The 68625-nt window shown below is 56.1% G+C and overlaps 3 protein-coding genes and 1 long non-coding RNA gene across 5 annotated transcripts in view; all 4 read left to right on the plus strand.

Moving 5' to 3' along the window:
* Positions 1 to 3257, plus strand: part of CBX6 (chromobox 6) — a 10771-nt gene extending 7514 nt beyond the window's left edge. Inside the window, exon 5 of the mRNA XM_047786227.1 lies at positions 1 to 3257. This exon is cut by the window's left edge and continues 2375 nt beyond it. The gene's annotated coding sequence lies outside the window, so the exon portion shown is untranslated.
* Positions 3258 to 7267: 4010 nt separating this feature from the next.
* Positions 7268 to 14661, plus strand: LOC125130652 (uncharacterized). 2 transcript variants are annotated; one of them, XR_007135762.1, is made up of 4 exons: positions 7268 to 8587; positions 10333 to 10442; positions 11420 to 11653; positions 14061 to 14661. It is a non-coding gene; the product is annotated as an uncharacterized LOC125130652 (long non-coding RNA). The 2 variants fall into 2 exon arrangements; XR_007135761.1 differs by having other exon boundaries at positions 7268 to 10442.
* Positions 14662 to 19176: 4515 nt separating this feature from the next.
* NPTXR (neuronal pentraxin receptor) lies at positions 19177 to 41873 on the plus strand. The gene is made up of 6 exons (XM_047788409.1): positions 19177 to 19218; positions 19365 to 20132; positions 32805 to 33030; positions 35018 to 35265; positions 38092 to 38271; positions 38567 to 41873. The coding sequence occupies exons 1-6, from the start codon at positions 19177 to 19179 to the stop codon at positions 38789 to 38791; spliced, it is 1689 nt and encodes a 562-aa protein (XP_047644365.1). The 3' UTR covers positions 38792 to 41873.
* A 6215-nt stretch (positions 41874 to 48088) lies between these two features.
* On the plus strand, positions 48089 to 59939 carry DNAL4 (dynein axonemal light chain 4). The gene is made up of 4 exons (XM_047786228.1): positions 48089 to 48186; positions 55883 to 56090; positions 57621 to 57704; positions 58910 to 59939. Exons 2-4 carry the CDS (start codon positions 56022 to 56024, stop codon positions 59072 to 59074), a joined length of 318 nt encoding a protein of 105 aa, XP_047642184.1. The 5' UTR covers positions 48089 to 48186; positions 55883 to 56021; the 3' UTR covers positions 59075 to 59939.
* The last annotated feature ends 8686 nt before the right edge of the window (positions 59940 to 68625 follow it).

Genomic DNA, 68625 nt, shown 5'->3' on the forward strand with positions numbered 1-68625 from the left:
TTCCTGGTGTGTCAGCTCAGAGTCACGATGGCAGAAGGAGGAGACAGAAAGGGAATTCGGTTGGGTAACAAACACCTTGTCCGAAGCACGGGAGGACTCTTCCTTCCAAACCTCTCTGGCGGGGGCTGCAGCGTGGCCCCTGTCCCTCCTCACCCTGGATGTAGAACGAGGGCCGGCACAGGGTCTGGGGGGCTGGTGCTCCTGGACCCCTCCCCACCCTGCCCTTTGTGTTGCCTCCGTGGCCGTCCAAGTGCCAATTGGCTCCCCCCAAATAAGGGCTGGTATCTCTCCTCTGTCCCCGGAGGTGATTGCCCCCAACCCCCACCCCAGGTGAGCGTCCACCTGGGTGCCAGTTACAGGTGTTTCCAGAGACCATAGAAATGTGTTTTCCTGAGAGTCTGTGTCATTCGTGACTTTTTTTGTAAAGAAGTTGTGTTTTCAGAGGTGATTTTATGACAGGAAAGTGAAAGAATTAGTTTTGCAAAAAACAGAAAAAACAAAAAAAGAAGAAAAAAACAAGAAATAGAAAAAAATATCGTGGGATTCCTATGGGGTTGGGGCGGGTGGGGAGAAAGAGATATTTAAAGAAAAATTAGTAACGCAGTGATTGCACAGGCGAGGCGGCGACGTTCAGAACGTGGATAGAAGCCGGGAGGGCCCCGGGTGCCAGCCACCGCCCTTCCCGGGCCCGAGGCAGGGTCGGCCCTGCCCCCTCTGCTGGGCGCAGACTCCACACCTGTCCTCGCTCAAAAGGAAGGATGGCCCCTGGTCCCTCTAGGAACTTACCAGAAGCTGCAGGGACCAGACGCAGAGCTGAGATGGGGGGTGGGGGCACGGCGCATGGGAGGGTCCGTAGGGATCCGGCCGTGGCCAGGACCCGTCGTGGGTGACTTTCTCCAGGGGGGCTGCTGAGTCAGGATAGTTGGGTTCCTCACCCTCCTCCATTCCTTTGCCAGCTATCTGGTCTCCCCACCACCACCCCATGGGGGCATTTCCCTCTCCGTCGCCCCAAAGATCATGACACCCCCAAGCTTCCTTGGCCACGAGGGCCACACAGGTGGCAGGCAGGCAGGAGCTGTGGCCTCTGGGGGAGTCTTAGGTGGTGGTCACAGCGGGTGGGAGGTAGCCGCCGTGGCGAGAGGGAGAGCCTGCCCCTTCTCCTTCCACTGGCAGGTGGCTGCTGCCCTTGGCCCACAGCTGTGCAGCCGAGGCCCAGGCAGCAGGCACGTCGCTCCCAGGTGGACGGCTCCCCCGCAGGGGGCCTGAGTGGGCACCGGGTCAAGAGGAAGCGGGGCTCTCCCTCCCTCTCCCAGGGTGCCTCCGAGCCGGGTTCCGCAGCCCCACACACACTCTTGCACGGATCAGCCTCCCACCGGCCCTTTCTCCCCCACGGCTGCTCTTCGGTGTGCTACCTGCCAGGCAGAAGTTGCAGTCCGGTTTGCTTTATTTTTATATGTGAAAGACCCCTCAGAGCCCGCTCTCCTCCCATGTTCAATATTGACTGGGGTCATCCCCCTTCACGCTACCCCCTCCCCACCCCTAGGTCATAGGAAGCATGAGGTCTGAGGTTTGAGGTGGGAAGTTGGGACACGTCCCTGTCTCATTCCCCACCCAGCCCCTCAGTTTGCCCTTTTGTGAAATGGGTGTATCGGGTGGCAAGGTGTTGCCTAAAGCACTGCTGGTGTCCAGGCAGCTGCTGAGGATCGGGTGGTTGAGGTTGCTGGCCCTGTACCCTCCAGCCTCCCACAGCCCCCTTTCGTTCTCACCCTGCAAAGGGCTTGGGGCCAAAACGGACTCCAGCCTTCCTCTGCCCTGGAAAGAGGCAGTGATCAAGTCCCCAGCCTCGGTGCGAGGCGGGTACAGCGGGCAGGGTTGCCGCATTCAAAGGACCAGGAGGGGACTCTGAGAGGCAGAGGTGCCTCACTGGAGTGAAGAGCCCAGCTGCTCTGGCCTTTTGGGGCAAACCTCTTGAAAAGGCTGGAACCCGGGCCCTGGAGCCACTGCGAAGGGTCGGGGCAGGGGGTTTACCTGGCGCCAGGCGGTCCTGGGTGAGGGGTCAGCCCAAAGGAGAAAAGCTCGAAGAGCTGGGCTGCCACTAGCCTTTCTAGCCTCTGGGTGGACCCCCCCCCCCCCCGCCTTTCTTTCCTTTGGGGGTTTTGTTGGTTGTTTTTTGGTTGTTTTTTTTTTTTTTTTGCACTTGGCCCACGCCGGACAGTGGATGCAGTGGTCAGGTCCACTTTCAGGCTCCCATGCACTAGCCCAAGGCAGCCCCTTGGGGGCTTGTATGGTTTAAGGAATCACTTTTGAAAAGAGGAAAGTGTTTAAAGGTTTTCGTTTCTGTTTTTTTGTTTTTCTCTGTCTGCATCTCCTCTCAGATTCAGAAAGACCAGAATTAGGGGCTGAAACTCCAGGAGAGGGTCTCCCTAGCCTGCCCGTCTCGCTGACGGTCACCAGGACACCAAGAGGGGGACAGGCCGGATGGGGATTGAGGACCCCACCTCCCAGCGGGGTCCCTCTCATCCAGCCTTGAGGGCGTCAGCACCTTACTCCAGTGAGTGAGCGCCTACTGTATGCAGAGCTTCAGCTAGGCAAAGGAGGCTGGCCGTTCTAACGAGGGACCCCTCACAAGAGGCCACAGTGGAAGGAACCCAGGGTTCCGGGGGCCTCCCCCTGCTGTCGGGTGGAGTTGAGATGGAGACTGCTTGTTGTTGGTTTTAATTTAAAAACACAAAGGCCTAAAGAAATGTATCTTATAATTTTTTTAATTTTTGAAAAGCTCATTTAATGAATCGTGCACGAATGAATTCTATATATATAAAATATACATATATAGCTCTATATTTGGGGGGGGCGCTCTGTCTCTTTTATTTCTCTCTCATTTTAAAAATGAAGTGTCATTGCCTTTGTCTGTGGTTCAACCATCCAGCTCCCAGCTGGCTAAACTTTGCCTCCAGTGGTTCAAGACAGGAAACTTGTAGGGGTAGCAGGAGACCCGGAAATGAAGACGCCCTCCCCAGCGCGGGGCAGGGTCCGCAGCCCAGCTGCCCTGCGGGTGGAGAAAACGGCTTGTGTTGGGTGCGGGTTTTGGTTCTGTTGTTCTGGATGCGGTTGTTTTTGGGCCAGGGGAGGGGGGTCTGTGCTGATACTCTGTCTTGTACGTTTTGTTCTGCTGCTCTTCAGTATCGTATCAACGCCAGGAAGGGGGGCGTGAGAAGCCTCTTTGGCCCCCCAAATAAATTGTCACATTCCGAAGCTAAGGTCTAGCGCCCGGGTCTGTCTCATTTCTCCCAGCTGGGACCATGGTCTTTAGAAAGCGTCAGGCCACGCCTTGCCCGCCAGGGCGAGGAGGGGGCTCCTGTTGTGGCGGCGGCGGCGGCGGGGGTGCTCAGCTTATTTCCAAGCTCCCACGTCCCACGCCCCCTCCAGCTCACAGCCATGATGAGCTGAGCTTGAGGGGTGAACCCCTGCACAGGTAAACTGGGATGCTTGCTACTGTTTGGAACCCAGTGACTACCTGGTAGGTGGGCCCATTGGGGTGGGGGGGGGTCCCACCACTGCCAGCTCCCCAGTCAGAGTTGTAGCACCTGCAGAGAGCAGGTCCCTAGCCAGTCAGTCACCAGGGGACCTGGGAGGGAGCGGGCTACTCTGTGCCTTCTCTGATCAGAAGCAGCCTTGAGGAGCATGTAGGAAGCTCATAGGAGCCCGAAAACAGCAGCCTGCACCTTCCTCAAAGGCCTGCCCATCCGCCCATGAGCTGCGCCCCCATACCTCTACCACCACCCATTTGCAGGCATGGAGCAGGTGTTACCCCCCAACCCTCCCCATCCTCCCTACCTGCACCCCCTTGTGAACTGCCCCCCCCAGGCTCGCCGCTCAAAGATCTCCCCACCCTTCCTGTCCCCCACCCCACCAGTCTGCCCCCAGCTCCTTTGGCAAAAGCTCCCAGGCCAGCCCGCTCCATTCTTCCTGCACCTTCCATGAGAGTTCTCCAGGGGCCTGGCAGCCCTGCCTCAAGCCTTCAGGGAGCCCACTGACCTCAGGATCATGTCCCGAGCCCCCCACCCCCCGCTGTCCCCTGCCCCCACACCCTCCGCTGCGTGAGTGCGCACCCCTTGGCCTGTGCGATCGGCTCTCCTGACCCTAAGAGTGGCCTGGGGCTTCACCCCATTCTCGCTACCAGTTTGAAGCCCAGGGCCTGATGCCCGGTGGGCCCTTGATTCATCTTTTCTCTGCCACCACGCTTGGTCCTCCTCCCTTAGGGACACGGTCAGTGAGGCTTGGGGGCGGCTGGCCAGGAGCCCTGGGGTCCCAGTGCCGCCCATCAAGCTGGCCCCGAGCCCGCAGGCCACACCGGAGCGTGTCCCCATCCGCAGCTGGTCTACATAGGGAAGCCGGGCAGGGAGGTGGGAAGGTGGGCGATGGGGGTGCACCGGGCGTGAGGTCAGGGCTGGCCGCCCCTGCCACCCCTCCTCCACGCACCCCACCTTGTCTCCACCTTGTCATCTCGCGGGGCTCGGTGTTCTGTGCACCAGAAATCCTCACTTGGGACTTATTTAAACAGCAGCTCCTACCACCATGCGATGTCAGCACACTGCCTGCGTGGCAAGCACCCGTGAGGCCTCCCCCTGCCCCCAGTGCCCAGCGCAGCCAGTGATGAGCCAGGGTGACAGGGGAGGGGCAGGGAGTTGAAGACATTCCTTGGCCCCAGGGGCCCAGTGGAGCGGGGTCCCTCCACAGGTGTCTTTGCCACTCACCCCCTCCCATCTCTCTGGGGGGGAGAGGAGGCTGCCCTTGAGAGGAGGGAGCATTCCGAGGTTAGCCTCACGACCGTCCCTTATCACAAGCCCTGCGTGCCGTCTCTGAGCAGCTCCACCTGCTTATTAGTTGTGGGCGGATGCATGTGACCCGGGAGCTTCTAAAGGAAGATGGGAGGGTTTGGGTGGGGGCGCAAAAGTCTGTGCAACTCAGCGGGGCTCAGGGAGCCTGAGGGCCCATCTGAGAGGAGTCGGGTCTCCATTGCCACCCGGCCGGTGCCTGAGCTCCCGCCCCCCGCCCCTTGGCTCAACCTGTCCTTGGACCTCACCAGGGGTGCGGGTCAGCCAGGGGGTGAAGCTGCGGATTCGGGGCAAGTTAAGGAGTAAGGAATGAGATGGGGTGAGAATGACAATTTTGCAAAACTATTCAGTCGGGGTTTTTTGAAGCTGGAAGTGTGATGGTTTTTCTGTCCTTGTTAACCTGTACCTGAACTGAAGAGGGCCCTCCGTGGGAGGATGTTCAAATGCCAAGCCCCCCTCAAGCCAGATCACAAGCCCGTGTTCGCGCCTGCACCCTCTTTGTTGAGGCTGCTGGCTTCTGCGAGTTCAGGCTTTAACAAGGCCTCTGGCTGAGCGACGCTGGCAGGGCCAGTGCAGCCATAGGGCAGGGCCTGGAAGGGAGCCGCAGGTGAGCCGCCTGGCCTGCCCTCCAGGCGTCCCTGCTCTGAGCGTCTGAGAGTCAGGGGAGGGACAGAGGCCACAACCTGAAATCACCCCCTGAGCTATTTTGAGGCCTGGACGTAGCCAAGGCAGTGGGGGTGACAGGAAGTGGCCAGAGAGATGTAGAATCCTGTGGATTTGGATGTGGTGATCGGCTCTGAGTGCTGTGAGGACTCTCCAAAAACCTCCTGGTATCTGGTGTGGGCAAAGGAGCACGTGTTGGCACAGCTCACAGGCCGGGGAGCTGGCGCAGGAGTCACCCTGGGCGGGAGAGGAGGGTGGTTGGGGACTCCTGGGGTGTGAATCAGGCAGAGGATCCAGGAGGCATTGTCACCCAGAGATTGGAAACTTGGGGGGAGCACCTGCCCCCCCCCCACCTCCCAGGCACTCCTGGGGAATTCTGCCCCTTTGCTGAAAAGTCTTTGCCCCCAGGCACCCCTCAGCTCCGAGATGACCAGTCGTCACCAGGCATCCCAGAAGGACCACTGTCTGTCACCCCTCCCGCCCAATCTCATGCCTTTCATCTGGGAGAGGTTGTGGGGGATGATGAACCCCCTCAAGCAGATGAGGAGGCAGGGCAGGGGTTCCCCAGGGTCACTCAGAAGCAAAAGAGAGAGACCAGGTCTGAGGCATGGTGGGTGGAAACTGCTGAAGAACTAGCTGCTACACAATTCTTGGAGGCACTAAAGAAAACGTTACATTCTTTCAAATATGCAACTGAGCTTCCAAGATAGTAAAGAAATCCCCAAGAACCAGAAACAAATAAAGAAGCAGCCAAAATCCGGGTGACAAGTAGGTGTTGATCCTTCAGCTGCCCGGCAGGGTGGGTGGTGCAGGGACAAGGGTGGGAAGGTGTTGGCCTTGGCCGATGTTGGTAACCAAGGAGCCTTGGACTCTAGATCTGTATTGGGATGGGAGACAGGGCCTTGGGTCCCTGCCCAAGAGAGATTTGGAACTAAGACACCTGAGTAAAGCTGGACCCATATCCTCAGCAAAAGAGCAAACGGGGAGGGGAAAAAAAAAATCCTTTTGCAAAAAGAAGTTGTCAAGAGAAGTTGGCTCGTTTTTGGCTCTGTTGGAAAAATGGAAAGGAAGTCTCTCTTGAGAAATTCTAACTCTAGACCTTCCCTCACACAAATTCTAGGTTTGAATTTGCATTGCCCACATGGTCCCAGAACTCCTACGTCTGAAAATTAATGTAAAAAGCAAACATGGGGTGGGTTTCACCCACAGAGCAGGTGGCAGTAACAAAAGCAAGCCTCTCTGGAGGGACATTTCCATGGTAAAGGCCACTTGGGACTCTTACAGATAAAACCCTTGTGGACATGAGCTCTCAATCCCAAATTACAACACATTCGAAGAAGCAAGCCACAAAACCCGGAACACCCCACAGCATTTGTAGAACCCTGCACCTGCCGTGTTATTTTCAAGTACACACCGAAGCTTTCGGAAAAGGATCACGCATACCCCATAGGAGGACATAAAGCAAGTCCCAAGAAATTTCAAGAAAGTGGTATCACAGATCCTATATAAGTTAAAAATCAATAGCAAAACTAGGAGATCCTGTTGTGGCTCAGCGAGCTATGAATCCAGCTGGTATCTGTGAGGATGCCAGTTGGATCCCTGACCTTGCTCAACGGGTAAAGGATCCGGTGTTGCCATGAGCTGCGGCGTAAGTCACAGAGGCAGCTCGGATCTGGCGTTGCTGTGGCTGTGGTGTAGGCCATCAGCTGCAGCTCCGATTCGACCCCTCGCCTGGGAATTTCCATATGTGCAGGTACGGCCCTAAAAAGAAAAATAAATAGCAAAACTATAACTAAAAGGCCAAACCTCTTGTACTTGGTCCATAACCCTTGCATCTTGTTCCCTCTCCAAACTTCTGACAGCTCTTTAGAACAGTGAGATTCCAGGATGGATGTGAAGGTGCTAATAGGCGGCAGACACACAGGAGGCCCGCGGCCAGTCTGAGTTGAAGCTGGATGGGAACAGGTGCCCCTCGGGTCTCTAGATGGTGTGTGATCATTAGAGCGAAAAACCAAAGTCGTCTCTGTCTTTTCCAAAGGATGAGCTCAGCGTGTGACAAAGATAGCAGCCTGCGTTTAAATGACAACCACCAGCAATCAGCCTTTATGAGCCTGAGGGTCTGGGGAACATCCGGGCAGCGCCCGGGCGGGCTGGTGGAAACTGGACTGGGCAGGTGGTGGGGGTCCTCAGGTCCAGGACATAAAGACCAGCCCCCTGCCAACGAGCAACACGCTCTTTGGGCGTGGATTCGGAGGCATCTCAGGGTTCTCTGTTAAAGGCTTGGACACGCTCATCTGCGAGCAAGGAAATAGGACACACTTTGGAAAAAGCACCTGTGCCCTCTGTCCCCCACGGGATTCGTTACGGTGATCGTCATTTCACCAGCTCCCTGGGCAGTCCCTGCAGGCACTCACAGCTCGGTGTCCACGCAGTAGTGTCCTGATGGAGGCTGGCTCACCCTTCTTGCCCTCCTGCCCTGCTCACCCAGCTGCCTGCCTGTTACAGCTCAGGCACCAGAAAGAGACCCCTGTCCAGGTTCAAGGGGCCGGGCCGCTTCCCCTCCCCAGGCCTCGGTGATCCTCAGCAGCGAAGCAGGCCAGTGAACGCAGTGAAAGTGGCCTGCGTGGCACGGTTACTTGGGAGGAGGGGGAGGAACCGGTGTGGAAGGGTTTTGTTCAAGCACCGCGTGGGGACGGAGGGACGTCTTCCAGATCTGGGCAGCCAGAGCTGACCTCGCCTCTGACTGCCCATCCCGGTGCTCCAGCGGCCTGCCCACCCGTCCTCGATACCCTCCTCTCCTCTCGTGTAACAGCTCAAGGTTGGTAGAAAAACAGTGGACCTGTCTGAGCTCTGCCAGCTGAGTGATCTCAGCCTGGTTCATTGCCATCTCTGGGCCTCTGTAACGTCTTCTGTAAAATGGAGGAGCAGGTTTCTTCTAATTCTCCTTTTCAATTCAGAACAACTCTAAGAAGGATAACTAACACACACAGAGTGGGCTTTGCCAAGATGGACTCATTCAAGCCTCACAATCCAGAGAGCACAGTGCCCACAACAGAGAGAGGAGGCGACCGAGGCGGCGAAAGAATCAGGTACCTTGCTCAACATGCCTACATGGTAGAGGTGGGGTTTGTACCCATGCAGTCGGTCATTCTGGCCCTCCGTGCCAGCATCCTCCCTGCACAGCCCGGTGGAAGAGGGCTTGGTCACTGGAGCTGGACTGCGTGCCTGATGGGACCCTGGGCATATTGCTTCTCCTTTCTGTGCCTCTGTTTGCCTGTCTATAAAGTGACTATGAGAATACCCCTCCTTTCCTCATGGGGTTGCAGGGAACTCTGCCGCGGGCTCCATGGGCCAGGCCCTGAGCTGCCCCCGAGAATTTCAGTTTGGCCTGAATCCTCCCCTCCGGCGGCCAAGGAAACCGGAGAGAGAGGTTGAGTCACATGCCCAGGTGGCACTACCTTGCGGAGCTGGGGCTGAAACCTAAATGCCATGACTTCAAAGTCCATGCTTTTAACCACCCTGCACCACTTCCAGGTGATGCCTTCAAATTCCACCTTCAAAATCAAACTCTGGACTGCAAATTAGCTCCCCTCCCAGGCAGCCTGACTCACCACCAGCATGGGCCTGAACCCCGCACCTTGTCGTTGACTCACCCCTTCCTGGCCAGTCCCAGCATCATGACTAACTGACCCCTGGATGGAAAAACCACTCCAAGCCCTCCCTTCCTCCTCAGCCCTGCTGCCTGCCCCAGTCCAGACCCCAAAGCCGGGGTTGGTGGCTACTAGGTACCCCCATTCCCAAGCGTAGCCTTGCAAAGGGACTGGACAGAAATGCTCCTGGTCCCCCAGCCTTCCCAGACTACGGGGCTAAGGAGTCGTAGGGAGCGCTCTTTAGAGACAGCTGGCATCGCTCCCCAACCTCAAGCCAAGGGAGGGGACTTCAGAGAGCATGGTATGTGTCCCCTGGGATTCAGGAGGTAAGACAAGTAGGGACAAAGCCTAGCCTAAGTCCCCTGTTTCCACGAGGCAGGGACTGAGCTGCTTGGGGGACAGTCCGCACTCCCAGCATTTGGGGGCCAGGATGCAAGCACGTTTTCTGGGGCCCCAGGGGGATCCTTCTAGGATGCGGCTGGTCTGAGGTCATTTGAAGTTAGGATCCAGCCCCAAAAGGTTTGGGAGTGGGGAGAAACAAGAAAAGGACACGTGATCCTATCAGACTTCATATTTGGTGCCACTCCCCTGATGACAGCTCTTGAAGGGGGTTGAGTGCTGGCCAGAGGATGCTTTGCCCAGGTGGGTCATCACTGGGGCTTGGGGGGAGGCATCTCTGAAGAACCCACGAAAGTGCCCCTAATGAGAAAGAGGCAGCTCCCAGGCACCTCACCCGACTCACCTGAGATCATTGGCTCTCCTGAGAACACCTGAACCAGCCAAGTCAGACCCATCTTGTCCCCTCCCTCTCCTCCCTGCCCCAAGCAAATAACATAAAATGATAAAGCCCCAAAGTAACTAAACAAGCTAGATACGCCTGAGATCTCATCCAGCGGTAGGGATGCTTGGATCAACACCACAGGTTAAAGGCAGCCACCGAGAAAGAGTGAAATTATTTCCACCAGCTGCCTGCCAAGCACCGCTCATTCTGAGTTTCTCGCCTGCCGCAGCCTCTTAACAGGCCCTTTTGCTTTCTTCCCCTGTTCCTGCCCTGCCCTTGAACCGCATCCCCCGTCCGCCAGGCTGAGGTCCGCCAGAACAGCCTTCCCTGAACTGTGCTTCCATCCGGAGAGATGGGCATATCCTAGGGGTCATGAGCTTGAATGTCTGTGTTTGAATCTTAGCTCCTCGACGTGGTGGCTGAGTGACCTGAAACAAGTTGCTTAACCTCTCTGTGCTTCAGCATCACTGCCTGCAACATGGGGATCGCGATAACACGGGCTTCCCCCTGCAGGTAGGTGCTCCCCTGCAGGCTTGTGAGGCTTTAAATGACTACGCACAAGGCACTTAGGAACATAGGAAGAAGCATCTCATCATTGTTCTCAAAGGCTTCCTCCCTGCGCTGCAATCTTGGGCAAGTCCCTTCCTTTCCCTGCCTCTCGGTTTCTGTATCTGAAAAATCAGTTGTGTGGGGGGAACAATTTGCTCATGGCTACAGCTAAGGCTGGTGACAGACAAGCATCAGTGAGAGGAGAGACCCAAGCCTGGACCCACCCCAAGGTGGGCGGAGAAGAGGGCCGAGGGGCTCAGTGCGCAGGAGCAGGGAGGGGTCCGGCCAGCAGGACTGCCCCCCACTGCCGTCTCATGCTCTGCTCCTTTTTCTGGCCTCTGCGAGAGTCTCCCCACCCTGTCCCCCACTTCCCCAAGGGGTCATCTTGGGTGCCCTGAGCTAGATCAGGAAACAGATGGTATTTGGGGAGTAGCTGCCAGGAGCCCTTGGTTCCTCGCTGGACATGTGAACAGCCATCCAGGTGAGGTTGCAGGTACCCACCCACCTTGGCCTCTAGCCCCGTCACATACCTCTGCTGTCCACCTGTCCCTGATCCCTTCTTTGTCAGGAAGGGTTTTATTTTATTTTATTTTTGTCTTTTTAGGGCTGCACCCGTGGCATGTGGGGGTTCCCAGGCCGGGGGTCGAATCGGAGCTACAGCTGCCGGCCTACACCACAGCCATGGCAATGCCAGATCTGAGCCACCTCTGTGACCTATATCACAGCTCACGGCAACACCGGGTCCTTAACCCACTGAACGAGGCCAGGGATCAAACCAGCATTCTTGTGGATACTAGTTGGGTTCGTCACCACTAACCACGACGGGAACTCCAGGAAGGCTTTTTATCTTTCATCATGTCTGTAGCAGCACAGGACTGCCCGTTCCCATTTTATAGACTAAGGAAGGAAGGTTCCCTAAAACTCAGCTTCCCTGCCTCCAGATGCACTGTCTGCAGAATCCTGGGCATCATCAGAAAACTGCCTTTTTTATGGAAGCTGGTGGCCACCTGCCCTGAAGGTCCATCGTGCATGAAGCAAACACACCCTGAACACCTGCTGGGTGCCAGTGACCCAGATATGAAGCAGACACGATACCAGACCTCAAGAAGTTCCAGAACTTGTGGGGAAATGCACGTTACAGATCCTTGCAGTGGAACTTGGTGCTGGGACCACTGGTGAGGGCAGGGGCTGCTGCAGTGGCTGGCGGGCTTAGGTGGGCTCCTGGGGTCAGGGAAGAGCCCGGAGCCGGGGGTGGGACTAAGCCAAAGGCAGAAGGAAGCTCCCAGGACCTACTGCTTCCTCATGGGGCAGGGGCTGATGGACTCTTAGGGTGAGAAGGAGGGACACGGAGTTTGAAAGCCTCTGGGTTCCAAATCCCAGGTGTGTGCCCACTGGCCACGGGACCCGGGGCCTGTTCCCGAACCTCTCTAATTTCGCCTTTCTTATCTGTGAAATAGGGACAATTACAATATGGAGCTCCAGGGTGGCCACGGGTGAGGATCTGGCGGAGTGAAAAGTGCGAGGAGGAGAACCTGGGGGTGTTGGGGATGCTGGCGAGGCAGCGAGAGGGCCCGGGTCCAGGCTCACATCCTCAGAGAGAGGACACAGCCGTGTTGGCAGCCAGTCCTTCTGGTGCTTCTTAGGCGGGCCTGGACTCAGGCACACGCGTTCCAGCCAATTCCCAGGCCCCCTCCTAGGAGGACACCCGTTCCCTCCTTGGTTCTCAGCATCTCCTGAACTGGGAACAGATGTCCTCGCTTCCTGCCCAAGCCTGAGAGGTGGATTGGCTCCTCTGGCTGCCTCCAGGGAAGTAAAAACCCTGGATGGAAATCTCTGGGCTTCCCCATGGAGGAAAGCGCTCTCTTCCCTGGCTCCTGCCCCGCCTTTCGGGTGGAGCTCCTAACCCGGCATCCGCCACCAGCGGGCCCTCCTGGAGCCCCGCTTCCCCCCTGGAAGGCCCTGGGTTGGGGTGTGTTGATTGAACACATGGACGAGCCTTTGTCTGAAGGATTCTGAAGCTCTGCTCAGAAAGGGGGTGGGAGGGCACCAAGAAAGGACAGAGCAACTGTGGAGGAAGGCACTGAGGCACCTGGGCAGTCAAGGTACAGACGTGAAAAAGGAAATTAACATTTACTGAGCACCAGGCATAAATAATACATGTCAGGAATAAACAAGGGAGGGGGTGGCATGTATTGGGCATCTACTGAGTGCCCTGGGGATACAAAGCTGCATGGTAAGAACTGGTCCCTGCCCCCGAGTCCCTGGGAGGTTTCATCTCATCTGGTCTTATCTAATTCTCCTTACAATTCTATGAGGCAGGTACCCTGGCTCCGCTTTATGGGTGGAGAGACTGAGGTGGCTCTGGTCCAGGGTGGAGGCTGGACCCTCGGGATGCGGATGTCCAGGATGGACAGAGGCGCTAGTGGCAGTCTTTGTCCCTCGTCCCTATCTCCCCACCCCCGGGAAAGGAAGTTCTTTGGCTCACCAATGCAGCCCAAGAGGCATTGTCTTTGCTCACTGGGAGCTTGAGTATCCACAGGCGCCAGCCCCCAAGACCAGAGACAAGGGCGATGCAGCTGGTCCCTGCCTTTAAGGAGCTCACAGGGGGAGGGGGTAGAGCTGTAGGGTGGGCTGAGGAAGGCAGGAAGAGAGTCACGTGTGCCCAGTGTCCACTGCGTATCAGCCCCGAGGGAGTGTGATTTGGGAATAGTCAGGGGGACCACCCAGCGGGATCTGCCCAGGCCTGAGAGGTTTCCTGGGACATAGCACCTGCAGTGCTGAAACTGCGTGAGTTGGTCACCCTAAGCCCTGCGATCAAAATCTGACTCTGCCCTGTGCCTCTGGCAGCAGCTAGTCACCTAACCAGCGCCCACTCCCTGATTCTTCCCAAAGTGATTCTGTTATGGTCTGAGGTTCTCCCTGCACGATGGTGGCTCCCTCCTGTTTCCTCCCTCCTGCCCGCAGATACGTGGTGCGTGGACTCTGCTGGGCTAGGGAAGGAAAGACTATTCTTCCCTGCTTTGCTCAGCAGAGGTAGTAACAGAGGCAGGGGGAATTTAGACTGGGTGGCAGAGGAGGGAGACAGTGGCTTCTTGGGGCCCCTGGGACCAACTGCGACAGGAGCTGCGGTTCATCCTGCCACCCCCCATTTCTAAGTGTCCCTTCAAGAAGAGGGGCCCAGGAGTTCCCAATGTGGCTTAGTTGTAATGAACCTGACCAGTATCCATGAGGACATGGGCTGGATTCCTGGCCTTGCTCAGTGGGTTAAGGACCCGACATTGCCGTGAGATGTGGTGTAGGTTGCAGATGCAGCTCAGATCTGGTGTTGGCTGTGGCTGTGGCATAGGCCAGCGGCTACAGCTCCAATTTGACCTTAGCTTGGGAACTTCCATATGCCATGGGTGTGGCCCTAACCAAAAAAAAAAAAAAAAAAAAAGGAGAGGCCCAGGGGAGCTTGGAGGGGCTGCTCCCTGGCCTTGTGTGGAGAAAAACAGACCTTCACAGGCAAGGGGTGGACAGGAGCAGACTTGGAGGGCAACTTCAGGATGCACTGCAGCTTTTTTTTTTTTTTTTTGCATGTAGCAGTTCCGGGGCCAGGGATCAAACCCGCACCACAAGAGTGACAACACCAGATCCACCGGGAGCTCCCACATTGCAGCTTTTGTTGGTTGGGTGGTGGATTGGAGCAGTTTGCGGTTTACAGCATACTGAGCCGAAGGTACAGAGACTTCCCACACGCCCTCCTGCCCCTACACATGCGTAGCCTCTGCATCTGAGTGGTACATTTGTTGCAATCAATGAACCTACATGGCCACATCATTATCGCCAGTGTCCCTAGTTATATCAGGGTTCCCTCTTGGTGTTGGACAGTCTGAGTTTAGATGCATGTGTAATGACATGTGTGCACCATTATGGTACAATGAGAGTCGCCTGCCTGCCCTAAAAATCCTCTGCTCCACCTGTTCATCCTTCTCGCCCCCATAATCCCTGGCACCTGCTGATCTTTTCACTGTTTCCATAGTTTTGCTTTTCCCAGAGTGTCACATAGCTGGAATCATACAGCATGTAGCCTTTTCAGACTGGCTTCTTTCACTGAGGGATATGCAGTTAAGGTTCCTCTGTGGGTTTTCATGGCTTGATGGCTCGTTTCTTTCTATTGCTGAATAACATTCCATCATCTGGATATATGAGTTTATTTATTCATTCACCTATTGAAGGGCATCCTGGCTGCTTCCAAGTCTCGGCAATTATGAATTAAGCTGCTATAAACATCCACATGCAGGCTTTTGTGTGGATATCACCCCAGCTTTTGAGCTGAAACCACCTTCTTTGGGAGCAGCACCCAATTAATGATTGGGCATGAAAAGGGTACTAGGTGCAGGGCATTTGTGCCCAATGCCAGACTTCCCTAGTTGGCGATGTTGGCTTGGAGCACCCTGCTAAGTTGGCCAAGGCTTTGTCAACTCTGCCTGGAGGTCTGAGGCTCCACCTGCCCAATTCTTCCTTCTCCTCTTTATCTCCCACAGGCCTCAGTCCCCCGTCCACCACTTGCACGTCTAACCCCAACTTAGCGTCTGCTTCCTGAAGGTCCCAACGAACAAACTCTAGCCCTAAAATCAGTCCACAATCCATCCAGTTCTCTCCATCATCATGCCCTCCGAACCCCTCATTCCTCTCACCTGGCTCGTTGCATGGCCCCGCCCTGGTCTCTCCTAGCCCCTTACAACCCACTCTCCACACAACTACCATTGAGTTTTTACAACGGAAACCACATGGCGTTACTTCCCTGCCTAAAGCCTTCCACTCGGGCTTAGAATCAAACTCGGAGTTCCCGTCGTGGCGCAGTGGTTAACGAATCCGACTAGGAACCATGAGGTTGCGGGTTCGGTCCCTGCCCTTGCTCAGTGGGTTAACGATCCGGCGTTGCCGTGAGCTGTGGTGTAGGTTGCAGACGCGGCTCGGATCCCGTGTTGCTGTGGCTCTGGCGTAGGCCGGTGGCTATAGCTCCGATTCAACCCCTAGCCTGGGAACCTCCATATGCCGCGGGAGCGGCCCAAAGAAATAGCAAAAAGACAAAAAAAAAAAAAAAGCATCAAACTCATCCCCTTCCCCTGGCCTATTAAGGCCCACGTGATCTCACCCTGCGTTCCTCTCCGGCTTTCTTTCTCCCCTGGAGTTCGCTCTGCTCCACCCCCATTGACCTGTTCATGGAATATATCCGACTCATTCTGCCTCAGGGCCTTTGCACTAGCTGTTTCCTCTGCCTGGAACACTCAGTCCTTCCCTCAATTTCCCCATATGGCTGGTTTCTCAGGTCATTCAGGGCTCAGCTCAAAGGCATACCTTTGCTGACCGGCTTGTAGGTAATACTCATCTCCCAATTTCCACACAGACTCACCTCCTATAACTTTCTGTCAGGTTACTTAAAAAGTTTCCTTATCGTTCCCATTATTATTATAAATTAACATGTTTATTTAATTATTCATTTGTTTATGGCCCGGCTCCCCACTAGACGATAAAATTGTGAGCTTGTCCTGTTTCCAGCTCTCCCCAGTGCCTGGCGCTCTGCCTGGCCCAAAAGTCGGTCTCGAAACATATATTTTGAATGAATGACTATATTTGTTCATTTAGGGCAGAATTCCCTTTCCCTAAGGATGGAATGAAAGTGAAGAAGTAAAAACCCTTGGAGATGTGCGCTTTAGAGGGAAAATGCGAGGACTGTCGCGGTCCTGGGGAAATTCCCCAGAGGCTCTCCTTCCGACCATGCCTTGAGAAATTCTGTTAGGATGGGGCGGGGTCTCTCCCAGGGCCCCAGAGAGATGGGTTTCAAGCCCTCCTTGTCCCAACCTCCCCCCTCTGCCTCCAGCAGCAGCCAGCGTTGCCTGTGGGGGAACTGGTTCTGCAAACATTCACCAAGAAGCCACCCTGGCCACGGCCCCAGGCTGGATGCTGGAGGTAGAGGTGAATCAAGGAAGAAGAAGAGGTGGCATTCCAGGCAAGGGACAGCATGAACAAAGGAGATATTCTGGTGTTTGGGGGGGAATTATACCCGGTTAGATGCCATTCCAGGGAGTGAGGATAGGACCTGAGGCTGGAAGGGTGGAGCAGTGTCCAGATGACCACCAGGCTTATAAACCAAGAGAAGCCAACACAATAAGACCCAGCAGTGACAGAGGCTTTCCATGTGCTGCTCCTATTCCCCCATTGCACAGCTTGCAGAACTGAGGCCCAGGGTGTCAGACCTGAGACTTGACCCACTCTGAAAAGTAGGCCACACAGCTGGTAACAGGCAGACGCAGGGTTTGAACTAGGCCTTCTGGCTCCAGAATCCATGCCCCTGAGCACTAGGTAGCACTGCCTCTTAAGGAATCCAGACTTTATTCCATAAGGGATGGGGAGCCACTAACAGGTTTGTAAGCGGGGGAGTGACATGCTTATATCACATGATTAAAAAGTCATTCTAGGAGTTCCTGCTGTGGCACAATGGGATTGGTAGCGTCTTGGGAGTGCTGGGACACAGGTTCTATTCCTGGGCCGGCACTGTGGGTTAAGGATCTGGCATTGCTGCAGCTGCGGCTTAGGTCGAAACTACGGCTTGGATCTGATCCCTGGCCTGGGAACTCCATATGCTGGGCGTTGGTCAAAAAGGAAAAAGAAAAAAAGAAAAACGAAAGAAGTCATTCTAGGAGATAAACAGATGGATTTAAACAAAATTTGACTCCAGCCTCTGGACCCACTTATCCAATGGTCCCAACCCTCACGGAGCAGCTCATATAGGGGTGGCCCCATTTGGTGCCCAAGCCACAGTGGCTCTGCTGCTCTTGGCAGCAGCCCCCTCTCTCGGCCTCCCCTGTCCTTCCCAGGATGTTATATCTGTGCTTCTGTCATCACAGAACACACGTAGATGCACCAGGGGTCCTGATGCCTCACGCACCTTCAAGACATCACGGACCCCCTATTGCCTGTCTTTGCCTACAGAGAGCCTGGTCCCCTCTCCATCTGGGAGACACTTCCTCCAAGCTGTGCTGCCTGGCGGGTTTCCAGGTCACCACTCCAGTGAGGACGAACTCACATCCACGCACTTGCGGCTCTGGGGGTTCATCACGTGCAGAGCTGGCATTTGCTTTGCTCCTACTTTGCAGCTCAGGTGATCCTCAACTCCTAGAGATCGGCTGAGCAGGGCAGGCATTATCCTGAGGCTGGGGGTGGGGTTGGGTGCCTGGAACCTGTGCCCAGGGACCTCTGGGCAGGATCCCAGTGGCTACACAGCATCTCCCAGGGCTGCTGCTTCCTGAAAGCTGCTTGCATCGCTCCCCACCACCATGCACAGACCACGCGGCAACCGTGGAGGTCTGGAGCGCCACTGTGAGCCGCCTTTTCAAGTCAAGAATGCAGGCTTGGGAGTTCCCATCGTGGCACAGTGGTTAACGAATCCGACTAGGAACCATGAGGTTGCGGGTTCGGTCCCTGCCCTTGCTCAGTGGGTTAACGACCCGGCATTGCCGTGAGCTGTGGTGTAGGTTGCAGACACGGCTCGGATCCCGCGTTGCTGTGGCTCTGGCGTAGGCTGGTGGCTACAGCTCCGATTCGACCCCTGGCCTGGGAACCTCTATATGCCGCGAGAGCAGCCCAAGAAAATGGCAAAAAGACAAAAAAAAAGAATGCAGCCTTGGAAGGGAGACAGGTTGGGTTCAGACCTGGGTGTGGACTTGGCCGGTGCTGCCCTGAGCTGCAGCCCTCCTCCTCTATCCCTGCCTTCTGAGCACCTTTCAGCCCTGGAAACCTGCTGGTCAGAAAATGCCTCCTGGGAAATTGGAGACGGAGGTGGGTTGTGAAGGATGGTAGAATTTTTTTTTTAAGTTTTTAATTGCAAAGTTAATTTGCAACAACGTATACATAGATATTTTTGACACAGGAATGTAAAAGGCTCCTCCACCACCCCCACACCACAGCCCACTCCCAGGCTTGCTAGTTAGTTCCTTCCACGCCTGGTCCACCTGCCACCAGGGTTTTGCTGTGCTAATGTAGCTGCAGCAAGAAGAGGGGGCTTCCTTGACTTTATGTGCTCCCAAAGATTCAGAGGTGGGAACTTCTCCTACCCTCTGAGATCAAAGGGAGGTTTTTTTGTTTTGTTTTGTTTTTTTGCATGGGTGCGAAGGGGTGAGATCTCTGCTCTTCAGGAGGTTGAGGGTGGGAAGTGGCCATAGTATAACTAGAAGCTGGGTCAAAATCTCCAGTGCCCTGCCCCCAACCCTGGCCTCTTTCCTTGCTCTCCCCCTGCCCATCCCACAGTCTGGGTCTGGTCAGATGCACCTGAGTTCACATGCTGCCCCACAGCATACTGGCCGAGTGACCTTGGACAGCGACCTGTGGGCCTCAGTTTCCTCATTTGTACCATGAGCAAATCCACGGCGAGGCTTAATCGCCCAAGCTTGTGGCTCCCTCAGCGCAGAGCCCGACTTGGAGAAAAGCTCGGCTCATGGCAGCGGTCGGCAGGCCGGGTTCGGGGAGGGGACCAGAGCTCAGCTGGGGCGGGGCGGGGGTCGGGTTCGGGGAGGGGACCAGAGCTCAGCTGGGGCGGGGCGGGGGTCGGGTTCGGGGAGGGGACCGGAGCTCAGCTGGGGCGGGGCGGGGGTCGCCCAGGAGCCCCGCCGCTCGGCCACCAGGTCGCCGCCCTTTGCGCGGTGACGGCGAAGGGATGAAGCTCTCGGCACCGCCCCCGCCCCTCGCCGCAGCCCGGGTGGCGCCCCCTCTCGGCGCCCGGCACGGAACGGGTGCGGGGCTGGGCCAGGGCTGGCCCGGGGGAGCCGGCGGGGCGGGGCCGCCGCGCCCGCTCCCCCTCCCCGCCGCCCGCCGCCTTCTCCTCCTCGCGCCGCCGGGGCTCAGAGCGGCGGCAGCAGCGGCCGCGGCAACAGCTCCGGCTCCGGCTCCTCCCGCTCCCGCTCCGGCCGCGATCGGCCCCGCGCGCCCGGGCCCCGCGCCCCGACCCCGCCGCCGCGCCTTTCGGGGGCCTCCGGAGCCCCCGCCGCCCGCCTCACGCTGAAGTTCCTGGCCGTGCTGCTGGCCGCGGGCATGCTGGCGTTCCTCGGTGCCGTCATCTGCATCATCGCCAGCGTGCCCCTGGCGGCCAGCCCGGCGCGGGCGCTGCCCGGCGGCGCCGACAACGCCTCGGCCGCCTCGGCTGCCGCCGCGTCCCCGGGCCCGCAGCGCAGCCTGAGCGCGCTGCACGGCGCGGGCGGCTCGGCCGGGCCCCCCGCGCTGCCCGGGGCGCCGGCGGCCAGCGCCCACCCGCTGCCGCCCGTGCCCCTCTTCAGCCGCTTCCTGTGCACGCCGCTGGCGGCAGCCTGCCCGTCGGGGACCGAGCAAGGGGACGCGGCTCCCGGCGAGCGCGAGGAGCTGCTGCTGCTGCAGAGCACCGCCGAGCAGCTGCGCCAGACGGCGCTGCAGCAGGAGGCGCGCATCCGCGCCGACCAGGACACCATCCGCGAGCTCACCGGCAAGCTGGGCCGCTGCGAGAGCGGCCTGCCGCGCGGCCTGCAGGACCCCGGGCCCCGCCGCGACGCCATGGCCGACGGGCCCTGGGACTCGCCCGCGCTCATCCTGGAGTTGGAGGACGCGGTGCGCGCCCTTCGGGACCGGATCGACCGCATCGAGGTGAGCGCCGCGCCGCGCGCCGTCGGGGACCCGGCAGGGGGTGGGAAGGGCCTCTCGAGGGAGTCGAGAGCGTCCAGGGGTCCCGCCGCCACCGCCACCGCCACCTGAGGGACCCTGGGGACATCTCCGCGAAGTCTCTGAGCCTCGGTTTCCGTCGGTGCAAAAGGGATGGTTGGTCCTTCCTCCCACGGGAGAAAGGATTCCACTGGCGCACACAAGGGGCTCATGGGAAAGGCTCGCTTTTTTTTCCTCCAGGCGCCTCCGTGAGCCTCAATTTCCGAACCTGTAAAATGGGTGTGACAGTGTCCACTCGTGCGGCTTGATGAAAATGTAGACGCGTGGAAAGGCTTGGCACGCAGTAGAACATTAAGCATCCGTTTTATTTCCTTCTTTCAGACACCCTCAAAGTAGCACCAGCCACACATTCAGCCCGCATGGTCAGGAGATAGGAGCGCTGTCCAAGGAACTTGGGGTCCTCCTCTCCTGCTGAAGAGCGGGGAACAGTGTCTCATAAGCCTAACCTGGGTGCCCCTAACCGCCTCCACCCCTCAGTGCCCCCTCCTGGCCTCAGACCGTGGCTTTGACTGCAGGAGCTCAGATGGTGATGGCCAGCCAAGATACTGGGAAGCCGACAGCTCTGGGGTGGGGATTGAGTGGCGAATAGGGCCCCACCTGGGCTTCTCCCCCTTCACTCACTTTTTTCAGCTGTTCCTGGCTCAGGATCAGGGTAAGACACAAAGGGGCCCAACAGGGGGAGTCCGCTCTTGGCCTGTCCTGTGATCCTGGGCCAGCCAGCCATTTCTCCTTTGAAGCTGCCAGACCCCTACCCTCCTGTGAGAACCTATTTGGCGTCACCTGGAGGGGGAGCTGGACAAGCTAGGCGGGACAGACTTCCAGAAAGCACTGACCACCCCCAGCCACCACCCCCCCCCCCCACTTCTAGAGGCAGGGAAGAGGGTTAGCAACAAAACTGGCTCTGTGCCAGGAGAGGGGAGAAGGAGGCCAAAGCACCAGCTCCTCCCTTTTTCAATTCCCCTAAACTGCGTGCAGCTGGAAGGAAAGGCAGGGACTCCTCTCTGTCCGTGGCTCTCAGTTAAATCCCTGGCCGCGCAGCACAGGAGATGCTGGTGCGGAAAGTTGGCCACGCTCATGGCCCAGTGGCCCTCCAGAAAGTCTGTGCAGGCATCAGCACCCAGCCTGCAGGGTGGCACAGAACAGCCAGGTAGCTGTCACAACCAGTCTCAAACCTGGGGGTCCGAGACCTCCTAAGATGAGTGACGAAGGCAGGAGGAAAGTCTAGAATCTTGCCAGCCCGGAGCACACCTTTCCCTACTTCAGCTCTGGAGGATTTCAAGGATGAGAGCTGAGAACAGGAGCATAATCAGGGGAAAGATGGAAAGTCAACACTGAGGGGGAGTCTCAGTTTCCTCCCCTGAAAAATGGGGACAGTAATAGCACCTCCCTCATTGCAGTGTTAGCAGGATTGAGTTCATCTTTGTGAAGGGCCCAGAACAGTGTCTGGCAGAGGTGCGCTCAATCAGTTTGAGCGATTGCTGTTTTTATCATGAAGTTATAGTATTACTCATTTTTTAAATAGCCCCAATTTAAAATGGAAACCCTCCTTTTAGGAAATAGATTTTATTCATGTTCAGAAAAAAAAGAAAAAAAGATTTGGTTTTCAATAAACTTCTGGCCTGCTCTAACCCCTGCCCCCACACCCAGATGGCACCTGTGGTTCCTCCCACGTCTGGAGCTGGCAGGGCTGGGCTTGCCCTGGACCTGTTCCCCCAGCACCTGTGCATTTGGCAGGGTGGGCCCCCCTACAGTTAACCTGCTGAGGTTGGGGGGATCCTGGTGGCTGGGAGCTGGTACCAGGTCAGCCTCCTAGGAGGGCAGGGTCCTGGCTTCCTTACACCCACTCCTGCTGTCTGAGTGCAGTGGCCATGGAGGGGCTGCCTGCCCACCAGATCTGCCTTCTGAGCCTGGCAGCAGCCAGAGCCAGGGTCTTTGGGGTGCTCGGCAGGTGCTTGGGTCTGGAGCCCAAAAGGTGTGGGATCAGACTGGACCCAGGCATCTTTTAGCCACTGACTTGCTTCTCCCTTGCCATCTCATCCCAAAGCTTTAAAAGGATGCTCCTGGGTTTTCAGGCTTTCCTTTCTCACCACTCGTCTCTCTCCCACCTGGGTCCCTGAGAGCGCTCATGGTGACGTCTCTGCGGTTGGTAAAGTGAACCTCATCTTCCTGGACGCCTCTCTGCCATCTGACCCCATAGATCATTCCCTCCTACAGCTCTCCATGCCCCTGGCTTCTAAGTACCTCTCACCTGCCCCTCCTCCCTCTCTGCTTCTCTGTCCCCTCTCTGCCCTCCTCTCACGTTTCCTGGGTGAACGCAGCCACACTCTGAAGCTTCCAAAGATCATTCCACTGTGCTGCCCCAAACCAACTTCATCTCCAGCCCAGGTTCCTCTCCAGCTTCCAACCAAAAGATTCAACTGCTTCCTGAGCCCCTCCGTCCAGATGTCCCACCAGCCCCCTACCTTCATTCTGTCCCAGCCTGCTTCGCGGGGAAGCCGTGCTCCGAGAAGCCATGCTTGGCACCTCCCCACCCTCCTCCTTCCTCATCTCTCTGTGACCCCTTGCAGAGCAGCCTCCTTGCTGATCTCCCTCACCCCCCAGGCACACTTCTCCATCCATCCTCCTCCAGGCATCCCCCCGGATCTTCCTGAAACCCACCCTGGGGTTTCCCTGTGGTGCCAACTCCTTAGCCTCCTCCCAGGCTGTCATTTCAGATCTGGCTCATCTCCCAGTTCCTTCTTCTGCCTAGATTACCCCCAGCTTATCAATATTCATCATTTCAGAGTCAGCGCTGCAGACACCTCCTCCCAGAGGCCCTCCCTGATCACGCTCTGTCCCCTTCCCATCCCGAGTCCTGCACATCTCAGCACACCCCTGCCCCTCCCCACCTCTCTGCATCACCCCCATCCCCACTCCACTGGGCTGATGACCAAAGGGGAGGAAAGGGCCCCCGGCTCACCCTCTCCCCACCTGCCTCAAGTTGGAGTCACACTGAGGGCTTAGGAGAAATCATTTGTCTTCTGTGTTTTTCTTTTTGCTGTTACTGCTGTTGTTCATTGAAAAGAAGTCAAAAGATTTGTGGTGGGAGAATTGCATTCAGTTCCAGCACTTTATTCGTTTTTGCAGGACCCCCTTTTGGCCCTTTATCCAAATGTACACCTTGTTCCAGAGGGGCTGGGGTGGCGGCCGGCAATTACCATTCTCATGATGACCGTAACATCCCCGACCCATCTCCGGCTCCAGCATCCATCAGTCCCGTGGCAGTAGACGTAGGTTGTTTCTAATTATTTTTTTTCTTCTAGATGCTCATTGCAGGATCAATTTCATGCAGGTAGTTGTTTTTTTTTTTTTTTTTTCCCTTTGGAAATCTGTTGAAATATTTCTTTAGGCCGAATTCCCAGGTGTGATATTACTGGGTCAGATGATATTGACTTTTTATGACTGTGGCCAGGAACCGCTGCCCAAAAGGATAGTTTATGCGGCAACCGGCTGTGTGTGTGTGTGTTAACGGTGTTCCGTTTTTGCACTAATTTATGTGTACAATGACATTTCAAGATCGATTGACACAGTAATTCGTTGACATAAACCACATCCTTAATTCTACCTGGCAGGCCGATCCTCTCCCCCCGCCCCCATCTTGGGGTGGAAGCCATGAAAAGGAACACCCCGATAGTGGTTGCAGAGGCTCCTGGACTTAGTAATTTATAGATCACACTTACCAAGCACTTCCCACGTGGCAGGTGCTGTGTGTTATCCTATTTAACCCTGAGCAGATCTTCGTGAGGGAGGTACTATTCTAGCCCCCTCTTAGAGATGAGGAAACCAAGGTTCAGAGAGGTTAATAAACTGGCCCAAGGTCACACAGCAATGGAGCCTGGATTTGACCCTGTCAGCGTCTGGCTTCAGAGTCCGTGTTCTTCATCATTAAATCTAGGTCCATCTGGAGGGGTCAGACCTCATCTACCTTCCGGAGAGTAAGGAAGACAGGTGAGGGAATTGCCTCTTGCTGGCTAGTGCCCTGGCCCATTTCCGCCTTAGAGCATCTACAGCGATGAGGGCCAATCCTCAAAGGCTTCTCCTGCTGGCTGGCAAGATAATCAGGAGACTGAAAACAATAAATAAAAAGTAACGTTTATCTGGCACTTACTACTTTCATATTAGCTTATTCAGTCCGTAGCCCTATGAAGCAAGCTGTATACATTCCCATCTTACAGATAAAGAAGTGGTGGCTGATTGGTTTTCCCACTGTGGCTCAGTGGTTAACAGACCCGGCTAGTATCCATGAGGTGCTGGTTCGATCCCTGGCCTCACTCAGTGGGTTAAGGATCTGGCATTGCTGTGGTTGTGGTATAGGCCAGCAGCTGCAGCTCTGATTCAACCCCTAGCCTGGGAACTTCCATATGCCTGTGGGAATGGCCCTAAAAAGACAAAAAAGTGGAGGGTTATAGAATCTGGAGGAAGCAGAGCCAGACACATCACCACCTGCCCTCCCCACGCCTGGCTGCTGTTTCCCTCCATAAAATGATTCACTGGGCAGATGCTCCCTAAATACTTTGCATCTCTAATATTCTCTGAAATAGGAAGCCTGGGTGGCATACAGTTGAGTTCTTCTTGCTTGTGACTTTAGGCTAATCACTTTCCCTCTCTGGGCCTGTTTTTCTTATCTAAAGAATGGGTAGAAGGAAGGACTGTGTTTGGTTCAACCCTTTGGACTCTACATTCTGAGTTCTTGAGCAAATGTTTCTTAGGAACTGGGGAGGGGGGTTCAGGGGTTGCATGTGTTTGCAGCCCCAAATCCCCCATCTACATACTCTCAGACCTCCAGAGACATCTACAGATAAACAGAGTGGCCCGGAGAATTTGGGGGTGCCATTGTTTTTAATTAAAAATAAATGTTATTTTATGGCTGCACCCATAGCGTGTGCAAGTTCCCAGGCCAGAGACTGAACCCGAGCTGCAGCTGTGACCTACACCACAGCCGCGGTAACACTGGAACCTTGACCCCACTGTGCCAGGTCAGGGATCCAACTATGCCTCTGCAACAACCTGAGCCACTGGTGTTGGATTCTTAACCCACTGGGCCACAGGAGGGGCTCCTGGGTGCCTTTTCTAAAGTCTGTTGGTTGCTTTTGCTTTTGTCTAATATTGCTGCCCATCTTGGAAGCCTCTGCTCTCTGTGGGCTGCTTCCCCTGACCCTGCCTCTTTGGTCATGAAGGGAGCCAGCAGAGTGGTGAGGGAGCCTCTGCCCATCGGCCTATTGTTGGACCATGTGGAATCTCATGTCCTCCAGCCACCTGCAGACCCCAGTGGCCCCTCTCCCTATGGCTGGTTTCCCCTATCCCCAGGTGGGGCACCCACACTAAGAAGCCCTTAACCCCTACTCCTGCCAGTAGAAACCTTTGTTGTGGCAAGAAACCTGGTGGGGTTTTTTGGTTCGTTTGTTTTGATTTTGCTTTAGAGCCACAGGTGCAGCATATGAAAGTTCCCAGGCGAGGGGTCAAATGGGAGCCTGCACACAGCCAAGCAACGCCAGATCAAGGCGCATCTGCAACCTATACCACAGCTCACGGCAACATGGGATCCTTAACCCACTGAGCCAGGGCAGGGATCGAACCCATGTCCTCATGGATACCAGTCGGGTTCATTTCCGCTGAGCCACAACAGGAACTCTGAAACCTGGTGTTTTAAACCTCAGCTCTGCCATCGGCTCACTGGGACCTCAGAAGATTCATCTTCTCTCTGATCCTCGGTCTCCCTGTCTGTCAAGTGGGAGGGGGTGTAAGATGCCCAGAGGACCTTCCTTGCTTTGCCACCCTGCAGCCAGGAGGCCTCCCTTCCTCCGGGAGAGGAGACCCCCTTCCTGCTGTTTCAAGCCTGGCAGGAGCCACTGGGGCAGAAGACTTCATTGTGGGACTTTTTTTTTTTTTTTCAGCTATATCTTACACTCAAGATAAGAGCTCTTGCTCACGTATCTTAGGAGACATCAATCTTCAGCTCAGTGAAAAATTATGTACGGAGATACCCAGGAAAGCATCCCCTAGATAAGAAGTCAGGACATTTCCAGTGTCCCAGAAGGCTCCTTTGTGACCCCAAAGTCCATCCTTCCCCACAGGTGCCTCTCTTCTGGTTTCTGTCACCTTAGATCAGTTTTGCGTGTGTTTGAACTCAGATGCACTGAGACGGGCTGCAGCCCTTCGTGTCTGGTGTTCTCGTTCAGCAGTGTGTCTGATTCAATCGTGGTGGGGGTGGGGGTGCTTTGCTATTTTTCACTGCTGGGTCGTGTCTCAATGTGTGGGGACACCTTCGCTGATTTAGCCACGCTGCCCTGAACGTCCTTGTGATAACTTTGGGTGGCTGTGAGCCCTCGTTTCTCCTGGACGCATCCCCAGGAGTGGGATGCTTGGGTCCCGGGAGAGGCCTATATTTGCAGTAGGAGGTTTTGCCAAACGCTTTTCCAAAGTGACAGTAAGCGTTTGCACGCCCACCTGCGTGTGAAGCTTGTCGACCGTGCTGTGGTCATTTTAAAGATGCTCTCTATGCTGGTGGGTGTGTGGTGGACTCCTAGAGGTTTGAATTTCTATTTCTCCGATGACTCATGATGTCGAGCACCTTTTCTTATGTTTATGGGCCATTTGGGGAAGTCCTGGCCCATGGGAGGAGGAGGTCAGGGGCTGGTGCTCCGCAGGAAGTGCCAAAGCCATGGGGTGTCCCCAGGACAGTCAGGCACTGGTCCCTCTGGAACTGGGGATGGGGATTGAGGCAGACAACCTGAAGTGGAAGCGCTTAGGTGCCCCCCCACCCAAAACACACACAACCCTTGTTTGATTCCAGGGGAAGCTGAGGCTCAGAGAGGCTGAGTGACTTGCCCAAGGCCACACAGCACAGCAGAAGCTGAGCCAGGATCACAGGCGGAATTTTCTAGGAAAATGGGCTGAAGGTGGGGTCCTCAGTTTTTGCTGCAGATTTTTGACCAGGGCCCAGAAGGTATGTGGGCAGGCAGGGCCTAAGAGGGTCATTTGTGGCCTCAAGGCAGCAGCTCGAGGCCTGAAGGAGGAGGAGAGGAGGCCTGGGGCTAGGGGTGTCTTGGTCACTTACCCTGGGGTCTTCTCCCCTCCCTGCACACCGACCGCCCTGACCTGGCTCCCTCAGTGCACAGAGGTCCATGGGGCTTCTTTCCACCCCAGCTCCAAATTGGCACTGGGGACCAGGACAGAGAGACCAAGACAGGACAGAGAGTGGTCTGGCCTTTGCTACCTTCTCTCCTGCCCGGGTTACATGGTGACAGGGGTAGCCCCCACCCAGCTCCTGGAGAAGAAAGCTCCTCAGAAAAGTTTCTTGCGGACGCTGTCATCGTCACTGCGCCCAGACAGCCCTTCCCCCCAAAACGAGAGCACCGCAGGTGGCAGGCGCAGGCCTTATTCACCTCTGGAGCTGCAGCTCCTGGTGCTTAGAAGAGGCAGCAGGGCTGAGCGTGCCCTCCGTGCCAGCCTGTTCCAAGGGCCTTACGGTGTAGCCCCATGAGAACCAAGGGACTCTTACTCTCCCCATTTCCCAGACGAGGAAACTGAGGCTCAGGGAGGTCAGAAACCTCAGCCGGGTCCCTCAGCTGGAATTTCAATCCCAGGCAGTCCGGCTCCAGGGCCCACACACCCACGGTTCCCACTCGCTGTACTCTCACCCCTCGACGAGAGCAAATGACAATGACGGCGATGACTCTCTGTCAATCATTATTACATCCCAGGCTTTAGGTATTTGTTCATTTTGTCATCCCATACATCTGACAATGGCGATACTCTGGGGATCCCCATTCTGCAGGTGAGGAAACGGAGGGTCAAAGGGGTGGAGCAGCTTGAGTGGAGAGCCTGGGAGTGACGCGGGCCTCTCTGATGTGAGAGTCGCGCCTGCACCCACGGCCTCGTGCTGCCACAGGGAGGGAGGGAGGGAGGGAGGAGGGAAGGAAGGGGTGAGTACGGGCTGGCAGTCCCTCCAGAGACGCCCTCCTTCCCTCTCCCTTTAGCGCATCTTAGCTGAGGCGTCAGGGAAGCTGCCATCTGGAGGGTGAGGAGGCAGTGGCCAGAGGAGGTGGGGTGGGGGTGGGAAGAGTGTTCTTGGCAGAAGGAACAGCATGTGCGGAGGCCCTAGGGTGAGAGGGAGCCGGGGGCAGCTGGGGACTTTGGGTCGGAATGAAGCATAGCCTCTAGGGGTGCATAGTGAGGGCTGCGATTAGAGGGCCGGGGAGCTTGGTGGTTGGATTTGCAATTAGCTGCCCCTGGTGGCTATGGGTTGGGTTGGTTGGTTTGTTTGGGCCATGCTTTTGGCATGAGAAAGTCCCCGAGCCAAGGATCGAACCCACACCTCAGCGGGGACCTGAGCCGCAGCAGTGACGATGCCGGGTCCATCACCTGAGCCCCCAGGGAGATGACTGTGGAGGACCTCAGACATGCACAAAGGCTTAAGGCCTCCCGTCCAGGCCTCCCTCCGGGTTCAAGAACCAGGACAGTTGCAAGGAGCTGAGGCCGCTCAGAGCCTCCCCACTCCCAGCCCCCGAGAGCATCCCCGCGGTCCTGAATTTGTGTTTCTCTCTCCGTGCATTTCTTCACGCTTTTCTAAATACAGCACTAGTTTTGAGTCTTGGCAGCTTTCTGTCAGTGGTATCTGTTCTTCTGTAGCTCGCTTTGTTTCTCTCACTATAATGATTCAACAAAAAGATTTATGGGTGGAGATGGAGGAGGGCGAGTTCCTTCAAGAGCCGGTGAGGTAATATTAGTGACGATCGGAGTTCCCGTCGTGGCGCAGTGGTTAACGAATCCGACTAGGAACCATGAGGTTGCAGGTTCGGTCCCTGCCCTTGCTCAGTGGGTTAAGGATCTGGCGTTGCTGAGAGCTGTGGTGTAGGTTGCAGAAGTGGCTCAGATCTCGAGTTGCTGTGGCTCTGGAGTAGGCTTGGCAGCTGCAGCTCCGATTAGACCCCTAGTCTGGGAACCTCCATATGCCGCGGGAGCAGCCCAAAGAAATAGCAAAAAGACAAAAAAAAAATATATATATATATATATATACACATATATATTAGTGACGATCGTAACCATAACTGACGCTTAGCCTTCCTGGCCAACCCCACGGGCATTCATCTCTCTCACCTCATTTGATGCTCCCTCCGATGCTATGTGATTTTTTTTTTTTTTTTTTTGCCATTTCTAGGGCTGCTCCTGCGGCATATGGAGATTCCTAGGCTAGGGGTCGAATCGGAGCTGTAGCCGCCGGCCCACACGACAGCCACAGCAACATGGGATCCGAGCTGCATCTGCGACCTACCCCACAGCTCATGGCAACACCAGATCCTTAACCCACTGAGTGAGGCCAGGGATCGAACTCACAACCTCATGGATCCTCGTCAGATTCATTTCCACTGCACCACAATAGGAACTCCCCACATGATACTATTTTTGTACGTTTGTAACTGAATGGGAAACTCAGGCATGGAAGCTGTACTTACCAAGGTCACCAGGCTCGGCGGTGTCGGGGGGCGGGCAGGGTAGAAGCCTGGGCAGCCTCACACAGGACTTGGGGGACCAGAGGATGTGCGCGGTCAGAGGCCTGACCCACACTGCTGCCACCAGCCTGCTCCCTTGTCACCCTGCCTTGTTGCCCCTAAAGCTGAGCCCTGTGCTGTCTTGGGCAGGGTGAGCTGCACAGAGGGGAGGAACTTGACCCTGAAGTCCAGCACCAACCCTAACCCTAACCCTAGGAAAGGAAAGGAACGGGCCCCACCTGGGGACAAGGTGGTCGGGTCTTCCCTGCGGCCTCCCAGTCTCAGCGCCACCTTGCACAGGCAGGTCCCTCCCACTGGGGCCCCTGTGGAGCTGCCCCGCACCACATCTGACACTGCCTGCCAGCCCTTCCCAACCTTCCTGTGGCCCCTAGAACCTCTCCTGCCGGCCCTTGAGGCAGGCAGGACAGCCAGCCCTGTGCCCATTTGGCAGATGAACAAACTGAGACCCACACTGTCAGGATAAGACCAAAGAATGGGAACAGGGGCTGGACTTAGGGTCCTGGCTCTGTGACTTCACAGCTGTGTGACCCTAAGCAGATGGCTTCACCTCTCTGAGCCTCTGCTGGCTTATCTGTAGAGCTGGCGGGCTGTTGGGAGGGGCGGTGGAATGTTGGCGCAGTCCTTCCAGGGGGCGAGGCCTGGCGAGCAGTACGTGACGATGAGGACATCCGGGGCTGTTAGCACCCTGCTAGGGAGCGCTAAGGAGCCTGGCATGTTAGTGCTGAGCTGATCCAGAACCCCGGGCTCTGGCTCCAGGCCCCACGTGCTTACACTAAATCCCACCCTGGACTCCCAGCACAATGATGCGGGTTCTGGACCCCCATTTTCCTGCCTCCCCAGGACCTGCGTGGGGTGATGGCATCTTCATCTCCCCACCAGCCCAGGCTAGGGGCCCACTTGGCATCAGGCCAGGAGCCCACGCGGCACAGCCTGCGCCCGCAACAGATGGGAAAGTGGGGGGCGGGGGCAGTCGTGTTCTTCTGATTCAGAGATTGGGGTGGGGAGGGGGCCACACAGGATGTGGTGAGCCCACCTCCTCCCTGGCCTTCCTGTCGGGGGCCCCGAGCTGGCGGCTCTGGCAAAAGACAGCTGTGTGCCCACCTCCCTCAGCCCGCGCCCATCTCCTCCCAAGGGCGCCTGTGTAGATAGCACTTGACGTGCTGTTCCTTCCTGGCAGGTCTTTCTCCCTCTGAGGGAGGAGGACGCTTTGCGAGAGGGAGGAGGCTTTGGCTCCAAAGATGTCAGCTTCGCGCCCCACCCCCATCATTGTAGACAGTTCAGCAGGACTTCTGCCTCTGTTTCCCCAGCTGTGAAGTGGGGATGCCAAAACAAGTGGCTCTAAGAACTCAGGAGTAAGTACTTGGAAAGTGCCGAGGGTGGGCCTGGCACCCTGCCCCTCAGAAGTGTGGCCCCCTGGAAGGAGGGAAAGTGAGGCAGAGGAGACCCAGCCACGGCCCTTCCAGTGCTGACACGGAAGCTAGTCCATGAGCCAGTTGCCTCAGCCCAAGGTTCCCCAGAAGTCCGGCCACCTCAGATGCGGTGGGTGGCTGGCGCTGTGGCTCCATGAGCTGTTAGTGGTCAAAGGAAGATTCTGGAGGTCGTGAGCTCCCCGTCAGTGGATGGATTCAAGCCTCCCAGTTGGCATTCTTCTTTTACAGTCTATGAGGGCCTGTTACTTCCACTCTTCTGTCCTTACCTCTGTCATGTGGCTGGATGGAGTGGAGCCGGTTGTCCCCATTTTGCAGAAGGGGAGACTGAGGCTTTGTGTTTAGTGAGCACCAGAGTCAGGATTCGTAGGCAGCTGGGGAGTTGCAAGGAGCCCTCCAGGTAGTGGATAGTACAGGTTAGTGTAATCGGGGTGGGGCTTATCCGTCCATGCCCCGCCCCTCTCACCTGGCCCCCACCCCAGCCTGGTGGGCAAAGCAGGCACCTGCATGGATGCAGGGCTGCGCCCTCTCGCATGGGACGCTGTGGGCTCATTTAATCCTGACCACCGACGTGTGAGCCTGGCACTTCAAGTCCCCACTTGACAGAGGAGGAAGATGACACCAGAGAGGTTAGCCCTCCTGCCCCCACTCTCGGGGTGAGGGGCAGACCTGAGCGTCAGTCCCTCCAACTCCTCAGCGCAAGGTCACCGACTCTGGTGGCAGCTCCCTTCTCTCAGGTGCTGAGTGTGGCAGTGACCCGGCCTGCACTGCCCTCCCCACCTTTAGCACTTTGAAGAAGGGGACGCATTTATCTCATAGCTAGAAAATGAGCTCAGAGAGGCTGAAGGACCTGCCCTCGGAGTTCCCGTTGTGGCTCAGTGGTAATGAACCTGACTAGCATCCATGAGGATGCGGGTTTGATCTCTGGCCCCACTCAGTGGGTTCAGGATCCAGCGTTGCTGTGAGCTGTGGTGTGGGTCACAGGCGTGGTTCAGATCTGGCATTGCTGTGGTGGGAGGCATGTGCCCCAGGCCACGCAGCAGGTTGGCTCCCCAGTTGGATTTGAACCCTGGGCTGTCTGACTCGAGAGCCTGTGATCTGAAATGTTGCAGCCCTGGCTCGCTGTTCCAGAAGGCCCTGGTTTGTGCCTCTGGGTCTGCCCAGTGCCCACACCAAGCCTTGCACCATGTTGGAGAAGCTTGGCCTGTGAATAAGTCAAGTGAATAAGACAGTCTGCAGCCTCAAGGACCCGTCAATGCACAGCCTTCAAGTGATAAAAGACTCGGCGATGGCTCTCAACCCCGACTGCACCTTAGACTACCCAGGGGGCTTCTACAGCTCTCCACTGCCAGCCCCCACCCCCCACAGGCTGAGCTGTCCTCGAGGGCAGGGGCCAGCCTGCTTTCGGCTCTCCACGCAGCAGCACTGGAAATAGTCTGCTAGACACCCAGTATACGTTTGCTGCCTGAAGCTGGAATCGCCATGCCTGTTTTACACATGGGGAAGCTGAGGCTCACCTGGGCTCTCTCAGCAGGAGCAGTGGGCATCTCTGGGCAGCTTGTCTCTTTCCCTCCTCCCTCCAAGTGGCCTCACACACCCTTTCTCTGTCCCGTAAGCAGCAGGAGCTTCCAGTCCGGGTGAACCTCTCTGCGGCCCCAGCTCCTGCGCCCGTGGTGCCCACAGCCCTGCACTCCAAGATGGATGAGCTGGAAGGGCAGCTGCTGGCCAAGGTCCTGGCGCTGGAGAAGGAGCGGGTGGCCCTGAGTCACAGCAGCCAGCAGCAGCGGCAGGAAGTGGAGAAGGAGCTGGATGCCCTGCAGGACCGCGTGGCCGAACTGGAGCATGGTGGGTCCTGGACCCTACAGGGGGCGTGGCAGGCGAGACCTGGGTCCTCAGACAGGTCCTTGGGGTGGCAGATTCACTAGAAAATCATTTTCATGCTCTCCAAGGCTGACGCTAGATGATATGGTGAAGAGACTATGAAATCCAAGAGAAAGAAAATAATTGGGAGACGTGCTTATCAGTAACAATTCGCCTTTTCTGGGGCAAGTACTTGACACATCAGCTGGTTCAGTCTTCAGAGACTATCCAGGGATGGAAAATAAAGCTCAGAGAGGTCAAGCGACTTGCCCAAGGTCACACAGCCCTTAAGTAGTAGAGCTAGACCTTAAACCACATCTGTGGTTCCCACACAGTGGCACCTTCAATGTCAGAATCTTGTCACTTGTTTAACACCTGGGCCTGGCACTGCCAGGGGTCAGAGAAACATGGCATCGAGGACAGTGTTCATCAGGGTGTGAACATCAGGAGACCTGACTCCTCGTTCCACAGCTGTCACTGGCTTGCTCGGTGACTTTGGAAGTTCACTTCCTTTCCCCAGGCCTCATTTTCCTCATCTGAAGAATGGGGATTCGGGACTCATGAGCTCTTAGGGATCATTCATCTTTCAGACTTCGTGAGGAGCACCCTTAAAAGGCATGTAGACAAGTTGGGGAAACCATGAGCAATTAGCGGGGACTGGCTTAGAGGCGGGAGAGGAGTTCAGGGGAAGGAAATCTCGGAGGCTTCCTGGAGGAGGTGGGCCTCCAGCTCATCCTTGAAAGCAGAGGTGGAGCGTGACTTCTCAGTGGAGGGGGCCATAGCAGGGGCACAGCTGAAGGGAGGCATGGCCTGGTGGCTTCCAGGGCCAGCATCCCTGAACCCTGGCTGGTACACAGGGCCAAGAAAGGCCAAGTCATCCCTACTCGGTCGTGCCACTCATTCGTCTACACTGCATTTCCTAAGGGGTTGGGGCCAATGCCCCCTCAAGAAGCTGCAGGGCAGAGAGGAGGGAGGAAATGTGGCAGGGTGTCTGCACCTGTGGGCACGTTGCGTCCTTCTCCTCTTGGGACCGAAGTTCATCTATGAAATGGGTTTAAGGAGGCAGATGCTGAGGCCCTTCCTTGTTTACCGTGATGCATCCCATCAACTTTCCCCTCCAAGCCCCAGCCAGACCTGGGAACTCTGGGTCCCCCATTCCCAGCCCCAAACTCCTGCCCTCTGCCCACAATAACCAGCTGGGGGAGGGAGACTCCTACCCTGGAGGTGTGAGTGGTGGGTGTTATCCTTCCCCTTGGGGGTGGTGACTCCCCAGTCTACCCCCTGCAGAAAGCCCTCTGACATTCAAGACATGGAATCCCTACAGCTCTGAGCCCAAGATTGTCTTGTTCCAATCCCGTCTCTGCTGCTTAACTTGCTGTGCAGCCTTGAGAAGCTTGCTCGACCTCTCTGTGCCAAGGTTGCTCGATCTTTCTATAACCCGAGGATGATGATAGTATCTATCCTGTGAGGTTGTCACAAGAATGAATAAGGGATGCAAAAGTACTTAGCACAATGCCTGCCACATAGAAAGCCCCTCTGTAGTGCTTCCTAAGTAAATAGACCAGGAATTCTAATGGTAACAGTAGTAGCTCATGTTTGGTAAGCCCTTCATAGCGGCCAAGTCTTTTCCATGGCTTGTCCCACTCAACCCTCCCACAGCCGAGGGAGGGAGGAAACGGTATTACCTCATTTTGCTGAGGAAACGGAAGCCCGGAGAGGTTAAGTTGAGCTTGTTGGAGGTCACATGGCTGGGAAGTGGAAGAGGCAGGATTCGAACTCAGGACGTCTCAGGTCCAAAGCCTTTGTGCGTTAGCCACACCCCTCAACACAGAAACAGAGCAGAAAAGGCCATGAAGGCTCCTGGCGCATGGCAGGTGCCCAGGGACGATAGCCCTCAGTGTGTAGTGTGGCCACCCCAGCCTCATCAGTGTCCACTGACCCCCATCATGTCCGCCTTGCTCCCCCGACTCAGGGTCCTCGGCCTACAGCCCCCCGGACGCCTTCAAGATCAGCATCCCCATCCGCAACAACTACATGTACGCGCGTGTGCGGAAGGCGTTGCCCGAGCTCTATGCCTTCACCGTCTGCATGTGGCTGCGGTCCAGGTCGGGTGGCACCGGCCAGGGTACCCCCTTCTCCTACTCGGTGCCCGGGCAGGCCAACGAGATTGTGCTGCTGGAGGCGGGCCATGACCCCATGGAGCTGCTGATCAATGACAAGGTGAGCAGGCCGGGGTCAGGCGGGGGTGGGGGTACCCTTCCAGGAGCCCCTGCCCTGCGCCAGGTCCCCAACCGGGTGGGGGCTCTCAGTGCTCCTGCTCAGCAGAATCAGCACACATGGAATGCCGAGGGTGTGCCAGGCTGGGCTCTGGGAACTCAAAGACCCTGGGGCTGGTGGAAGCGGAGCTTGCATCTGAGAGAGGCTGTAAGTGGTGGTGTCTCATTTACAGGGGAGCATGTGAGGCGCGCAGAGATCCAGAGACCTCTCCCGTGACCCGGCTCTAGGAGCAGGGCTGGAAGTGTCTGCCCCCAGAGCCCTGGTCGTTCTCCTGGACAGAGAGAGAAGCCAATGAGGTCCAAGGGCCTAGCTGGGGAGGGAGGGAGGGCAGGAGGGAGTGCCGATGGCCCCCTCATCCCCTCCCCGCTGTGCCGCCAGCCCCACTGCCCCTCCCGTCTTGTGAAGAGTAGGATGGTGCCATGGTCAAGCGCTGGGCCTGGATGCCGGACTTGAATGCCAGTTGTCCCGCTTACCTACTGTGTGACCTCAGACTAGTCACTTACCTTCTCTGTGCCTCGGTTCCCTCATCCATAATGCAAGAATAACAGTAATCTCTATTGCACAGAGCTATGGTGAGAAATAAGTGGCTTAAATGCACATAAACAGCTTTAGACAAGCCTAGCATTGAAGAAACTTTGATAAATGTAAGCTGTTTTTATTATTCCAGGCCCTGCGCTAGGAGGCATTTTACCTACCTTATCACTCTTGACCCAGCAGCACCAGGAGGTAGATACCCTGTTATCCCCAATTTTTTTTTCTTTTTTTTTTTTTTGTCTTTTTAGGGCCACATCCTTGGCATATGGAGGTTTCTCAGGCTAGGGGTCAAATCAGAGCTGCAGTTGCCAGCCTACACCACAGCCACAGCAACGTGGGAACCAAGCCACGTCTGTAACCTGCGCCACAGCTCACAGCAACGCCAGATGCTTAACCCACTGAGTGAGGCCAGGGATTGAGGCTGCATCCTCATGGATACTAGTCACATTCATTTCCTCTGAGCCACCACAGGAACTCCAGTTATCCCCATTTTGCAGGTGGAAAAGCTGAAGCTCAGGGAGGGAAAATAATGCACCCTGGCTACATAGCTCTGAAGGAATGGTGACGTCATTTGAGCTCATGGGCTCCAGAAATCACGTCTTAGCTCCTCCACTGTTTCACCCTTGGGCCACCCATCTTCCCCACGCCCAGGCCACCAGCCCCCTCACCTCCCCCCCAGCCTGGCTTCAGGGCAGGACAAGGTGGAGGGGAAGTGACGTGGCAGGGGCATGGCGATTCAAGGAGAAGCAAGGGGGGCATCTTATCACACACCCCCCCAATATCCTTCCCCTGCCTGCCATGTTGCTTTGGGTCTTGAAGGCATAGTGGTCTTTTGAGACTCCCTGGAAATGCAGACACCACAAATTATACCCACTCGTGACCACACAGCCACATACAGCTGCTAGGAGTGGATGACACCCAGCAGAACCCTGCTTAGCCGTAGGTGCTGTCTTTCGCGGTGTCCTGGAGGAGGAAGGAGATGGGCCCAGGGGGGCAGTGAATTCCTCTTGTGGCCCAGTAGGTCCTAAGACCACCAGGGTAGCTGGACGACTAGATCCTACTGCCCTGTTCCCTTCAGACACCCTCTGGCTGCCATTCTTGGCTCTGCCCCAAGGTCAGCAAGTAGTTCTTGTGGAAAGGATTCAGCACCCTGGACAGAGCACAGGGCAGCTAGTTCCTGGAACTTGTGGGGTGTTTTGAACCAAACTCACAAGCTCCTCCTGGTTCCCGTTTTATTCCAACCCCTACGCTTTTGCCCCTGCTGTCCTCCCATCCCACTTGGTTTGACTTGCGGTGGGAATGGCCCGTGTCATTGTGTTTCCAGCTGTGTTTAGATTCCACATCTTCATCCCCCACCTCCTCTGGGCCTTTATGGCCTCTGTACCTCCCCGATGGCCCCTATGCTATTCCGTCTCACAATGCGGTCCCTGAAGTCCTTCCCTCCTGTGAAGATTCCGCTCCTCTTATGACCAGGAATGGGTCCACATCCCCACCGTCCAGAACAAGGCCTGGCCACGAAGTAGGCCTCAGAGAGGTTGCATTAAATTGTGATCTTGGAGAACTTAGGAGATGAAAGAGCCCTTTGGGAGCCCCAGATTCACAGGCAGCAAATAGCTTTCATCTCACAGGGCCAACTCGAATCAATCAGCAGTGGCTTCCAAGAGCCCTGCAGTGAGAAAGATTCGGAGGGTGAGTCTACGCTCATGATTGATTAGTCATGTCTGCCTTGGGTGGAGGAGGAGGCAGAGGCAGCTGCCTATTGGCCATCCTTTGTCCAACTCCCTAAGGTTACAGATGAGACTAAGGCCCAGGGTCCCACAGCAGGGTCGGGTGACCGTGCCCAGCCTCCAAGTTCAAGGCTTTATTCCTCCAATGCCAGTACTGCTGAGCCCAGCTGTGTGCGGGTACTGTGTGAGGTGCTCAGGGAAGGTAGGCTTGTGAGACACAGCCGCAGCCCTGCATGACCCTACAGGCCTTTAGAGGATGAATAACCTACCTGGAAACAATCGAAAACCAACACTGCGTTGTCTCTTGTGGCCTCAGTGAAGCTGCCTGACTATATACTGTGGGGACTATATACCGTGTTGGAAAGACACTGGGCTGGGAGGAAGGGGAGGGCCGAGCCTTGGATCAGTCCCTGGAAAGAGGGACCTCGGTCTCCCCATCCCCCACCCCACGGCTCCAGCCTTGAGCTTTGTGGCGCCTCTGACCTGGGCCTGGGGGACCTGTTTCCAGGTGGCCCAGCTGCCCCTGAGCCTGAAGGACAGTGGCTGGCACCATATCTGCATCGCCTGGACCACAAGGGATGGCCTGTGGTCCGCCTACCAGGACGGGGAGCTGCGGGGCTCCGGTGAGAACCTGGCCGCCTGGCACCCCATCAAGCCTCATGGGATTCTCATCTTGGGCCAGGAACAGGTAAGGCTTAGGGTGATATCAGGGCTTGTGACCCAGGTAGATGCCATACCCCACCCAGGGCGCTTGAGGAGGAGGGGTAGGCAGAGGGCCCCTGACAGCACAGCCGTGAGCACTGGGTGTGGCCCAGCCATTCTGCAGATGGATGGACTGAGGGAGGCCCCCAGAGAGCAGAGCTGGGGCTAGAACCCGGGGGCAGGGCTTCAGCAGGGGCGGGGCTTCACTCTGAGTGCCTGCCTGTCTTTTCTGCTCTCTCACGCCGTATCTGTCTCCTTTCTCTCTCCCCCTTTTGGCCCAGGACACCCTAGGTGGCCGGTTTGATGCCACCCAGGCCTTCGTGGGTGACATTGCCCAGTTTAACCTGTGGGACCATGCCCTGACGCCCGCCCAGGTCCTGGGCCTTGCCAACTGCACGGGGCCGCTGCTGGGCAATATCCTCCCCTGGGAAGACAAGCTGGTGGAGGTCTTTGGTGGTGCGACGAAGGCCACGTTCGATGTCTGCCAGGGGAGGGCCAAGGCCTGAGGGGCTGCCTGGTCCAGGGCCCCTCCCTTGCCTGCCGATTCGGGAACCTTCCGGGGCGAGGGCACATTCCCTCCTCAGCCTACCCCCACACTGGCCGCCCCTCTTGTCCCACTCCTGGCCATGCCTCCCGCTTCTCCCACCCTACGCATACCTCCAGAACGCCCTGCCCTTGATGGCTGTGCCCTAATGCCTCTTGGATGGGGACAAGCCACTCCAGTCAACAGGTCAAGCCTGGGGTGAGTCCAGAGCCTGGCAGGGGTGTGGGGGGGTGGCAGGGCATTGCCCAGGGCTCTTCCTGGCCTGTTGGCATTACAGTGGAGTCCCACCCCACCGTCCCATGAACCACAACCGACTCCACTGATCTCAACAGCACCCCCTAATGAGGTGGTGTTTGGGGGGGGCGCCCATTATCTCAGTGACAGGGATGGTTGTCTGCGCCCCTGTCTCCCACGCACCTGGCCTGGCCCTTCCCCTTCCAGACCCTAACAGGCTGCAGAGGGAATGGCAACCATAGGACACTCAGATTCTCCTCCCTTCCATCTTTCCACCAGCTGCCAGTCAAGGGCAGAGGGATCTTGATGGAGCCTCTCCCCCCCAACCCTCCCTCCCACCCGCACCCTTGCTGTTCCTTGTTTGTGTGCAGTGCTTTGATGGTGGTTCCATGCCTGGCCCATCCCCGCCTCAACTTCCAGGACATTCCCTCCCCAGCTCCAGCCTGGAGGGTTAGGGACCAAGGTCCCCGGAGGCCAAAGGGTCGTAATCACCCCTTGTGCCCACCCACAGCTGTGCTCACTGGCACAGTCACCTCTTCCCCTCTGGTACCAGGACAGATCCTGGGCCACTTCAGCCTGGCCTGGAAATAGCATGAGGCAGAGGCACTGGGTCCCAGGGGACCCAGGCCCCAGCAGAGCCACAATACCTACCCTCTCTGCGTGGCCTGGCAGCCTTTGGAAAAGGAAAGAAGAAGCCGAGAGCAGAGAGAAGCAGGGAATGGTGTGCAGAGCACCGGATGAGGAGCAGGAGCCTTTGGTTCCTAGTCAGCCCAGCCACTACCCTGCTGTGCAGTCTTCTGTGAGCCCCTGCCCTCTCTGGGCTGGCCTTCCTCATTTGTGAGCTAAGGCCCTTGCTCTGGTCATCTTGGAGAAGTGTCCAGATTAAAAGTGCAATAGTCTGTGATTTCAGGTCTCTAGGGTGGGACAAACCAGAGAAGCCACACAGCAGGGGCAGGTCCTGGGACGGGATAGCAGGTGGGGTCTGGCTAAGCCTGGATCAGGGTCAGCAGCTAGTTCCAAAGAGTTAGGGGCAAGGGCAAGGGTCAAAGCAGACCCACCTCGTACACAGACTGTGAAAATCCAGCTTTTCTGGATCGCCCCAGCCTGGCACCTCTGCCTATTTGAGAGGGTCTCAAAGGGGCTGGTGGCTTCCTGGCCCCTACCCTTGAGTCCTCATCAGCACCCCCAAGAGAGTGGAAGAAATTAGGAGCTGAGAAAAGCCACCCAGCCTGACCTCTTGCTTATGCAGATGGGGAAGAGCTCAGAGAGGACAAGTGACTTGCCCAGAATCACACAGCCCAGTGGAGCAGGGCAGGACTAGAACGCAGTGGTCTTTCCCCCAGGCTGTACTGCCTGCCTGAGGGAGTCGTGGAGTCCAGGCTACGCTTAAGAGGATGGACATTTGAGAGGTCAGAGTGCTTTCCAACATAACCCATGAGACCGCCTTCCTTGATGAAACACATAAACATCTAGGCGTTTCTGTCCCCCCCACCCCCAGAAGGCAGAGCGAGGAGAGGTGATCCCCAGGGCACTGCGGCAGGAACAGAGTTCAGAACGCAGCCGTCCCTCCCATGGTCAGTCACCTGCCAGGTGTCTAGACAGCTGTTGGCGACCTGAGTCAGATGGGCGCTGGTGCCTTTTGCCCCCCTTTTTTGTTCTCTGTCCCTGCTCCCCTGCGCACTTAGCCTGAAGCATGATGCAAGAGCTGCAGGTTGTAGGGCAGCTCCTCCTCATGGAGGCTCCTCCTAGACCTGTTGCTTCCAGCCCCCAGATCCTTGTTTCCATTTAGAGCACAGCTCAACTGTTCAGCACCTCGGGCCCAGCTCCCCCACAGATGGAGTGACGGCGTGCTTCAGCCAGAACCTGCCGAGATCTAGGTTGCCCTGGTAACAGCCAATGACATCAGCCCCAGTGCTGGGTCAAGCATCTCATTATGACATACGCTGTTGCTGGGGTGACGGCGGAATTCAGAACTTAGATTTCCGGGACAGCGGGCTTTCTTGGGTTTCTTTTACTGTTAAGGGTGCAGCTTTTGTGGAGGGCTTGGGGGGAAGAAAGAGTCCTAGGAAGGAGATGATAAAACTTGTTTGATCCCTTGAGCCCCCCCAGAGGTACCACCCCTTGTCCTTTATGCTTTGTCATGGTGATGCGAGACCTCTGACCTGTGCTGAGTCACCCTAGCAGCCCTCCAGAGGCGAGCAGAACAAATTGAAGATGTTGCCGTGTAGGCGCTGAGTCTAGGCCATTGGTGAGGGGCCTGGGTCCCCATTTCCATTCCAGGAAGGTGATCACCCCAAAGCCCCCACCCCTCCATCTACTGATCTTCCTCCTCACCTGTGCTAAACGCCTGCTGTGTGGACTCCAGGTATGACCTTCAGCTGCTCCCAGGCACAGCCAGGAAGACTGGGGAAGAGAAATTGCGCTCAGTTGCGTCCTTGAGCCGCTCCTGGCTGCACCTTTCACCTGCCATCATTCTCTTCGCCTTCTTCGTCCCAGCTTCCTGCCACTCCAAGCCACCTCCCCCCCCACCGACCCACCACCATAACCCTGCCCCTGCCAGGTGGAGAAGGGGCTGACAGGAGCCCTGGCTGAGCAGCGAGTGAGCATGTCAAGCTGTTGGACACTGTGACATTAGTGCATCCTACCGGTGACCTGCCTCCCCGCCCCTTCTCCCGCCTGATTTTGTACATAAAGTGACATGAGATGCAATGTGTGTGCGCGTGCGTGTGTATGACATATGTCATGGGTTTTGTTACATTTTTGTTTTTGTAACTTTGAATGTTCAAAATAAACATGATGTTTACTCTGAGGCTCTTTTTGCCAGAGTGGGGCTACCCCATGGGGGTGCCGGGCAGCAACGAGGAGGCTCTTTGGGGCCGGGCAGTAGTCAAAGACAGAGGAGGTGCTGCTTCGGTGCCCCAAAGCCTCACCCAGCCCCACATGGGCCCCAACCTGACAGGTTCTGCCGGGTCCCAGGTGCAGACACACCCCCTTTTCCCAGGATTTATGCAGGAAGGATGTGAAGAACACAGGTCCCATATGGAAAGTGTCCCAGTTCTGATAACTGGGCTTTGGCCTCATTCCTAACACCTCTTCCCCATCCCGTAATGGGAACCAGGTCCTTGACTCGTTCCCTGAGACCCAGTCGGCCTGTGTTATTTGCCCAGACCCACAGAGTGTTGCCTCCCTTGGGAAGCATTCGAGGGGCTCTGGATTAGGGGAGGGGGAGGGGCCCCGTTGTATTTCAACCTGTCCCCTCCCCACGGTCTTCCTTGACTTGTGTGGACCCTAGACGAGACTCTCAGCTTCAGGGTCTGCTCCCCCCACCAGTGCCCACCCCATCCCTAAGGGGTCTTGATTTGGTCCCCAGCCCTCCGTGTGACCCAGCATCTTAGAGGCGCAGCCTCCACCCTCCTGCTCCATCAATACTGTCACAGCTCTTAGTTGGACCTTGTCCTCAGATGGTCCCTACAAGATGTCAGGGGGCCAGTTAGGCGTGAGAGGGGTCACACCCACAGAAACAGGCCTTCTCAGATTTTTCCAAGGCTTCCCAAACTTCCAACAAGAGGAATTCACCACATGAGGACCAGGGGGTATAGCTGGAAGCAGCACTTCAAACAGGAGCACTATATTTGAAGTCTCCAGAGTAATCTGAAAAGCCCGTGTGCTTTGCTCACTCTACTCCAGAATGAATCCAGATTTGTTTTAAAATATTGCTTTTAATTACTTACCACTGAGCAAAATTAAGCTGCAGGCAGATACGCCTTGTTTATCCTCTCTTGCACTGATTTACTTACAGACACCCTCTCTCCCTCTGTCCCACTCAGCTGGCACTGTCCAACCTTGGTGAAATCCCGCTGTCCACCTGCTTCATGCCAGCACCTGCACCTGCACAGCTGAACATTGATGCAGAAAAGCACAGAGTTCTGATGCATGTTGACTCTCATTTTAAACTCATGGCCAGGGATCTCCAAGGGGCATTTCTCCCTTTCCAGCAAGTAAATTCTCCCTGGAGAAAGATAACATCATCCAAACACACATATTTTTTGTTACACAAGGGTTGGCATTCAATAAGAAATTATCAGGCACGTCCAAAGACAAAACTGAATGACCAAAAATCAAGAAAGGAAAGAATTTCAAGGCCAATGGACCTCCACATATGATAAAATTGCATGCAAGTGGAGTTTCCGTTGTGGCGCAGCAGAAATGAGTCCAACTAGTATCCATGAGGATAGAAGGAAGGAAAGAAAGAGGGAGGGAGGAAAGAAGGAAGGAAGGTGCCATACTTAATTCAAAGTAGACTTTAAGACAAGAAGCACTGCTAGAGATAAAAGGCATGTTTCTTGATGCTGAAGAGTCAATCCGTTAAGAAGATATAACAATTATAAATTTGTATGCACATATTAAGAGCTTCGTGATGCAAAAAGTAAAAATTGTTAGAAACAAAAAGAAAAGTTGACAAATCCGTAATTATAATGGGATATTTTATCTATCTCGATAATGTACAGGGCTAGCGGAAGAAAAAATTCCGTATGAGTACAGAACATCTGAACAAAATGCTGAAACACATTGACCTAACAGAGCAACTACTGAATAGACATTCTGTTCAATTATATGTGAGAAGTTTATCCATACTGACTATAGAAAGTAAAATAATGTCCCCCCCCAAAGATGTCTACATCCTGATCCCCAGGACTTGTTAATATGTTGTCACCTGACAAAGGGAAATAAGGTTGCAGATGGAATTAAATTTGCTAATCAGATGACCATGAGATAAAGGGATTAACTAGGAGTATCTGGTTGGGCCCCATGTAATCACAAGAGTCCTAAATATGAAAGAGGCTGAAGGGTTGGTGTCAGAAGGTAAGAGGTCTCCAAAGCTGGAAAAGGGGAGGCAATAGTCTTCTTTGGCGCCGCAGGGAAGAATGCAGCCCTGGGGACACTTTGATTTTAGGCCCCTGAGACACATTTCAGACTTCTCACTCCAGAATTGTTTAAAATTTATGTTGTTGAAAATCACTGGTTTTCCGGAGTTCTTGCCTTGGCGCAGTGGATTAAGAATCCGACTGTAGGAGTTCCCATTGTGGCTCAGCGGTAATGAACCCAACTAGTATCCATGAGGATGAGGGTTTGATCCCTGGCCTTGCTCAGTGGGTTAAGGATGCAGCATTGCCATAAGGTGCGGTGTAGGTCGCAGATGTGGTTTCTATCTGGCGTGGGTATGGCTGTGGTGTAGGCCAGCAGCTCTGACTTGACCCCTAGCCAGGGAACCTCCATATACAGTGAGTGTGGCCCTAAAAGGACAAAAAAAAAAAAAATTAAAAAAAATCCAACTTCTGCAACTCAGGTCGCTGTGAAGGTGCAAGTTCTATCCCTGGTCTGGCACAGTGGGTTAAAGAATCCAGTTTTGCCACAGTTTCCGCATACATTGCAGCTTCAGCTGGGATTCAATACCTGGCCCAGGAATTTCCATATGGCCCGGGTGTGGCCATAAAAAAAAAAAATCATGATTTTTCTAATGTCTATTAGTTGCAACTGACCCAATTGCTAACTGATTCTGGAGGGTCCATCATTAACCATTTGAAACAGCAGAAACAGTGGGTGCAAGGGTGTCAGTGGATCATAGGCTGCATGGTGGTGATCAACCTGAGCTGACTCTGAAGAAGCATCCCAGCCACCGCATTCATTTACTCATACATTAATTCATAAACCATTTACTAAGCACCTACACTCTGCTAGATCCGGTGTGGAACGCAGGGATATAGGGATGAAAAAACAAGGTCCTTGCTCTCAAGGAGCTCACAGGGGTAGATGGAGAGTTAAACTCAGGGACAAAAGAGTGAAGAGAAGCAGTGACAGGAATATGCACCAGGTAAGATGAGAGTACAAAGGACTTTTCTGGTTGCAAGTGACAGAATCCCAACGTGTGCAAGCTAAGACCAAGAGTGTATGGGTTCCTGTAGCCAAAAGGAGGGAAGGGCAGCAGGAGAATGTGGGCAGAGAGGATGCATGAGCCAATGCAGGGAGGGTAGAAGCAGCATGGAGCATGTGAAGAGCCATTAGAGTTGGAAGGGCTGGGAGAGAAAGCCCAGGGGAAGGAGAGGTGAGAAGGAGATGGAGCCGCCCATGGGCCACTCCATGGGGGAGATCCTTGAATGCCAGACTGGGGCATCTGAATGTCACTTGGTAGATGAGGGGGAACTGTGAAGGGAGGGGAGGAGCTGTTGATGAGAGGATTGGTAGAACCTGGGTTTTAGAAGTATGTTGACTATGGTTTGGAGGGTGGGTTAGAGAAGGGCATGACTGCAGCCGCCCAGTTCTATTAGGAAGTTGTTGCAATAATACAGGTGGAATCGTGGTGCTGTGTGCGTGAGGAGTGCCATGAAGGTGGCCGGAACATAAGAGTCAGAAGCAGCAGGGTTGTGACTGACTTGAGGTGAGTGTTGGAGGTGGGAGGGGGAAGAACAAGATGCCCTGATTTCTGATGGAGGCAACTGTGGCTGGTGCCATTCACTGAGATGGGGAGTGCAGGAGAGCAGGTGCGAGGAAGATGGTCAATTCAGTTTGGGACACACTGAGTTTGGAGGGACACTCTGGTGGAGATGGCCGGGAGGCCGTTGGATATTTAGGCCTGCAGTTCTAGTGAGAGAGAAACGCAGGCACCATTGTCTACAAGGACATTGACGGTGGAACCATGGGACTGGATGAGATCCCCAAAGGACAATCCTTAAGGCAGCAATTCTCACCAAGATATGTGTGGGGTGTCATCACAGCTTCCTGGGAGAGTGTTTGGAATTACCAGAGAGGTTTTCCAAAATATATACCCAGCTGTCAATTGCAGTAAATATTCTAGGGGAGTGTGACCAAGGGAAACTCTTGCTGATGGGAAGGTGACTAGTGGAGGAAGGAATCTGGGACCATTGATAAGAAGAAAAGAGGGTCAAGGTGGGCACACAGATCAAAGGGAGGAGAGCACAAAAGGAAGAGGGGTTTGAGATGAGGAGAATGAAATGTTAGGACAAAGCAGTGATTCTCAACTGTGAGTGTGTACCAGGGGTGCTGGTAAAAAATACAGATTACTGCCCCTCACTCTTCTGAAGCTGGGGGGCCCTAGAACCTACCTTGTAAAAAGTTCTGGAGACACTACCTCTGGGGTGGAGAATTTCCTGAAGATGGGTGTAGGACACAGATTTATGCCCGCAGGGGGGATGGGCGCAATAGATAAAGAATAGAAGGATCTATTGTATTCTGCTCTTCAGGAGGTCACTGGTAACCATGGAAGAGGGAATTTCAGTGGTGTTGTGGGAGTGGAACCAGATTGCTGTGGGCTGAGGAATGAATGGGAGGTGAGAAAGAGAAGACAGCAAATGTGGACCCCTTTTGGGAGAAGTTTGGATGAGAGGCGGAAGCAAGAGCTTCATCCCCCTCAAAGGCCACCTTCCATCTCCTGGAGAAACTTGGCAAAGAGGATGGGGAGGCTGAGTCAGATGTCCCGTGGACCCTCAGGAAGGCAGGTGGGGAATCAGCAAGGGCCTGGCACACCTCAATCTCCAAAGCCTCAAAACCAAACCTGCAGTGCCTGCCTTCAGCCACCCATTCCACATCCAGTCTACCGTCTTCTCCACCCCAGTGATCCTTCCATAACCCAATCTGTCCATGTTTCTTGCCCTACTTGAAAACCTCCAACAGCTACTTTCCCCAACTTTGACCTCATCTCTCTGCACCTGGCATTCGAAACCCTACTTTGCTTTGCATCTTCACCTCCACCATCTTCGCCATCACCTCCCACTCTCACCACATTCATCCTCCACCCAGGCCTCATGGAACCACCAGCAGTCTCCCAGTTATCTGTGCTCGCCCACCCTCACTGGCCTACTGGACATCTTAGACCCAGCCAACTCAAGCACCACCTCCTCTGGAGAGAACCAACACCTTGCCCACACTTCTACCAGAGCACAGGTAGAATGAATTACTCTGTATCTATTTGTTGACCTGGCATTGCCCACACTGGGCTGTTCCTTCTCTGGGACCTCTCTGAATCACCACACCTGGCCATGGCTGAGTTCCCAGCAGATGCCAGTGAATGTGAAATGGGGTTTCATCCAACCCATCATGGAGTTCCCATTGAGGCACAGCAGAAACGAATCTGACTAGTAACTAAGAGGTTTCTGGTTTGATCCCTGGCCTTAATCAGTGGGTTAAGGATCCTGTGTTGCCTTGGCTGTGGCTCTGACCGGCAGCTGTAGCTCCGATTGGACCTCTAGCCTGGTAATCTCCATATACCTTGGGTGCAGCCCTAAAAAGCAAAAAAAAAAAGTACCCATCATGATAAAAGTACAATATGGAGTAGCCCACTGACCCTTTGCTCCACCAAATAATTGAATCTTCGGGTTCTTCTCCCTTCCCTCCTCTCCCTTCTCCCTGGTACTGAGATTTTCAGATTAATGAAATATGGACAACTGCGTCTTTAAGTCGGATGGTACAATGTCTCCTATGGCCTAGGACTCGGCAACCTTATGAAGGTGCACTACAGTGCAAAGAGCCCCTAGGCTCCTTCTTCAGAAACTTAAACTTGATGCTTTCCTTTCACAAGTTACTTAACCTCTCGGAATATTAGTTCAGGTGGATGTGGTTATGAATACTATTACCTAAAAGAATTATGGTGAGAACCAGGTGAGACACTCGTAGCCTTACATAAACGCTACTTATTAGGCTTTTGAGACCCTACTAAAGTGGTTTCTTAGTGTCACGACACCAAGAAATTGCATTGGTTATCTCAAGTACAATTATGTGAATGACTAAAAGAAACACCACTCTTCCAAGTTTCTCTAAAATGAGAACTTCTGCGTGTGGCCGGCTCCTCAGGCCCACTTAAGACAACTATAAGCGAAGCCCCGCCTCCTCACCCCTAAGCCACGCCCGTTTCCTCACAAATCTCTACGTTGTGGGGCCCTTCAGTGTTGATTGACATTTCTGTTCACCAATAAGAAGTGAAATTCCCGTCAACGTCCGGTGAAGGGGCAGAACTTCCTTGCTGTTGCTAAGACACTCTTGTTTTGCTCCTTGACAACCCTGGCGGGGGTGCGCTCGCTGAGGCCCTGGCTCTGGCCCCCGCGGGAGCAGGTGAGGCCTCGGGGCGCGGCGGGCAGCCGGGTGGGAGGGCCGTACCCAAGAGGGGCCGGGAGGCATTGCGGGACGGGCGGAGCCTCGCTCACCTCAGAGGCCCCACCTCAGTGTCCTGCCTGTTGGTCCCCAGTTCCAGGTTCTCCCAACCCCCATTCCCCTCCTACTACCACTTCGGGGACCTTCGAGCTCTGTCGGGACTGATTCGCCGCCGCGACTCTACAGGCCGCTCCTCCCCACCCACCCGAGGCCCCCCTCCGGCTTCACGTTCCCTCGTCCTCCCTAACCCCACTTCCCCCTGCACTTCGATCCCCCATCTTTCATGGAGTATCCCCTTCCTCCCGCGGCTGGTCCAGTGGCTGCCATTGCTTCTCCTCTGATCGCCTAACTTCAACAGTTGACGACTTGAGGCTGGTCATTTGCCTTTTTGGCCTCAGTTTCCCTATCAGTAAACGAGAAGTTAGGTTGAATGATCCCTAAGGCTTCTTTGACCCAACTATAGGCTTCCTCCGAGGAATGAAAAGGACTGGGCAAACCTAATTTGGATTCCCAATTACAGGACCCTAGTAAGTTGCCTAATCTTCTCGGACTCCGGTCTGAGTGTATTTAGAATTAGGGTACTGCAGCACATCTTCTCGGGAGATTCTGAGGATAATACGAACTTCCTTCTTTAGTCTCTTGCTCCCGCCCATTTTCCCCTTCTCAAAAGTGTCCCCAACTCCCTTAGTGTCAGCTGTCATTTCTTCATTTCACTCTCAAATCTACATCTCCAGCTCTTCTGCAGGGCTTCCGTGGTTAGGGATACTTTGGGGGTCGGAGTTGGAGTAGAGATTGATGTTTTGATGTGGTTGGGCTTGATGGCTTCCCTCCTGCCCTTGATAATCTGTGATTCCGTGGTCCCCTGCTCCTGATGAGACACCTCCATTTGTATGTCTCAAAAACTGCTTGAACTCAATAATTTAAAAATCAAACTGGCCCGCATCTCTATCTGTCCATCTCTCCATCCTGACTTCCCCTGTCTCAGTAGCATCTCCATCTCCTGAGATCCATCACCCTGCCATGCCCGTCCCTCTTAGGCACTGTCAAGTCTTCCGTTCCGCCTCTGCGAGGATCTCACATTTTCTCCATGTCTGAAGCCAACCTCCTGGTTTAAGTTTTGGTTTTTTTTGTTTTGTTTTTGTTTTTGTCTTTTCTAGGGCCGCATCCGTGGCACATGGAGGTTCCCAGGCTAGGGGTTGAATTGGAGCTACAACTGCCAGCCTCTGCCACAGCCATAGCAGTGCCAGATCCGAGCCGCATCTTTGACCTACACCACAGCTCATGGCAAAGCTGGATCCTTAACTCACTGAGCAAGGCCAGGGATCCAACCCGCAACCTCATGGTTCCTAGTCAGATTTGTTTCCACTGTGCCACAACAGGAACTCCCTGGTGTAAGTTTTTAATGCCTGTCACCTGGGCCATTGCTGTAGCTTCCTGACTGGTGTTCCTACCTCCTGTCTCTCCTCCTGTTAACCCAGCCCACCAGGATTATTGTCTGAAAATGTCACCAGCCCTCAAGAAACCTCCAGTGTGCTCCCTCCACTGAAAATATCCACACTTTTTTTGTGTGTGGGGGAGGGGTGCTGCACCCACAGCAGGTGGAAGTTTCTGGACTAGGGATTGAACCGCTGTAGTGACAATGCTGGATCCTTAACCTGCTGTGCCACAAGGGAACTCTGAAACCCTGCAAATTTTTTTTTTTTTTTTTTTAATGTGCCTTCGTTATGTGGAAGTTCCCATGCCCGGGATCGAACCTGTGCCACAGGTGGGACCCAAGCCATAGCACTGACAACACTGGATCCTTAACAACGTGCTAAGGATCCAGTGATCAATGTGCTGAGCCACTAGGGAATTCCAAAATATCCATACTTCTTAACCCTGGACTCCGGGCCCTTCTGCATGTCCACAACCCGACCCCAGCCTACTTTCTCTCTTCTTCCCCAAGTTCTATCTTCTAGCCAAATTGAACTGTTGGACTTTCCCAGAAGGAGCTGTGAGCTTTCTGCTTCGACCTTACCGTGTGCGCCCATCTCTCTGCCAGGAAGGTCTTGCTCGCCTTGCCCATCTGTCAGGGTTCCCACTCACCTTTTAAGGTCTGACTCAGATGCTGCCCCTGCCACCAGGTTTTTCTGGGTGTCCTTTCCCCTGCCCCTTCCAGAACACTCCTCTGTCCCTGTCTGTCTTGTGCTCTTACTGCTTTCTGCCATGAGCCATAGTTCCTTGTGTATGTGTTGACCTCTCATATCAGACTGTACACTCCTTGGAAGCAGAGATGGTCTCTTGCTTGGAGCAGAGTAGTTGAAAAAGCATAATCCTGAAGTCACATATAACTGATTGAATCCTAGCTCCTCCATGTATCAGCCGGGTTGAGAGTCTCTCTGCTTTTCTCAGCCTGAGTGGCCCTCAGGACAGAAGTGCGCATCTGACAGAGTTCCTGGGGGGAGGGGGCGTAACGAGACCCTCTATGTAGAAGAGCCCTCCTGCTGCCTTGCTCAGGGTCACTGCTCCATAAAGATTGAATGGATGTGCTGGGTTCCCTCCTTTCCCAGAGAGCAAATGAAAAACAGTTTAATTACAATTTAGATATTTGTTGGGCTTCTGCCATGTGCCAGACATTGGACTTGGTGCCCTGGGGCATCTCCAGGAGAACACAGCCAGTCCTTCAGCCGCAGGTGCCTGGCTGGACTCACTGCTGAGTCGTGACTGCTCGTGAGATGTCAGCAGCAATTAACGATATTGTGAATGATCTGTTTAAAAATGGATCAGTGCTAACTCCAGTTTATTTCTGTGATGGCGTCATTCTTGGTCCTTTACGTTCAAATCTGTTCTCTTGAGTGGGAAGGGGTGGGGGCTGGGAAGGGGTAGGTGGGAGACCGAGGGGTCCGCTGTCTGTAGTAAGCATCGGTTCCCCTGCGGAGCTGATGGCTGCGGTCGTTATGGCTTTTTGTTGTCCTTTGCATCTTGACAAAAATGTTTGGATTTCATCCAGATTTGGCTGTACCACGAGTCAGTGTTGTTTATTACATCATCTCATACACAAAGATGTCTTGAGGGCCCCCTCCTTCTCCCTCTCTCTCGCTCGCTCCCTCCCGTTTTCTCTCCCTCCCTCCCCGTGGTTTCAGGCACTTCAGAAGTTTTCCCTGGACCTCAGTGAAATGAGAAACAAATAAGAGTGACGTTGGGGAAAAAAAAAAAAAAAACCTTTGTGTGCATGAAGGGTAACCCCCTTTCCTTGAGAAGGACTATTCTTTGTTCTGCAGTCATCCCCTCCTTACTATTAAGATTTTCTTTTATAGTAGGTGATACACTTCTTTTTTTTGTCTTTTTAGGGCTGCACACACTGCATGAGGAAGTTTCCAGGCTAGGGGTCAAATCAGAGCTGCAGCTGCCGGCCTACACCACAGCCCCAGCAATGCTGGATCCAAGCTGTGTCTGTGACCTACATCACAGCTCAGGGCAACACCGGATCCTTAACTCACTGAGCAAGGCCAGGGATCGAACCCGCATCCTCATGGATACTAGTTGGATTCATTACTGCTGAGCCACAGTGGGAACTCCGGTGATACACTTCTTAATGCTCTTCCTTAAGAAAATTTTAAAACGGCAGTCCTGCCGCCCCCCTCATTTTAAACTGACTGTGAATTCCGGCTCTTCCGCGTTGGTTCCTGACGTCACCCCTGACCCCTTAGACGAATGCCCTCAAGTCCTTCAGTTCCCATCTCTTTGCCTCACAAGCTTTGCTCTTTGCCGGGAGGCAGAGGGCTGGCGCGCCAGGAAAAGGCAGGAGGGTGGCCGAGGGTGTGTCCCCAGGATGGCGGGAAGCAGGAGGCGCCCCCGGACGGGGGCTGGACCGGGAGCTGCCGAGGACAGGCGCTAGTTGTGCTGTTGTCTTGTCTCCTACTTGCACAGGAGGTGGAGGCTGAAGAGCAGACGTAGGTCCGCACCCCACCTCTCTGCGCCCCAGGGCCCTGTCTGAGAGCTGGGAGCGGTGCTGCCCCCACAGGCTGTTCGGGGCCGAAGCGAGACAGTGCGTGTGAAAGCCAGTGTGACCACACCACTGCCCCCGGCCCGACTGTGTTTACGGGGTTTCCGTGTGACTCTCCTGCCGCAGCGCTCACAGCAGAGTGGGACCCCCGTGGGCGTCGCCGAGTGTGGCCCGTGTTTGGATGTTTAGGTGGCTGGGATGTGACGAAGGACCTTGTGCTTTGCCTTCTCCGGGCGCCAGGAACAGGCCTGCCGGTTGCCGGGACGCGGCGTCTATGCGCGGGCCCAGATGGTAGATGAGAAAACCCAGATGGTCTTACCGAGAAGGCACCGGGCCGGTCCTCCCATCTCTCAGTGGCCGCGGTCCATGAGCCACGCGTGTTCCAGGCGCTGAGTGGCGTGGGGGTTGGGTGGGGAGGGCAGAGATTTTGGCCTTACTTCCCAGCACTCATTTATTTTTCCTCATTCTTTCCACATCTCCTAACCCCCTTCTGGATTTTCCCCAAATGCTTCAGAAGCAAAATAATAAATGGTGACTGAGGTCAGTGCCACAAAGAACCAGGGACAAGCCCATGAGACAAAGAGCCCTGCCTCTGCCTCCTGTTGCCTAGGAGAAGCCAAGCGTCAGACACGGGCGGGCGAGGCTGTGTCAAGTGAGTGCCCCAGCCCGGGGACACACTTGCATTATTAAAGGGCTCGCTTTTAGACCTGACGCGGCTTCTTCCTGGCCTGGACCTGTCAGGCACACGTTCATTTGCATGGGAGATTGATAAGGTTATTAAAACCTCCAGTTCTGCTATTTTCAGTAGGGTTTTTAAATCATGGCTGAATGACTATGGCTGTACTAGAACAATACAGCATCATAAAAAATTCTCCCACCTTTCCACATTTGGAAACCCATAATCTATGACTGTTCCTTTTTATTCTGCAAGTCTCGCGCCTCCTGAATCCCCAGAAGTACGTGTAGTGAGGAGGAAAAGCTCTTGGCACTCGTGACCCTTAATAAACGTGGTTGACTGAGGTTGACGAGGTCCTGGCTGAGGACGTGGTTGTAAGAGCAGGCTGCTGATCAGCGTGCGGGGAGCTCTAAAATTTCAAAAGGCTCACGTGCAAATGCTTGGTGCTCGCAACAGCTCTCTGCGAAGAAGGGGGGATCATCCCATTTCACAGAGGAGGAAACCAAGGCTCAGGTTAAATGACTTGCCCAAGCCTGCAAAGCAGCGGGGAAGGCAGAATTGGTTTCTGTGATAGAGCTGTACTCCAGCCCAGATACTCCGCCCTGTGGCCCTGTACCTTCTCTTTTCTATAAGCTGATGCCCCCTCCCCTCCAAAAAACAGTCCTAGTGGCTTTTCCCACTTTGTCCTTGAAACACAGGCTTTGGTAATACCTCTGAGGTCTTGTTTCATCCATATGTTGAAGCAGAGTCCAAGCAGACCCTGACCTCCCTGAGGGCAGGCGGGTACATGACGGTGTCTGAGGCCCCTTCCAGGCTGGCCTGTTTTAGCCCAGAGGATGAGTGGAATCGAATTGAAGGTAGGCAGCTGCTTCAGCCTCCTAAGTTGTTCCCACTTGAAAATCTCCAGAGGCATTCAAAGCCCTTATCCTTTTATTATCAGTGGGGCCCCCACCTTCTGGGATGTTTCGATGGTGCGGAAGAGGAGGCAGTAAAGTGGCCTTTACCAAAGAAGGCTAGGAGGACAGGGCCTTAACATGAACGAGGAAAGACACAGCGATTCACTGGGTTTTGTGAACTAAGAAACAGGAACGGAAGGTGCAATGAGATTGTGTGTGGTGATCTGCCAGCCTTGTGTAGAGGCAAACAGAACCCGATGATATCTGAGTGGCACACATGCCCAGAACTGATGAGGTAAGAGGAGCTGTCTGTCCACTGGGAAATCGGAGACTCTCAGTGCCGTGGGATGCTGGAGTCGGGGCCAGGTGTCCAGCCTCGCCGAGGGAGCTGGCCACACGGAGGAGCGCTCAGGGCGGCTGAAGCATCAGAGAGTGGGAGAAAATTGAGAGCATAGCCGGGAAACATGCCCAGAATGCTCAGGTCTTGGCCAAATAAGGGTCTCGTTAGCCTTGGACCAGAGGAGCCCGAAAGGGAAGATCAAACACGTCTCACTGCAGGGATGGTGGGAGCCGCGCCGGGGGTCATGCACACGCTCCCGGTCAGCTGCGTGGGTCCCTCCTGCGTGTCACTGCAGTAGGGAGGCCTTGTGAGGAGTGGGGGGGGCACCCATGCCGGAGACTGGGCCCAGATCAGACCCCAGCTCTGCGCCAGTAGCTGAGTGACCTTCAGGGCAGCGATGCCTCCATTCATACAGGACCTAATCTGTGGGACCATTGGTGGCGCACCTAGAACGGTGTCTGGCACACGGGACAGCCAATAAATGTCCCCATCATTACCTACCTGTTAGTTACTACGCTAGGCATCTTCAGGGCTCCATGGCTGTGCAGTGAAAGTAAATTCGTTTAGAAATAGGAGAAATGCTGGAATAACATTATTTGGCTGTATTTGTCCAATATGGTTGGTTAAAAAGGTTTTAACGACGTGGTGGTTTGTGTTCATTTGTATCAGTCATACTTTTGAGATAAAAAGTTCTTTGAAGAGCTCCCTGGTGGCTCAGCAGGTTAAGGATCCAGTGTTGTCACTGCTGTTGCTCAGGTTGCTCCTCTGGCACAGGTTCAGTCCCTGGCCCAGGAACTTCTTCATGCCACGAGCACAGCCAAAATTAAAAAAAAAAAAAAGGAAAGAAAAAGAAAAATTTCTTTGAATTATAGGATAAATTGAATTGTAGGATAAAGAGAAACATCAGAATATCTAGCATTGCTCCGAGTCATTTAGGAACCAGGCCTGTCTCTTTAGGAAAAGCCCCATCTGTTTTTCTATAACTAGATATGGAAGACAAAAAAAATCTATGCATGTATATTAGGCTTTATAACTTTAAAGTCATATCCTCCTGCGTATGCCCCAGGAGCCAGAGGGAGGGAAGGGCAGTGTATTGAGTGCCTCCCATGTGCCTGGCACTGTGTTAATTGCTTTTTTTGTCTCATTTGATTCTCGTAACAGCCCTCATGTTACAGATGAGGAATCTGAGGCCCAAGACACACAGCTGGTGAGCAGTAGGACCAGTACTAAGGCCTAGGCCTCCCAACTCCTGGGCCCACCAGCCAGGACAGGGTGGCCTGAGAGCCAGTGGACAAGGAGGGCTGGCAGGCTGGCATGCCAAGGCAGGCACAGAACCCCAGAGCCAGGACTTAGAGAAGGAGGCACTCGCTTGCTCAGGAATCCAGGTCTGTTGAACGTGACCTGACATGTAACTTCCCAACCACGTGTGCTGGGAAGTAAGGCCCGAGTGCATAGTGGGCGTGCAGACGAGTTGCATTTGTTCATTGCACACTCAAGGCTCCACCCTCGGCCTGGCCCACAGTCAGTATTTGTCTTGATAACGACAGTGTGGGCTTGCGGCATCGTACCAGTTTGTTCTTAACCGGGTCCCAGCATCTCGTGTTGACTCATCTTCCCGACTGCAGATTCGCTGGCCATTTGGGAAAGGATGCGGAGGAGTTGAGACGGGGAGGTGTCAGATTGTTACTGAGACATTTCTAATTTGTGATGTGTGGTTTTCAAGCCAACTTGTTTCTCCTGGTTTTTCCTGTTTTCTACAGCAACCCTTGGGGAAAGACATTTTCTGCTCCCGCCAAGCTGGCAGGGCCTGCTTCCTGAATCTCCTGGGCGTGTCTTAATTACCAGTCCCAGCGCCTCCTGAAAGGCCCACTCTCTCCCCCTGGTCACAGTGGAAGGATCATGGGAGAGACGGAAGGGAAGAAAGATGAGGCTGATTATAAACGACTACAGACCTTCCCTCTGGTCAGGGTAAGGCCCAGGGGAGGGAGGCAGGGTGGCCAGCAGGGCCCGCAGAGCCTTTGAGAGAGGCAGAAGGAGCCCGTCCCCTGCAGGATGGCAGTGGGAGGAGGTTAAGACAGGCTCTGCTGGCCAGGGCTGGAGGCCAAGGTGTCAACGGCGATTCCTTCCTTCCTTCCTTCATTCATTTGACAATTATTTGAGGCCACCTGCTACATGCCGGGCACTGTTCTAGGCACGGTGGATATAGGAGAGAACCGGACAAAGGCCTGGCCCGCATGAAAGACAGGTTTAAAAAGAACATCATTTTGTGTACCGAGTGCTGTCAAGACAAATAAAGCAGGTGCAGGGGGCTAAAGAGTAGAGGTTGGCTTCTGGAAAGCTCTCTCTGATCAGATACCTGAGTAAAATTAGGGAGCAGGCCTTCCGAAGGTCTGAGGGAGAACGTTCCCCAGGTGGCGGGAGCAGCAGGCCCAGGAAGCCCGAGGCGGGAGCGAGCTCGGCACTTGGGAGGAGCAGAGAGGAGGCTGTGGGGCTGGAACTGAGTGCTGAGAGGGACGTGAGTGTCACAGTGACCGAAGGGCCAGACCTCACAGGCCTGGCGGGCCACAGTGAGAACCGTGGCTTCTACCCTGAGTTCAGAGGGGAGCAGGAAAGAGTTTTAAGCAGAGGAGTAATATAATCGGGCCCGGGATTCCAAAAAGAGCACTCCAGCTGTTGGAAGGGACCAGAGCGGAAGTGGGCGGACCAGTGAGGATGCTATTCCAGAGCCCGGAGAGATGAGGGCGGCCGGGTCCAGGTCATCGAGCAGAGGTGGTGAGACCTGGTAGGATTCTGGGCAGATCTTGAAGGTGGAGCCGTGGAAATCACCAGCACCCTGGATGCTGGCAGTGAGGGAAAGGGGTCAAGGGCGACGCCTAGGGTTGGTTTTGTCCCGAGCAGGGAGAGAGATGGTGTCAATTACCAGGAGAGGGAAGGCGGAGGAATAGGTTTATGGGAAAAATCAAGAGTTACACTTTCAGACACCTGAGCCTGTCATGGAAGCCGCCGGACATAGGAATCCAGAGCCCCCCAAAGAAGTTAAAGCTAAGGATGCACATGTGGGCACCCTCCCCACATCTTCTGTAGATGTATCAACCCCCCGAGCGGGCTGGGGTCCCCAGGGAGCCGAGAACCAGAGAAGAGGGCAGGGTGGAGGGAGGACCGTCCGGCCAAGTGGGCTGAGAAAGGAGCCCGAGAGGCAGGAGGGAAAGCAGCCGCCATCGCAGTGACTGCGCCCTTCAGGCTCCCAGGCCTGGTAAACCATTTCCCAGGCCGGCCTGCTCCTGCCTGGGCCAGCCTTCTGCCCAGGCTGGAGAGGCCCCCGGCCTTGGCGCCCACGAGGCTCGGTTTGGTCCTGTCAGGAGATGGGTCATCTCTGAGCTCTGCCCGGGGCTGTGCCAGGGCTGCTGCCGGGGTCCATGTCCTGCGCTTGGGCCAGAGCGGCCAGCCCGGAGGGCCGGGTCCTGGGCTAAGGCTCTGTCTGTCCCGCCCTGTCCCCAGCACTCGGACATGCCGGAGGAGATGCGAGTGGAGACCATGGAGCTGTGTGTCACGGCCTGTGAGAAATTCTCCAACAACAACGAGGTATTGGCGCCAGTGCAGGCCCCTCATGTCTTTGGCGACCCCTGTGGGTGAATCGAGTGGCCCCAGTCCCCACAGCCAGCTCCAGAGGCCCCCTGGGACCCGGCTAGAGCCTTCCTTCCTTGGAAGCATTCGGACTGTGGGCAAGGCCAGGGCTGGCGAGGGAGAGGGTGGTGCTGCCTCCAGGTGCGGATCGGACGTGCACACATGGCCCCAGAGGGCTCTTCAGGGCGCCCCGCGCACCTCCCCAGCTCAGGTGGGCGGCTGACTAGGGCGCCGTCTCCCTCGCTCCGTCCAGTGGAGAACAGAGGCCTGCCCAGCACGCATTCATGTGTCCATCCATTCAGAAAAGAGGTTAAGCACCACCCCTGTGCCAGGCACAGTTCAAGGCGCTGGCGACACGACCCGACAAATAGGCATCAACCAGGAATGTCATTCATCCGTCTGTGATCAGCAAGGAGTCCGTGTCAGGCAGCTGGGGGGTGCGGGGGGAGTGCAGACCCGGCCAGTGAGGACCCAGGCTTTGGGTCAGGCAGGCCCCAGCTCGGCCCCCGTCTCCAGCCCTGCCTCGCTCATTAGCCTTGGACAGACCGTTTCTCAGTCCTGACCCCGGGGTATCCCGACTCCTGGTCTAGGAGGGGCTGGGTGCCGAGGACACGGGTGAGGACGAGGCTCCCACAGGACACACAGCATGTGCCTGGGCACGGGGTCACCCCACAGAGGCCGGGCCTCCGCCCCTCCTGAGACCTCTTCCTGAAAGAAGCTTCTTGAAGGAGCGAGCACAGGAAGGCGTGGGCTATTGCCGCAGCTGAGGGAGGCGGTCCAGCTTCTCTCCCAGGAGCCCAGCAGACCCATCAGGGAAAAGGCCTTCTGTTCCCCGAAGGCAAAGCTGCCACCTCGCAGGACAGCCGTCACCCCGTCTGCTCTCAGGTGGCTTGTTCATTCTGTGCTGAGAACAGCCCTGCGCTGAGGGCAGAGCTGCAGCCTCCAGCCCGTCTCAGGCCCGACGCCTGCTCTCCCACCTCGCGGTGTCTTGCGACTGGTGAGGTGACGTCTGGGTTTCGGGGCCTGTGCGGAGACCCTCTGGCGGATCCGCAGGCAGAACCACTGTCACGGGGCAGCTGGCCTTTCTCTTGCCCACGCGCTGCTTCCCGGAGAGGGCGGGACGTGTGCCCCCCCCCCCCCCCACGAGCCTCCTCTCCTTCCAGAGCGCCGCCAAGATGATCAAGGAGACCATGGACAAGAAGTTCGGCTCCTCCTGGCACGTGGTGATCGGCGAAGGCTTCGGCTTTGAGATCACGCACGAGGTGAAGAACCTCCTCTACCTGTACTTCGGGGGGACCCTGGCCGTGTGCGTCTGGAAGTGCTCCTGACACCGTCCCCCCCCTCCTGCCCCTCCTCGGGGATGGGGAGCAGCCCCGGGCAGGTCCTGGCTTCCCAGAGGAAGGCCGGGGCCCCTTCTCTCGTCCGTCCCGCGTCCCCATCCCTGAGCCCCGCCCCGTGTGCGAATTTGGCCACATCTCTGTCCCCAGGCTCGCAGCCATCTCCCGCCGAGTCCCGGGGTGTGAGGGGCAGCAGGGGAGGGGCGGGACGTGGAACTGTCCTCTCGGGGATGTGCCAGCCCCACCTCGCTTGGCGGCGCCTCGCCCCTGCATCCCGGAGCCCCCGCCTTCCCCCCAGCACTGCTGCCGGGGGCCTCGAGAGGAAGCCTCTCCTCTCGGGCATCTCTCTGGTCCTCCGGAGAAGCGGTGACCCCCAGAAGCCCCTTGCCCACCCTGACCCAGGCTGAACAAACCACTGCATCTCGTCGGGCCGACAGCCCCTGGCTCTGGCTCTGGCTCGAGGACCCAGCCGCCTGTGCCCCTCCGTCCCCCATCCCTCCCCAGCCGCCAGGCCGCGTGAACCTTTCACTTTGCCTCCACCCGTGCAGTCGGTAACCAGGGGCTGAGGGTGTGGGAGCTGCGACCGAGCAGTTTCTCCAAGGGTCGCTGACCCCCGGTGAGACGCCTGGGCCAGGAGCGCACTCGCCGCGAGGCCGTTTCGCAGGGAAACCTGGCCTGCCGCTTACGTAGCATCAGGGACCGCATGCTGATTTGTACTTCTTATCTCTGCTGGGTTTTCTATTCTCTTTCTGAGTGTGGGGAGAAGGGTTTTAGTAGAAGGGCGAATCCTATTTTACACAGCGGTCTTATTTATATAAATGTCTTGGTTTTTACAATTAAAATAACCAAAAACTGACCTTGATCTGCAGTCTCTCGAGGTTGTCCTCAGGCCATGCTGGGGCCCAGGAACCAGGGGCTTCCGGCCAGACAGTGAACCCTGTGCCCCGGCCCCGCCGCTCCCCGTTAAGTCGTGTGCGCAGGCTGAGCACAATTGGGTGGGGCCCTGTGGACACTCACCAGGACACCCTTGGTGGCCAGGCCGAGCCACTCCAAAGATGTTTTCAGCCTCACAGAATATGGTTCTGCTCAAAGATAGTCATTCAGCAGCCACGGAGTGCCAGGCCCCAGGAGTGGGGACGCAAGGAGGAAAAGCCGCAGGCCTGCGCTCTGGGAGCCCGCGGTCTGTTGCGGAGGAACAGCTGGATGTGAGAGGTGGCCTCGGAGTCGGGGTGGGAGGAGCGGCTCCGTGCTCAGCCCAGGGTGCGAGGGGGAGCCTCTGATGGGGGAGCCCGAAAGCCAACTCTGTTTTTTTCCTTTCTTTTCAGGACTGCCCTGCGGCCTATGGAGGCTCCCAGGCTAGGGGTCCAGTTGGAGCTGCAGCTGCCGGCCTGCGGCTCAGCCACAGCAATGCCAGATCCGAGCCGCATCTGTGACCTACACCACGGCTCATGGCAACGCCGGGTCCTTAACCCACTGAACGAGGCCGGGGATCGAACCTGAGTCCTCACAGACACTGTCAGGTTCTTAACCTGCTGAGCCACAGCACGAACTCCTGGAAGCCAGCCCTTGAAGGGAGAGTGGGCTTTTGCCCAGGGAGGAGGTGCCCAGCTCTGCCCCGGCCAGGGAACAGCAGGAGTAAACACACAGAGGCAGGTGAGGCTTGAGGCTGAGGGGGTTACATTAAAGACCTGAGAAGCCCCTCCAGCTCAGGGCTGGCCCCTGAACCTGAGTCTCAGACCTAAAAATGCTGGGCCTGGACAGAGCTGGGCCAGCCCGTCCTTCTCCCCCACCTGCCCTCCCACGCTCACGGGGACTCCTGAGCCGGCCCACCTAGGGCGTTCAGACCTGGCAGCCCCTGCACCCGGCCCGGCCCCGGCTCCAGAGGCAGAGAGTTTGCTGGGGGAGGGGGGCGGCACCAGTCAGCCAAGTTCTGCTTAGAGACTAGAGCCCCATCAGCGAATGTCACAGGCGCTGGCCGGGTTGCTGCTGTGGGGGGTCCTGAACTGGCTGCAGTAGGGAGAAGTCAGGGTCCCTGCCGCGAGGCTGACCATCCGGATCTAACTATGGAGTGGGTCTTGGCCCTCTGGGACTTGGGGCGGTGGGCAGCTCCTTGACCTTGGGCCTGCGCTGGCCCGAGCCCTCTGTCACACTAGGTGCTCTGGGGAGATGGGCCTGGACTAGCCATGTTTTTTGTTTTTTTGTCTTTTTGCCATTTCTTGGGCCACTCCCGCGGCATATGGGAGGTTCCCAGGCTCGGAGCTGTAGCCGCCGGCCTACACCAGAGCCACAGCAACGCGGGATCCAAGCCACATCTGCGACCTGCACCACAGTTCACAGCAACGCCGGATCATTAACCCGCTGAGCAAGGCCAGGTATCGAACCCGCAACCTCATGGTTCCTGGTCGGATTCGCTAACCACTGCGCCACGACGGGAACTCCCTAGCCACGTTTTATTAACTGCTGGCTTTGCATCTGCTCCCTCCTTTCATCTGGCACACATGGGTGCCGAAGAGTCTGATGGCTCAGCTGCACCCCAGGCAGTGGGGTGGGTGTGGGGAGCAAGGCTCTGAGGTCCACGCGCCTGGCTCCGGCCCAGCTCTGCTCTTCCTGACCTCTCTGTGCCTCCGATGCCTTGTCTGAGGAAGCTCCCTGGTGGCCCAACAGGTTCAGGATCCAGCATTGTCACTGCTGTGGCTCGGGTCGCTGAGGTGGTGCAGGTTCACCCCCTGGCCCCGGACCTTCTGAATGCCAGGGTGCAGGGGAGAAAAAAAAAAAAAGGGGGATAAAAGCCCCTGAAGCTGCCGTGTCAGGCTGCACCCGGCATGGGTGAGGCCCCCCGTGGCGAGCGCTCCGTGCACCTGAGCGTGCCAGTCTCTTCCCACCTGGAGACGGGGTGCGGACACCCAGCTCCCCAGGTCGGGGTCGGGGGACATCCAGCGAGATCCAGCTTGTGAAGTGCCAGCCCCGGCAGGCACATGGTACAGGGTCCCCTTCTGTCCCCACTCGCCTGCCCCTCCTGCTCCCAGCGGGCACTGTCGGGCCGGGCCAGGGGCCGTGGCAGCTCTGTTTCCCAGGCGGTTCTCCCCTTGACCTCAGTGGCTTTCCTTCCGCTGCTCCCGGAGACCTGGGTGACCTTCCTCGCGGGCCCCTTCCCGCTTGCGGCCAGTGGTTCAACAGGCATTTGCCGATGGGCTGAAGAGGAGAGTGCGAGGACGGTAAGCAGCAGCCCATCCTCGGGAGCAGATGGCCCAGTCTGCGGAGCGGGGCGGGCCCAGGAAAAGCCGGACGCATTTAACGAACCTGTGCGGGGGGGGGGGGGGAGCAGGGAGGCTGGGGTTCAGGGGCACGTGGGGTTCAGAGAAGGGAGCAGCTCTCACTGCCCCGGGTGCTGGGGAAGGTGTCACAGAGGAGGTGGCGTTGAACTAGGCCGTGGCGTTTCCTAGGGGAGGAATGCGATGGGGTGAGCGCCTGGGGAAGGCGCCCTTGGGTGAGGGGGCACTGGCATGAGCAGAGAAACGGTGGCCTGAGGAAGCTGGCGAGGTGGCTGAGCGGGGAGGTCACTCTGCACTGGGAGCAGAGGTCGTGAGAGGGCAGGCGGGTGGGAGGGGCAGAAGGCGAGGGGCTCCTGGAGTTGAGGACAAGGACACTTCCATCTGCTGAGTGTCCCCCGCTTGGCAGGCGCTGGGCTTCCTCCCTTAGGACTGTGATGGCCTGTGTCCTCGGCAGACCTGGGAGGTGGCGAGCGCTGTCCCCATTTACAAAGGAAGACGCCGGGGTGGCGGGGGGCGGGGGGAGTCCGGGGTCCATTCCTGAAGGGACTCCAGCTAGGACCCAGATCCTGCCCTCCCACCCCCTAGAGCTGATGTCTCCACATGTGTCAGTGCCTCCAGCCACTGGGCCCCTGCCGGCCACGGGCCTCCCCTCTGCTCCTGCTGCAGCAGCACCGGGCCTTCACTTAGTGGAGCCACAGTCCTGTGGCCGCTCCAGCCCAGACCCTTCCAGTGCCACCCGTGTGTGGCAGCGGTGACTCGCCCACTGACACCTCAGTCCCCTCTGTTGGGCCCAGCCCGAGGCAGCTTGGGGAAATTGGCAGCCTTGTCTGGGCACGTCAAGAGGCCGAGTCACAGGCCCCGACGCTCAGGGCCCCAGCCCTCTGCCTGGGAGAGCTGCGAGTGGTGGGCAGATGAGAGAGAAGGAACCACTTGTCCCCCCGCCCGCCCCAGACCTGCCCAGACGCCCCACCCAGGTGAGGAGGTGGGAGGGGGGCAAGGGGCACCCACGGGGGGGTCAGTGTGGGGAGGGGAAGGGCAAGGCTTGGTATGGGGGCCCCTGGAAGCCAAGGCTGTGGGCACATTGCCAGGGGGCAGCTGCCTTTGAAGCCCGCGGTGGGCCTGCGGAGAAATCTTCTGGTGAATATTTAATGTTGTCTCGGACGCCATGCGGATGCAGGGAAGCTCCACGGTCCTGCTCAGCCTACTTCCTGCTTCTCCCGAGAACAGAGCCTGCAGGTGGGAGGGTGGCCCCTTGAGCGGTAGGGTCCCAGCCCAGCATCTCCCCTCCCCGCAGGAGGACTGGCTCGGCTTGAAGGTTTATCTCCCTGGGACCAAGAAGCGAGGACATGGGTGGTGTCCTTCGGCTCCCTCCCCCAAGTCTGGGAGGGGCCTTGTTAAATTTTAGCCACAAGCTACCAGCCTGTTCTATCTTCCTTTTGTCCTCCTCTTCTCGTATTTAAAGCAACCACCTCCCACTGCCAGCTGCTGCCGACAGTCCTTAGAAAGGGGAGGGGGAGCCAGCTCTGGAGGCAGGAGATCTGAATTAGTATTCGTAACATCCCAGCTATGGGGTCCCTCAAGCGTGCCAGGTGCTGCACCGAGCATTTTGCAAGCTCTGTCTCATCGAAATCTTGCCTTGCTCTGTGAGGAGGTACTGTCTGTGCCCTCCTTTCACAGATGAGGCCTCAAGGCCCAGAGCAGCTAAGTTCCCGGTCACACCGCGATTAAGTGGGGGAGCCGGGATTCACCATAGGCCTATAGGACCACAGAGCCTGGCACCTAACCCTCTCTGGCATCTGCCCTCCAGCTGGAGCAAACCACTCTGCTGCTCAGATCTGTCTTCTCACCTGCAAAATAGGGTTCACAGCTCCAGCCCTGCCCCCCTCCCAGGGTTACAGTAGGGCACTGAGGAGGTGGTGGAAGTGCTTTAAGGTTGGAAGGGTTGATCAAGGATTGGGGTCAGGGCCATTCTGAGGAGCCATTTGCTGCCCTCAGGCCCCCACTTCCACTGGGAGACTCCAGAGTCGGGGAGGTTGGGCTCATGGGGCAGGTAGGTAATTGCCTCCAAGGCCCTATCAGTTCCTGGGCCTGCAGGGTCAGAGTGTGAGAAGCAGGGTGACCACACAGTCCAGGGGCCAAAGCGCCCAACAGCTGGACCAGACTTGGTCCCTCCATCCTGAGCCAGGAAGCTCAGTCCCAATAGCAAGTGCTAGTGAGGACTCGGCTGTCGCCCAGGCACTCTCCAAGCTCTGTCTGTCCTTCCAGCCTCGGGATGGCCCAGTGAAGAAGGCCGGTAGATTGCTGAGGATCCCCCACTCTTAGAGGGAGAAATAGCTTCATGGAGAACTTGGGATGGGCCAGAAGTGGGGCTGGCCTGGGGCAGGTTTCCACTACACACCAGCAGTCTCAGAGACATGGTAAGAGTGGGGCCAGCTCCTCTACGACACCCCCCCCCACTGCAGTCCCTGGACATTCTATATAGATGGTCACTTTGTGTTCCCACAGTGCCCCGTCTTCTGTCATGGTGTGTACATCTGCTACATTGTATTGACTTAATGGTGGAGACTGTTTTATCTCTCTAGCACAGGGCCTGATATGTATCAAAGATGCAGTGTGACTAGAGAGCAAGTGAATAAGAATGGTTGGAAGGATGGATGGATGGATGAATGATGGATGTGGAAGATGGGTGATGGTTAGATGGATAGATGGAAGGTGGATGGATGATGGATGGATGATGGATGGATAGAAGATGGATGGTTGGATGGATGATGGATGGATAGATCATGGATGGATGATGGATGATGGATGGATGACGGATGGATGGTTGGATGGACGATGGATAGATGGTTGGATGGTTGATGGATGGATGGATGGTTGGAAGATGGATGGTTGGATGGATGGATGATGGATGATGGATGGATGGTTGGATGATGGATGGATGGAAGATGGATGTTGGATGGATGGATGTTGGATGGATTATGGATGGATGGATGGTTGGATGATGGATGGATGGAAGATGGATGTTGGATGGATGATGGATGGATGGATGATGGATGGATGGAAGATGGATGTTGGATGGATGGATGGATGATGGATGGATGGAAGATGGATGTTGGATGGATGATGGATAGATGGATGGATGGATGATGGATGGATGGAAGATGGATGTTGGATGGATGATGGATAGATGGATGGATGGATGATGGATGGATGGAAGATGGATGTTGGATGGATGATGGATAGATGGATGGATGGATGATGGATGGATGGAAGATGGATGTTGGATGGATGGATGGATGGTTGGATGATGGATGGATGGAAGATGGATGTTGGATGGATGATGGATGGTTGGATGGAGGTTGGATGGATGGATAGCTGGGTAATAAATGAGTGGTAAAGTCTCCAGGAAGCTCAGAGCCACAGCACATGAGGCAGGCACATCCATAATGACTGGATCAGGGGCATCCTTTTATTTCTGATGCCCTTGGCCACAGTTCCAGGCCCCTCACTGGAGACCTCATGTTTATTTGAGACTTGAAAGTCGCTCCCCTTTGACCTAGTTCCTAAGGAAAGATGAAAACCCAGGAGCAGTGGGTTCCAAGGGTGGAAGAGCTTGCTAAGGATCAGCAGTGCAAGAAGAGCATCTAGTCTGCAATTAGACCTGATTCCAACACCAGCTGCACCATGTACTGGCTGTGTGGCCTTGAGTTGAGCCCCTCTACCTCCTGAGCCCCATTCTCTTCATGTGTAAAATGGGGTGAAGTCCTTGCCCTCCCACCCCAGAGGTCACTGGGAGGATTAAGTGTTTTGAATAGCAGTTGAAAGGGGATCAGGGCTCAGCTGCTGCTGTTAAAGCTTCTGCCAGAGTGTCGTCATTGGCGAGCAAGCCATCCATTTGGACTTGTGAGGACTGCCTTCTGCCTGTTGTCCTGCTACTCTTTCTGCCACCACTCAGCAAATATTTAATGAGCTCCGGAGGTGCCAGGCCCGGTGCAGAGGAAATAGGCATCCACTGTGGTCCCTGCTCTCGGGGACACAGTGTAAGGGGGGCACTCTGAAGGGGCTCCCTGGAGAAGGCTGTGCAGGCGCAGCACAGGTAAGCCAGCAGGGGCTCAGGAGATGTGTGTTCCAGGCATAGCCACCTGCAAAAGCCCCCGATCGCCCTGGAAGGGGCAGAACCTCCCACTGGAATGCTGTCTGGTCTGGAGCTCTTCTGGGAGCCCAGGGGCCTGGCATTATGTACCCCCGATGGGGCTTAGCACAGGGCTGTGTCCACAGCCAGCGCTCCTGAAATGTTTATTGAGTGTCCTTTGCCATCATTTGCAAAACCATCAGCACTTTGCGCTGCTTATGCTGGGGCCAGGGACCAGGACAATGGGACAGGTTGGCCACCAGGGCAGAGTTTGCAATTAGGCAGACATGGAGCCAACTGGACAACTCCATGTGTGGAGGGCGTGGCCGTGCCCAGGAGGGGTGCCGAGACCACAGGAGGGACATCGAACTGGACCTGGAGTTCAACCTGAGAAGAAGGGACTGAGGCAGACCTCGGGGCATGTGCAGGAGCCCTGAAGACAAGAGTGTGACATTTTCAGAAAACAAGGCCACTTGTTGGGGGGTGGTGATGAGCAGATTGACGGGACAGGTGAGAGATGACTCTGGAGAAACTGGCAAGGGCCAGGCCTCTGTGGGCCTCATTCACCCCTTCCTCATGGCGGGGTCCAGCTGTCACACAGAGAGCGGCTGGGCATTCGGGGGAGGCGTACAGCAGGATGGAGAGCGTCCTGAGTCGGGAGGCCATGGTGCAGTGACCCACTGAGAGGTGGCAATGCAGGGCTGGATGGGAGGGGGTGGCTCAGTCCTCCTCTGGGCTGGTGGTCCTTGTGCTCCCCCCTTCCCACGCTCAGAGCCCCCATGCAGCTGGGAAGCACGGCCCCACCTTGATGGGCCAGCATATTTGGAGGTGTGTCCAGGGCCAGGAGTGGGGCAGGGTGAGCATTCTGTTACTGAGGGGCCCAGAGCCCAGCCCCGCCCCCGCCTTGGCCCCTTGACCTGCAGCCCCATCTCATCTCTTACCAGCGCTCATAACCCACCCCCGTCCCAGCTGGCCAGGGCGCCTTCTGCCCAGCCTCCGCCGTGTCCCTGGGGCCTGGGGCACTCCCCGGACTCCATCTCTAGATGCCCCTCTGGGAGATGGCCCCCCCTCCGTGGCTGGCTTAGATGCCACTTCTCTCATGCTCGTGGCCATCAGCGCCCCCTTTGCGGTTGCCCGTGTTTGCACAGCGACCGCTGTTCTGCCTCCGGCTCCCGGGACTCATCTCAGTGGCCCTGCTGCTACACTTGGTGTCTCCCTTCTCTTGGACCCCTTTAGGTGGCCTTGTCACAGCCAGGGCAGCCCATGCCCGACCCCCCGGCTCGGGAGCTCCTGGAGGCCCTTGGACAGAATTCATGGGGGCTTCAAGAGTCATAAGGCCTCAACGATGACAAGGCTCCTTGGAGAGAGGAGCTGCCCAGCAGAGCCCGGGGCCAGGGGTGAGCTCTCTGCCCATCCACCTGACACAGCCATGCCATGCTGGGGGACAAGCTCTTCGTGTGGTACCGAGGAGAAGTTCATGGGCCAACAGCAAAAGCGCTGCAAGGTAAGGGTTCTCAGGCCAGCCTCCGGGGGATGCTGTGGCTGCAGCTAGAGACCAGGCGTCCCCGCCTCCCCAGCCGGGTGGGAAATGAGGGGGGCTCTGTGAGGCCTGCACAGCTCAGACATTCAGGGACTCCAGGGTGGGGGGCTCAGCTGGCTTCTCCCTCCCCTTGGGACCCCTCTGTCCCCTCTTCCTGCATCTCCGCCACCAGGCCAGTCCCCGCATTTGGCAGTGGCTCGACCCCCCGGAGCCTTGGCTGAGAACCCACTAGCGTGGTGAATACAGAGCCCCTACAGGCTGGGGGTGCCAGGGAGAGGCCTCGATGCCCTCGCTGGCCAGAAGGGCACCTCAGAGGAAGGGACAACTGAGCTGGTCCTGGAGGGGATTTCTACAGGCCCCAGGGACGTGAGAAGGGGTTAGGGCACTGCAATTAAGTGGGGGGGAGTGGGCAGAGCTGAGGCTGGGGTGGGGTGAGGAGAACACCCATCTCCGGCCAGCAGCGGGGAGCCAGGGAGGGCTTCTGGCAGGACCGTGAGGCCAGAGAGCCAGGGAAACAGGCCTCTTCTCCCAGCTCGGAGGGCAGAGAGCAGACAGCCAGAGGGCCAGGCACCTGCTCGGCTGGTCGGGATGAGCTGGG

Source organism: Phacochoerus africanus, chromosome 7 (assembly GCF_016906955.1).
Source record: "Phacochoerus africanus isolate WHEZ1 chromosome 7, ROS_Pafr_v1, whole genome shotgun sequence".
Classification (NCBI taxonomy): Eukaryota; Metazoa; Chordata; class Mammalia; order Artiodactyla; family Suidae; genus Phacochoerus; species Phacochoerus africanus.

Bases quoted from the DNA above. Each gene is read 5' to 3' on its own strand.
- NPTXR (XM_047788409.1), top strand. From the start codon at position 19,177: ATGAAGCTCTCGGCACCGCCCCCGCCCCTCGCCGCAGCCCGG. The intron at 19,219-19,364 runs GTGGCGCCCCCT...GCCGGGGCTCAG, and splicing joins CGCCCCTCGCCGCAGCCCGG to AGCGGCGGCAGCAGCGGCCG. The intron at 38,272-38,566 runs GTAAGGCTTAGG...CTTTTGGCCCAG, and splicing joins TCATCTTGGGCCAGGAACAG to GACACCCTAGGTGGCCGGTT.
- DNAL4 (XM_047786228.1), top strand. From the start codon at position 56,022: ATGGGAGAGACGGAAGGGAAGAAAGATGAGGCTGATTATAAACGACTA. The intron at 56,091-57,620 runs GTAAGGCCCAGG...CCCTGTCCCCAG, and splicing joins AGACCTTCCCTCTGGTCAGG to CACTCGGACATGCCGGAGGA. The intron at 57,705-58,909 runs GTATTGGCGCCA...CTCTCCTTCCAG, and splicing joins AATTCTCCAACAACAACGAG to AGCGCCGCCAAGATGATCAA.